Genomic DNA, 51,821 nt, shown 5'->3' with positions numbered 1-51,821 from the left:
CCAGGGCTGCTCTGAATCCAGCTGCCTGAGAATCCTGTGATGAGCTCTGTATCCTCACCTGAGCACCCCTTTGCATGTCCATGGTGCCTCTGTGTGTGACCCAGAGCCAGCAATTCGAAGGGGTGGGGACATTCTGGAAATATCCATTTGTGATTTCTCCAACCTCTCTTAGGACTTGTGTAGAGGTGCTTGTTGGCTAAGAGGTTGGTTTGTTTCTGGTTTGAGTCTGCTTAGTTTTGCCTGGGGTGCGACCATGGTGATGGGGCATCCTTGGCAGGAACCGTGCGTGGTACATAAGCTTGCACCAGGGGTAGGTCCAGGCTCCCTGCCTGTCTCATGTAGTACGTGTATACACACATACACACAGAGTAGCCTTCACACACACAGACACACACAAACTCAGGGTGGCCTTTACTGATGGCTTGCTTTCCCGCTATGGCCTTATTTTTAATCAAAAGCCAGGTCACTGATAGGCAGAGTCTGTATTATCACTTCTTGGGTTTGGGTTTGCAAGTCGCTATCCCTGCAATTGTCCAGAGCCTGGATGTTTGGATCAAAACCAGGCCCCACTCTCTCCTCCAGGTGGCTGCCCCCCGCCCCCTCCCCATGGTAGAGTCCTGAGCGCCAGCCCTTCAAATCAAACCGGCACTTCCGCCTCTCCCTGGAATGGCTAGGACGGCCGCTAGAGGGCGTTCTGCCTCTTCTGCAGCCCCTGTGGCCTCTTCTCTGGACTTGGGTGCTTCCACCCATGCCTGAGGTCTCAGAGGGTTCCAGATCCCCACCTCCCAGACAATCTGGGCACAAAAACGCAAGACCCTTTTAGAAACAGCACTCCTGCTCAATAGCTGTCTGGCTTAAAGGCGGAGCCTGGCACCAGGAGAAGGCAGAAGAACAGCTGTGCAGCTGGGCCTGGCCTCCGGCGGGGCTCAGGCAGTGCCAAGGAATAGGGGGTTGGACAAGGAGGAAATTCAGCCTGCCTTTTGGGCCTTGGTCCCCTCTGTCTTTAATCAGAGATGCCCTACCCAGCCACCTGTCAGCAGGGTGAGGCCTGAAAGGGCCTGTGGGGATGATGGGGTGGGCAGGCAGGGCTGAAGCCTTTTAGAGACCAGAGGTGGACTTTTGATGGCCATCGTGTTCACATAACAATCACATCCTTTTAAATCACAGAGTTTACCTTTCAGGATCACATTTCTACATCTTGGAAGATTTTGTTTTCGTGTTCAAATTTATGAAAGAGAGATGGACACGACACTTGGAGTTACATGTGTACGTGGACACCCAGGAACCAGAGGGAAGGGGAAGCAGTCAGGATCAGCAGTCACATGAGCACTGGACAAGCCATATCTTCATCGGCTGGGGTCTCCAGGAGTAATACAGGACTGCTAGACTGGCCTCCAGGCTTCCCGGAGTTTTTACTTTTACCCCAGTGATTGAAAAGCGCAGACACCTTCTTTCCAGATAATCTCAATGGGAATGAAAACCTCACAATTACCTTTCACCCTGGCAGCCTTAAGCCTCCTTGGGTGCACGTCTCGTCCTCATCCTTACAAGGGACAGCTGAGTGGGCAGAACAGAGGTGGTTGTTCCCATTTTACAGATGATATAACTCAGACCCAAGAGGGAAAGTGACTCACCCAGTGTCACAGTGGATCTGAAAGTCTCCTGAGTGGTGCTGTTCACCATCACCTCGCCCCAACAGCCCTGGGAACTAAGCAGATCAGGGTCCCCTGGCACCTAGACCCTCACTGCTTGTCTGTCAGCAGAGAGCTGCCCCTTCTTGGGAGTGGTGACGGGAGGGAGGAGGCTCCAGTTCTGCTGGGTACAAATGGCATCCACTCTCTAGGGTACTCTCCTTGATGGCCGGAGACTGGGTGAGAGCTTTTTGCAAGATGCTTCTGACAAGGTGCACTTAACATTCTACTTGGGACCAAGAAGCTTATGAGCAGGTGATGGGCCAGCCTAGCCCTGCCTGCTGCCAGCTGCTGGGATGGTGTCCCTGTTGTCCTTGGTGGGGGGGGGGGGGCGGTCTGCCAGACTCCCCACCTGTGAGGCCTGTTCACTTCCTGCATTTGCCTGGCTCTGCAAAGCTATGTGAAGCCCGTCTGGTGCAGGTGCAGACATGAGCAAGCAGAGGCTCCCTTGCTTGGGTGGCACCAGGCTCAGGCTGCCAGATAACCACCGGGCAGAGCTGTGCAGTGCTGGGTGCTTTCCACAGCCAGTTCACTGCCACTCCCCTGAGTCTCACAGTGGCCCTGGGAGGTGGCAGGGTGGGGTTACTATCTCATTTTACACATAAGGAAGCAGATTACCCCAAGTCTTTTGCCAAGTGAGGGATAGAACTAGGTGGCCAAGCCAGATCTAACCTCCAGCCCAGAGCTAGTGATGCATGAAAAGCAGGGCAGATGGCACCAGGATCTAAAATAAGGAGGGGAAAAAAATACCTCAATTACGTAACAGTGAGAAAAATCTGTAAGCATATACACAGTAACAGCCACAGAGCACTGCCACATGAGCCATCCTCTCCTTCCCTTCCCCCTTTGGGCTCCGGGTGCCACTCCCTAGGAGAGCATATGCCAGAGGAGCCCATTGTGTCCCTCCAGTAGGAAATGTGCCCTGACTGGGCCAACACTGCCCCCATCAGTGGCATTTCTGAGGGCATGCTCTAGGAATGCCGAAACCCAACCTTGGGCAGAGACAGATTCTGTAGCTGCTCCCAGTGTGCTCGAGGGTTATATGAGCACAGGGCTTGAGAATCCACAGATTAGGATGTAGAACAAGGAGAGCTATGGGGCCCTGGTGCTCTGCTGGAGACCAAACAGACAAGGCCTTCCTGATGTGTGCAGGCACTACAGAAGGTGGTTTGTGAGTAGCAGCTTCAGAAGTGTAGGGTGAGACTTGCTGCCCCAGGGACCAGGGCCTTGGACTAGGGCTGGGACAGGCTGCTAGGAGCCCCCAGAACCTCAGAGGGGAAAAGGGAATTCAACCACCATCATGCCTGACTCTCAGCCTCCAGAGAGCTGGCCAAGCCTTGAAGTCCTCCAGTGACAAGAGGCTCATTACTTCCTGAGACAACGTTTCCTTGGTTGGGGAGAATTTATCCAAAGGCTGAGCCAAAACCCACCACCCCTAACATAACTCCTTTGGCAAGTGGCTATGACCCAGAACTGCACAGGACACCGGGTATTTGGAAATGGCCGGGTCACGTTCAAGAGCCCAGGTCCCTCGTTTGTCAAGGTTTCCATACTCCTCACGCTGAGTGGCCACCTGCGTCTCCTCAAGCAACTAGAACTTGGAGACAGGTTTCAGTACCTTTGGTGAGATGCTGACAACTTCTTACACTCGTGTGTCCGCTTGTGAGTCATCTTTTATCCGATCCTCACCAACCGCTTATGACTTAGGCAGGACCACTATTGCTATTTTACAGATAAGGAAACTGAGCCTCAGGGAGGTGACGTGATTTGCCCGAGATCACAGGGCCAGGAAGTGGGAGAGCCAAGACAAACCAGGCTTGGATTCCATCCTTGGGGCCCCTTCCTTTACTCCCAGGTTGCCTCAGTCTCCCCATCAGGACCCTTGAGTTAGGCTGGACCCCACTCAGTCAGAGGCTGGCCATGTAGCCCGTGAGGGAGTGATGGGGGGAGCACTGAATTCAGCTCTCTCCTAGCCCACAGTTTTGCAGAGAGCAGTGTGGAAGGGAGGCTAAGGCTTGTGTCTCACTGTGGGTGTGGCCTGTGGGATCCGCCAGTGGCCTGGGCACAGGTGAGGGCCTGAGGGTTGGAGAGAGCAGGCCAGGGCCGTGCCTGAGGACCATTCTGGCTCAGCATCGACGGGCACATGTTAGAGGAGAGAGAGAGAGTGAATGGGGACCAACCTCAGGGGATGTTGGGGCCCAGAAACACCTTGTGCTGCTCTCAGTGAGACTTAATTACTCTGTAAAATTGGAGGCTGCTCCCACTTATCAAATTATAGATGAGCTTAATTACAGCGCATTGAGTAACCACACAGGGTTCCTTCAGAAATAGCAGTGGGGCTGGCTGCTCTCCTCAGCTTCAGCCGCAACCACCTCGGTTTCTGGAGGAGCTGCCCGTTGTTCTCAGGGTCAGGGTCTCAGTGTTGCTAAACTCTGCTCTCCGACAACGAGAGTGGGCTTGGCAGACTGTTCTGGGCACCCTTCTCTGTGGGCCATCCAGCCACGTGTTCCATTACTGGGCTGTTTACTCGGCGGGGGCCTCTCTCTCTCCCCTACTTAACACTGTGTTCTGGCCAAAGGTTTTGATTCATCATGTCTCACCGAAGATCTACAAAGTAGTGCAGGCCTCACTGTGAGAAGCGAAGAAAGAGCACTGCTCTGGATGAGAAAGCATGCGCTCTGTGAGACTCTGGGGGCACCTTCAAGGAAACAGGGTAAAGAGTGGCAGGCCACGGGGGGCTAGTGATGTAATGAAGGGCATCATAAACTTCCCTGCAGGCTGGCAGGATCAACAGACTGGTTCCAGTGGAAGTGTTGGGAAAATAAGTAAAGTTCTGCACCATAAGATGGCCAAAGGAACTGCAACAAACTCGAGTTTCTAGCTCAGAGACCCCTCTTCCGGGTTCTTCTTCCTGCCCTGCTTGCGGCGTGCGCCAAATTACTACTAATGCGGAATGTGGAAGTAACAGACTATAAATTGCCTCCCATGCTTGTGCTCAGGGCTCAGATCTTTGGAGAAATGGTCTCCTCTGAGCCCGCCGGTGTTAAATAAATCTCCGATCCACCAAGATCTCTGAGTGCCGCTTGGTTTTTCTGCCAGCATTCCGGCCTGGTTCTATAACAGAAGAAACTGGTGGAAGGCATGCTGTGATTTCACGGGGCTTTCGTGGGAATGGAGGAGCCACTGCAAATGCCCCTTGTGTTCCCATATTCAGAGGATCGGCCCCATGCTCAGTAGCGTCTGCTCCCTCTCCCTCTGGCTCCTGTATCATTTGAGTGTCTTCTTTGTGCCAAGCCCTGTACTAGGCACACAGTGTCCGAAGGCAGGCAGCCCACGGCCCTCCCGGAGCTCACAGGCTAGCCCAGGGAGCCAGAAACCTTAACCCAGGGTGACAGGTGCCATGATTTGGAGGAGGAAGTGAAATGCTTTATTCCACCAGAGATGAATAAAAGTATGGCCATTTTTAATCCCCACGCAACCTAATTTGGCTTCTTCCTAGCAGAGCCTCAGGGCCCCAGGCAATAGCAGATGAGGGTGGGGCATGAAGGGCCAGGGGTCCTTCCCTGCTTGGGGAGTTCCTCAACTTTCTCAAAGGAAGCATAAAAGTGAATGTCCCTGAAAAAGCACTGCTGGGCCTTGTCCAGACACCAAAAACATAAGGTAGCCGAGCCAACAGTGCCGGAACCATGTGAAGAATGACCAGGCAGGGGGCTCTGACACACAGTCTGGGCACATGATCTGGAGGCTGAAGGTAGAACCAGACCAGATGCTCAGGCTGAGCACAGATACAGAAAGGTGGATACCACCTGGAGGAATGTGACAAATTGGAGTTTTCAGCATTGGGTGTTTATTTTCTGAGAGGTTTAAGTGTACAAGAGAATACGATAGAACACTAAAGAGATGCTCTTGGGGAAGCAGAGAAATAAGGAGCAAATCTGGGGGTCCCTGAGTGGCAACCCCTGGGGAAGGGAGCCTACTGGTGATGTCCTGTTGGAGATGGAAGGACCTCAGAGACCGTGCAGTTAGAGGATGGGAAAGAAAAGGCCTTTCCAGAAATTTCATTCTGGGCAAGGTTGGGTAGAAAGAACACAAGTTTTAGGACCAGCTAGACCTGACATTGAATCCTGTTCGGTCACCTTCCATTTGTATAATGCAGTCAAGTAATCTAGCCTCTCCCAGCCTCAGTCTCTTTATGTCTAAAATGGGGATAACAGTGGGTATCTTGCAGGGCTACATAGATTAGGTGACTGTGTAAGCTCCCCAGCACAGTGCCCGGCACAGGGGGAGAGACTCCAGAGGCACGCCAGCCAGCATAGCCAGGGCCTAAAACACCCTCTCCCATCCCTACCCACCCCACCGTGGCCTTTCTGAGAAAGGCACACAGGCTTTAGTCCTAGGGTGTGTCAGTGCCAGAGACAGAAGTTGGGAAACACTCAAGGCTGAGCCACAGCAGCCTGAGCCCTCCTTCCTGCTCACCTGCTCCTTCTGGGGGCCTGGGGCAGAGGAGGTAATTTCCTCCTCCCAATCCCCCTCTCCTATGGCTAAACAGAATGAACTCTGCAGCCCTGCATCACCTCCTTGCCAGAAATCCCTGAAGGGGATGTTGGTGGATAAAGGAATTAGGGGCCACAGAGGCTTCAGTCTGGAAGTACAGGCCACAAGTGCATCCCCGGCAGAAAAGGAGGTGTTTTCTGAGGCACAAACCCTTGCAGCTGTCCAGGGGATGTCACCTAAATAGTTCAGCTCAGGGGAGGACGGACCAGTTCCTCCTGCCCACAGCTGTCTGTGTTTGGGCTCTTCCTGTTGCCTCTCCATTATGTCTTAGCCAGGCCTGTCTTCCTCTCTGTCTTGTCTTTTTCGGCATTCAAGTTCTGAGGGTGAAGTGCCATCCAGAATCAGGCTGCAGGGGGTTGGTGGTAAGATTGCATTCCTAGCCTTGAGGCGCTCCAGTTTTGTGGGGCAGGTGAGCTGTGAACCAGCCTAGGGGAGCTATCATCACCCAGGACAGCCTGTGCTACACCGGAGGTACAACCACGTGTGGGAACCCAGGAAAGGGAGAGGGGGATTCTGACTGAGCCGGTTACAGATGCTTCCTAAAAGAGGTTGTGTTTCTGCAGAGCCTTGACAAGGGAAGAGGATTTTGACAGGTAACACCGGGAGGCAGGGCGCTTGGCAGAGCATTTCCACTGAAGGGAGCAACATGGGACAGGCCCACCTGCTTGCTGTGCCTCTCTGCCCCCTCAGAACCTCTGCTTTGCTCAGTGTCCTCTGTTTAGCCAGGAGGGAGCAGTCAGCTGCCTTTCCCGGAGCCTTCCTGCCTTTAGAGTTGAAGCCCGGGACGGCCTGGGAGGTGATTAAATAGAATACAACTTTCTTTGACCTCTGGCTGGAGGCATGAGTTCCGGTTCCAGTTCCAGGTTCTCAGCTGTAGATTGAGCCACTGAGAGTGGCTGAGAAAGCAGCATGCTCCCAACCCTGTGTTTTAGTGCTTAGGTACCTGGCTTCCAGCCGCCTAGCTGGCCAAGACAAACCAAGACCCTCGGAGCAGAGACTGCTAGGTCTCTGATATCCATTCTGTCCTTCTATAGGAATATATCCACCAATGTTTAGCTGGGCACATGGCTACCCATAATAAAGACCTCATTTCCCAGCTTCCCTTGCAGCCAGAGGTGGTCATATGACTATGTTCTGGCCAATGGTAGTTCAATAGCTTTCAGGAACCTTCCTTAAGAGATAGACTATAAGCATCCTTTGGCTCCTTCACCCCTTCATTCTGCTGCCTGGCTGGAACTTGGATGCTGCCATCTTGAATCATGAGGTCAAGGCCATCTATGGCATTACAAGATAGTGTGGTGATCCAGACACTGGCAAACTACTTTCCTTCCTCAACCACCCATTTAGATTTTATGTGGGATGAAATAAACTTCTATCTTTTCTGCATTACCACTTTGCAGGCAAATCAGATCTTAATGTAGGCCCTTGACGGACAGAAGATAGGGAAGGTATTGCACACACATGGGGGCAGGAAGCCACATTTGATAGTAATAGTTATGGGCATTTATTGAGCACTTCCTACTTGCCAGGCCTGGGGTTAAGCATTATCCCATTTGATCCTCCCAGTGATACTATGAGGTAAGACTTATAATCCCAATTTTATAGATGATTAAACTGAAGCTTAGGTTTAAATACCTTGCCCAGTCAGTCAGAAAGTGACAGGATTCAGAACCAGACTCTCTTTAACTGCTGGGCGCAAGCGTTGACTGTTCCTCTGGTAATAATGAGGGTCCCTGCCAAGTTGACTTTGGCCTCCCTGACCTCACCTGGGCCACTGGGGCCTGTGGCTCAACTTAGATTAAGAGGAGAGATTCATGAAGTTGTGGCTGCGCTGAAATTGATCATAAATCAGGCTGAGACCCTGGGCAGCCCAAAGCACAGTCCTTACTCTCAAACAAAATTCTTAGATTTGAAATATTTTTGAGGTCTAGTTTCTCTGCCTAATGAAGGTGTCCCCTCAAGAGCAACCCCAGTGAGATCATCTGCTATGGTCTGAATGAGTCCCCCACGCCAAATTCATATGTTGAAATCCCAACCCCCAAACATAATGGTATTGGGAGGTGGGGCCTTTGGGAGGTGCTTAAGTCATGAGGGTGGAAGCCTCAGGAATGAGATATATATCTTATAAAAGAAGCTCCAGAGAGATCCCTAACCCTCTTCCAGCATGTGAGGACATAGGGAAAAGTGCCAGGAAGAGAGCCCTCATTGGACCATGCTGGTGCCTTGATCTTGGACTTCCAGCCTCTACAACTGTGAGAAATACATTTCTGTTGTTTATCAGCCACCCAGTCTGTGGTATCTTGTTATAACAGCCTAAGATGATTAAGACACCGTTTCTTATTGAGTGACTAAGAGGGATCAAGACCTCTCTTCTTCCCCCTCTTCCTCCTCTCCTTGCCTTCCTTTCCTTCTTCCTCCTCCTCTCTTCTTCCTCCTTCTCCCCAAACTGCCCCCCTCCTCTATTTCCTGAGGTTCATGGAGTTCATGCCAGAGGCCCCTCATACAGAATGGCCTCTCCCAAATGGGCTTTTGTTTATCTGCAAAGATTTCCATGGAGTATCAACCTCAAAAACCATAAAGGACTCATCTAGACAGAGATATTACTGATACTACTCCCAACTCTAATACCAAGTTCCCTTGTCACCTGGGCAAGTCCCTTTCCTCTCTGGGCCTCACTCTCCTCATCTTAAAATATTAGTAATGATCAGAAAAACAACAATCCTTACCACTTTTTTTTTTTTTTTTTTTTTTACTGTGACTCAGGCACAACATGCTCTATGTGCATTTATATGCATTAATTCACTTACTCCTTATGACAATCCCATGAAGGAGGTCCTATTACTATTCTCATTTTACAGGTGAAGAACCTGGGAGGTTTTTAAGTTGCCCAGGGGCATACACAACAAAGTAAAAATGTGAACTACCTCTTAAAAGAGGAACTCAGGCGTGTATTTATTAACAGTCTCTTGTTTCAATGACATTGCATGCAGTCTCAATGCAGTAAAGAAGAAAGTGGGGTCTTGGGTAGAACGGGGGCGGGGGTCTAAACCCTGAAGGCTTGGCCTCCCCTGAGCTCTAGAACAGTGTGGAAGCCACAAAACTCTAAGGGCCCTCCAGTTGGAGTATCCTGAAGAGTCTGGCATGGCCAGGGATTCTCTGGGATTTGGAAAGCCTGGAACAGAGGACGTGGTGCCCTGCCATCTGCCAGTTGAGACTGGGATTAAAGGCTTGATCAGAACTTGTCTGGGAGTCCCCTTGCTTGATGAACTCTCCAAAGTGGCCTATTTTCTAGGTGAGCAGAATATTCACATAAGGAGAGCTGGGGCCCCGGGGCTTCTTGTTCGACCTCAGTTCCTTTCAGAACGCAACTCTGCTTCAAACTACTGGCAGCACCTACTCCCTGGAGCAGCGGAACGGAGGCGGCCAAGTCTTTTGGGCAGACCCGCAGCAGCAGCAATCGCTCTCCTGGGCAGGCGCTGCTGTCCCCACCACCTCCCGGGATCACGCCCGCCCCAGAGTGCATTCCTGCCACCTGGGGCGCCGCTCCCCCCGCCACGTCCTCAGCGCCACGAGCCGAGCAGCACTTGGGACGTGGCTGCGCACCCGAGGCCAAATGGCCCGCGGGTCCCGCCGCCCCGGCCGGCTCCACGCGTCCCATTCTGACGCTTCGCAATCGCGAGCCTCCCCGCCTCAGAGCTGAGCAGCTGGGCGGCTGGGAGTCTGACAAATCACAGGCCGCCCCGGGCCCAGCTCTGTACAGAGACGGTGGGACTTGGGTCAAGGCTCACCAATCTCAGCGACAGAGCCGTGGTCTTGGCCTTCGGTCCCTGTCGGTCCTCGCCTCCCCTGTGTGGAATGTAGCTCCATCGAGTCCCTATGCCATATTCACACGGTGGGGTTGTTTGCGTGTCTGACTCTGCCCACTCCCCGCCCCCAGGCTGTCAGCTCCCCTTGGCAGGAAGCCAACCCCAAAGGTCCACAAAAGTCACTCTCTGGCCCATGGCTCATGCAAATGCCCTCTGGACCATTGGTGGGAGACACCAGGGGCCCTTCTGCAGGTGGGTCTGTCTCATGCTGGCCACTAGGAAAGCCTGGCTGCCAGTGATCCAGGGAACCATGGAGAAGGCAGAGCTAAGGCAGCTGGAAGGAATTTCCATTTGTCTGTTCTTGCCAGGCCTGCTTCTGCTTTATTTCAGCAAGGGGCTCAGTGCCTCAGAAACGTCCTGCCAAACATTCTTGTTTTCAAAGGAGATGGTGAGTCCCTTACTTCCCAGCCAGATTTGTTTATTATAACTATGTCAGCACATCCCCCTCCTCCATTCACTAGTCACCCCCTTTATGAGCCTCCTTTCTTAGGCTGTGTAAATGGCCTAGGAATGAAGGAAAATTCGTTTCTCTCTGATGTCACACTGAGCTGGAGACATCTGTGCTGAGAGTTAGAGACCTGCACTGAAAGGTGGTTTTGAGACAGTTAGGGACCATGGGACCAAACGCCAAGTGAAAAACATTGTGCATCTAGAGCACTTTCTGTTGGCTGTTCTTATTAAACCGCGAGCCTTACAGAACAGAACCAGAGGACCCCCCAGCTCCAAAAAGCACCAATGAGCTCCTGAGTTGTCTGCCAATATTGACCAATAAGGACGAGACCTTCCAACCAATCAGGATGCAGCCCTTTGAGCCAATCAGAATAAGGTTCCTCCAACCAATCAGGACGAGGCTCCCCCCCCCCCCTTTTCATATTGGACCCGAGTGAGAACCTGAGCGGGAACTTTCTGTATGAAGGTAGGCTTTCCCTCGGTTTCCGGAGGCTAGCCTAACTCAAGTGCTTTGGTGTTGTGCCTGCCCTTAAGTTGAGCTGTAAGCTCTACAAACCCTTGCTTGTGCCTTTGGTTTTTGGGTCCCGCCTTGTACCTGTCGTTGTGGGCTCAAGAACAGTTTCTTTATTTGGTTTCCCCACTAGTTTGTTGTGTGGCATTGGTCACATTCCTCACCCTCTTTGAGCTTCATTTTCCACATCTGCGCCATAAATCAGTGGTGCTTCGAGTTTCAGCGATTCCTCAGAATTAGCTGATAAGGGGTTTGCTTTAAGATCTTATGAAGAAAGTGTACTGCTTTAAAAAAACAGATGAACATAAGGGAAGGGAAGCAAAAATAATATGAAAACGGAGGGGGACAAAACATAGGAGACTCTTAAATACAGAGAACAAACTGAGGGTTGCTGGAGGGGTTGTGGGTGTGGGAATGGGCTAAATGGGTAAGGGGCATTGAGGAAGATACTTGTAGGGGTGAGCACTGGGTTTTATACATAGGGGATGAGTCACTGGAATCTACTTCTGAAATCATTATTGCACTATATGCTAACTAACTTGGATGTAAATTATAAATAAATAAATAAATAAATAAATAAATAAGAAAAAAAAGTTTGAAAACTCCCGGACTAGATGACCTTACACCTGCATCAAGCAGTTGTCTGCTTTGGTTTCTGACTGAAGGCTTTTCTTAGGCTTGATCACAGCGAGGCCCCTGAGTCTGGCATGTGCTAGTGAATGCCTTACATTTGATAGTCATGCAATAGAAATTTCTTACTGGGGAATGAGGGACAAAAAAGCCTAGTGAACTGCTGGCTGGCCAGCCATGTGTGTGTGTGTGTGTGTGTGTGTGTGTGTATATATATACTAAGTTGGACTCACTTGTAAAATGGAGCTGTGCCAGTTTTCATGAGCTGGGGCTGTTGGATGGGGGCTTCTTAGGATGTAAAGTATTACCAATGTGAAAATGCACTCTGAGGGTCAAGTAATTGTGGTATTTTGGGTAAATGCACTATAAATACTGACATGAGAGAAAGGGATGGGGAGCATCTTACAGCAAAGGACTTGCTGTCCCAGGGCGGCCCCAAGTAGAGGCAAGAATTCAGTCCTTGTGCAGAGCTCACCTGCCTCCTGGATTTGCAGTTCATCTCTGTGCCTGCCTCTCCTCCTTCCCTTTCCAGGCCTCTGTCTTGTCCTACCAGGTAATGACGACAAAGCTCTCCCACACCCTGCTGTCACTTGACACAGCAAACCTGTAATGGGGGAGGGACAGGAATTGTTTCCCCCATTTTACAGATGAGAAAATGGCCATAGAGATGAGGGGATTGAGCAAGGTGACAAAGCAAATTTTTGGCAGAATGGTGGAAGAATCCTGGCATCCTGATAACTTCAGGTAAGCCAGGACTCCTGCTAGCTGGGGAAATGGTTCTGAGAGGTGTGATGTGGCAATATGGAAAGATACCGTCTGAGCAAATCCACCCCCTTGAACCTGCTGTAACAGGCCATGGCATGGAAGGGTGGGGTGTGACTTCTCTTGGTCCCCTGGGGTTCTCTGAACAGTTCCTAGGGGTCCTGAGCCAGGGCACTTTGAAAGACGGACAGAGGTTCCCAGCAGAGCCAGACCAGAGGCAGGGAAGACCCCGAAGCAGTGATTTCACCACCCATTTGTCCCCCCCACACACATGCACCTGGCAGTGAGCGAGGTTCTCGTCCATGCAGGTTGCCTGACATGGGAGTACTGTGTGAGAGGAAGGGATCTCTTTGCCAGCCAGCCCACAGGCTCTGAGAATCTCCCTTGAGCATCGCTGGCAGGTTCTTAGCTTCCTCTGCTATTTCTAAGACGAGCCCGGCACGTCCTCAAGGGACCCTGAGTAGGAATCAGGATTCTAGTCACATCTCGAGTGTCTGTAATCCCTCCTGCTTGAGCAGCACGTGGGAGTTTACAAAGCACATTCACACCAGAGGCCAGGGAGGCAGGCAGGGTAGACAGCAGATAGCACATTTATCCCCATTTTATGAACTGGATAAAACAGAGACTCAGGGAGGGACTTGTCTAAGCTCATGCATGACATTGGAGGACCCAGAACTAGAACTTGGGCTGCTGCTGTGTCAAGCTGAGGGCCTTGTGGTGGCAATTCCTGGCTTTGCCTCCAGGGCTTCCTACTCGGTTAAGACCACAACAGCCTCTCTGGCAGAGGCTAGAACAGATCCATCTTTATTTCTGGCATTTCCCATGACACGCTGCACCTTTTACAATCAGAAAAGGAGGAGCCTTGTTAGGGGACAAAAATCACATAACTGACTTTGGAAAGAAGCACTTTCCATGCCCTGTCCTAGTCCACACCAGCCCAGGGTAGTGGGAGTTAGGAGGCTTGGGCTTGGTGTCCATTCAACAGCTGACCCTTTGGGGGAGTTTTCTTTTTCAGTCCGTTTTTTCCCCTGTAAGATGGGATGAAGGACTAGAATCACTATTCTCAAACTTATATGAGGATTACCTGGGAAAGTTTGTACAAAACCCAAATCTTGGGGTTTCACCCTAGACCTAGTGTACCAGCTATGAGAATGGAGAAATCTGCGAGAACCCACACTGCTAACTAGTTCCCTGGGTAATTGTGAAGCCCACTGACGTCTGAGACCACAAGACTGGATGGTCCCAAGGGCCTTTCCTGCTCTGACATCCTATTATTTGAGGCATCAGGAAGTGTGCTAAGTGCACTCTGACTCTCTGTTTATTTCCTCCCATATTTTATTCTTTATAGTGGATTCAGGATCCGAGAAGTGGAAAATATCTTGAACAGATTACCAGAGTACAAACTCTTCAGGAAAAGTACAACGAATACGAGAAGGCCCAGGAGAGCCAGGACTTTCCCACGGGGCCATGAGCCAACTGTGGGTTCTCTGGGCCTCCACCTGTCAGAGTTTCCCAGGCCGCCAGTCTGGGGTGTATTAGGTGACCAACCCCGTGGGCATATCCCAACAATAGGATGATTTCTGTGATGTGGCCTTCACCCACAGATCTGTAGGAATTCTGATTCCATCCAAAGGCCCTGCTGGCTCAAAATGGCCACCTTCCCTCCCCAATTCTGAGGAGCCCATAACTTCCAGGCTGCCAAAGCAGTCCTGTCCACTTGTCTGCGTGCTTGGCATCCACACGCGTGATTACATGGAGAAGCCAGATGTCACTGCCCTGCTGGCCCCCGACTGTACCAGTTGTGGTTATTGGCTGAAAACAACAGAAACTAATTCCGACTGACTTAAGCTGAAAGGGAGTTTATTCAGGGATAGTGGGAAGCACGGAGACTCGCCAGGAAGGCTAGAGAGCCAGACTTGAAAAACAGGTAGAAACAAAGCTGGCTACCTCCCATAAAGACTTATCCCATGGGGAATTCTCCAAAACTAAAGAGGGGTTTTAGATACTGTGTACCCACAAAATGACAAATTCTCTACTCATGCGTAGATGCAGCACCCTGAAAGATTGTGCACCCAGAGAAATGTTGGTGATGTCTCCTGTGGCTGCTACCAGTAATTGCATTTCCTCTTCTTCTGGCCAAGTTTCAAATCCTATGTGCATCCCTTCTGAGAAGGGATCGTCTCCTTTGCTCTACCCTATTTATTCTTCACAGTGCTATAATCATGTTTTTTATGCTCAACCAGTGGAGCTGCTAGCTTCTGACCTCTGATTCCAGATCAACCCTTGTCTCTCGACCCAAACACTCATGCATGAACACCCTATGCCATGTCTCTTTGGTCTGCCCCACTTTCCCGGAAGAAGGGCATTAGATCTCCAAAACCATCTACTAGGATCATACCTTTTTCTCCAATCACTTTTCTCCTTCATCCAGTCCATCATTAGTGTTGACTAGGTAACTACTATTGTCAGCAACTGTGCTGGGTGCTGAAGGATAGGATCATCTCTTTGCATGGAGCTTATAGGACAGGACACTACATATACATATATACATATATACTGTATGTATACATACATACAGTCAAAGAATCGTACAATATCTTGTTACCGACTGTGGTAAATACTAGGGAGGGAAAGCTCACCAAAACCTTGAATGTGTTAGTAGGGAGAGCTGATCTGGTCTGGGATGCTTCCCTGGAAAGGTGACATTTGAGTTAAATTGTAAAGGATGAACAAGAGTTAGCCAGGGGAAGGGAAAGGAAGGAAGGGAGGAAAGGAGGAAGGAAGGGCATTCTAGGTTGAGGGAACAGTATGGGCAAGGATGCTGAGGCAGAATGAAGTGTTATCTCCTCCCAGAAGTCAAAGGAAGCAGGGTGGTTGGAGCGCCTGGTGCAAGAGGGAGAGTCATGCTGCCTGAGGCTGGGGAGGTAGGCATGGACCAGACCAACAAAACATTGGACCCATGTTATGGATTTTAGTTTTTACCAAAGGGCAACAAGGAACAGTTTTTAAAAAATGTAAGGAGGAGTTGGGGCCTACAGAGTGGAGAACAGATTGGAGACAATAAAAGTGGATGAGGGGGCCTGTGAGGATTCCGGTGGGAAATAATCGTGTCTTGGTCTACCGAGTGGTGGCTGTAGAATGGAGCAGAGAACAGATTCAGGACATACTTAGGAAGTGAATTGACAGTCCTTGGTGATAAGCAGGATATGGATTAGGGGTGTGTGTGAGAGGGAGATCATATGCCTAAGATGACTCCAAGGTTCGTGACTAATGCAACCAGGTAGATGGTGTCGGGGGAACACTTGTTCCCCACTCCTCACGTTTCCAAAAGGAGGGATGCTTATTAGAGTAACACTCCTGGGCTCTGTCCCAGTCGCTGGGCTAGTATGACTCAGCACCTTCTGGGTTTTCTAGTCCTCTCTGCTTGCCACAGACAGGTATAATCCAGTTTGTTCTCCAAACCATGCAGTGAGCTTAGTGGGGCCGGCTCTGCCCTGGTGGTAGAAGCCTGAAGGCTGGGAAGCATGTTCAGTTTAGGGTGGCATAACCAGTTCAACCAGCCCCAAACCATGGTTCTGACCGGGAAATGGAGTCACTCTACCCCAAAGCCCCAACAATTAGAGGTGTATTTACTGAGGTAGGGAATACCGCAGGAGGAGTAGGTTTTGAGGGAGAGATCATAAATTCAACTTTGAGTCCCTTTCCTAGCCATTTTGGTTTCTTAACTTTGGCTGACATGTTCCACTAAATCTGTGCGCTTACCTGTGTGCCTCTTTTATCATCATCATCATCACCATCATCATCATCTTGGGACATTAACTATATGAAAACAAGAGTTTCTAAAATTTTCCTTTGCTGTGGTAGATCAGCCCGGACTTAAAATCTGAGCTAAGTCTGCTCAGAGAGGCGGTAAGCCTTCACCCCATCCTGGAGAATGATAGTAACAACTACTATGACTGAGCATTTAACACATGTCCTATAGTGTGCTAAGAAGATCTCATTTAATCTTCACGGTACCCTCTGGGAGAAGCACTTTTTTTTTATTCCCACCCTGCAGATGGAGAAACTGAGGCCCATCAAGGTTAAATGGCCAGAGTCGAGGCCATCTGGCTAATGATGAATCTGAGATTTCAAAGCTCTTGTTCTTAAACTGCTGACTAGAGGATGTACTGGAAGACTTTTAACCACCGTGTGAAAAGCACAACTGTTGTGCTCTCAGCTGAGGGATTCCTAGGACCCATTAGCGGCTGCTTTTCTCTCCCCATCCCCGCTGCTTCTGCAAACCTTTGGACTCAGAGCTCTCTTTTCCTCTCTCCAGGCATTTTGCAGATGTCCCTCCCCTCCTCTAACGCAGAGACAACCTGTCTGGTAAAGCCTTGCAAATCCAACCAGAATCATCTGGAAGAGTTTAACAGGCAGGCAGGAAGGCCAACCTGCAATTGAGTTAGCAGGGATTTTGCCTGAGGCCCTCACATCAACTGTGCAACATAATCACTGCCCGATGCAAAAAACAGGCAGCTCTGGAGCTGGCAATGAAATCACCTCACTGTGGATTGTCACTGGCTTGTCCTCATTTGCATCAGGATGTAAGGCTGCTGTGAAATTCAATCTCATATAGTTCTGCATCAGAAGCTGGGAGGACACATGGAGGCCCTCCCCACCCCAGCAAGCTGTCCCAAACCCCTTGTCCCGGGCCCCAGCCAGGCGCTTTGTGTTGACCAGCGCCCCTGTGGTCTGAGCACCTGGAGGCAGTCCTATACCCTGTGCCTTTTAGGGTCTCTCCCAGGCCCCTGTGTAAAACCGTGAAAACTGGGGGCACCTGAGCGGCTCAGTTGGTTAAGCGACTGACTTTGGCTCAGGTCACGATCTCATGGTTCCTCAGTTTGAGCCCCACATCGGGTTCTCTGCTGTCAGCACAGAGCCTGCTTCAGATCCTCTGTCCCCCCCCCCCCCCATCCCCTTTTGCGTGCACATGTGCCCGTGCTCTCTCTCTCTCTCTCTCTCAAAATAAATAAATAAACTTAAAAAGAAAACCATAACTGCCAACCCCATGGAGCCTTCATGAGAATAAGTGACTTACTGTATCTATAGGCTTTTGGCACACAGTGAGTGTTATAAAATGGGTGGCTGTCCTTGTCACCATCATCCTCATCATCAGGGCTTGGTTTCCCACCTTCGCTTTTTAAAAAAAAAATCAAAACCGAGTACCCTATGTAATATTATTTATTTGCTACTTCATTTAAATGAACTTTAAATAACCTCACTTTTGAAACATAGCATCCTCCTAAGCAACAGTATCCTTGAAACCACAGGTTTGGTGGTTTCAGTTTTATTTTTAAAGGCACATTACAACAAATGTGTGCCCTTTGAGGTAAGTATGCTCCCCCCGTGGCCCTCAGTCACCTCGTGTGCGGCCAGTGGTCTTCTGGCCTTGTGTGGAGGAGCAGTGCTGTATGCAACCGCTGGCGCCTAGCTTGGTTTTCTGATACGCGGAACAGGTGGGATGTGACGCTGATACTGCTTGCCAGCCTGTCGTCCTTCTGGGACATGTTGGTTGTGACCACACTTTGTAGAGTGCAATTCACTAGCTAAGTAGATGTCACCTAGAGGCCCTATCCCCGCTCCTTTTCACATTTGTAGAAGGCCTGTTGTCCTAAGCTTGCCCCACCCCCATCCCTCCTCTTGGAATTTGTTGGGCTGTCCTCCAGGGTATATGTGTCTTTTCACCTGTGTTTCCTTTTCTTAGGCTAGAACAGCTCCCCACCCCCGACCAAACCTATTTTCATCTTGTGCCTCCATTCTTATCCCTTCTTCTTATCTTGCCTCCTCTGAGGGTGGCAGGTCTGGCCCCAGGGTTCTGGAAGCAGAACTTCCAGGAATTTTCTCTTCGTTGACATGGGCCCTCCTCTTGCTTGCTTGGCCACCTAACTCACAGGTCTGGAAACACCTTTTCTTTGGACCTTTCCAGCAGAGGCAGGTGTTTGAATTCTGCCTTTTCCTTCTTCATGATGACTCATTAGGCATTCCCTCAGACCTGGGGCTCTTCCCCTCTTTCCACATGGGCCAACAGGGTAAATCTCCATGAGAGGTCTCAGGGTGCCTTTAGCTCCGTGTAGAGAAGGCTGAGTCCCATGGGTGCTGTTCTGTGGACAGAGGAGAGGGTAGGAGTAACTTCTGGGCTGATGCCTGGGATGCTTTGCATTTCTCTGACCTGCCCTGCCCGACCAATACCCAGGGCTTCATAAATGTCCATTTAGAAAGTTCCACCCTGCTTGTACGGTGAGGTCCCTGTGACTGGCTGGTCCCCTTCAGACACAGGAAAAGTAGTGGAAGTTGGGTACTAGCTTTAGAAAACTGATGACAGTATGATTCCTTTTATTTTGTGACAGTTGGGGGAAAAATGCATATAAAACAAATCCAGAGCTTTTCCCTGAAGAGTGGAAGGGAAGAGCAGTTTTCACTTTTATAGTTTTATTCTTAGGCTATCTATATCATAGAGTCCAAAGAATGTACAAAACAGCCCTTTAAGTGTGAGTTGTATATTCTAAACTAGTCAAAGACAGTGAGGTTGAGGGTCAGAAGTAGCTCTTTCATTCCGGTGGGGTAATCCGTGGGCCCCCTCAGCCCTTGGTGCTTTGAGCGAGGCTGAGGTAGGCTGGGGAGTCCCTTCTATCTGGCCCCCTCTCCTTTCAGCACCCTTCCTCAAATCCTGCTCCTTCTTTCTTACCCCACTGCTGTCCCAGGTGCTGCCTGCATCCTCAGCATCTAACACGGGGCAGGCATTCGGCCGCCTTGGGTTCTGCTCTGCTTGGGCTGGGACCAGGGCGGAGGCTGGCAGCAGAAACAGGCGATGGGTTCTGTAAGGTGAGCTAAGCTTGCTCTTGGCCAAGCTGGCCGTATTGGTGTATCCCCTGTGTAGTGATGTGCTTCTGGAATCTCTGCTCTTTCTCCCTCTGTAGTTGGCCTAGCTTTGCTTTGTCAGGCCCCAGGACAAGGCAAGAGGGCGGGTGAGGTTTTGTCATGGTCTGAATGTTTGTGTCCCCCCCACCCCAAATTCAGATGTTGAAATCCTTTAAAAAAAATTTTTTTTAATATTTATTTTTGAGAGAGAGAGTGAGAGAGAGAGAGAGAGAGAGAGAGTGGAGGAGGGGCAGAGGGAGAGGGAGACACAGAATCTGAAGCAGGTTCCAGGCTCTGAGCTGTCAGCACAGAGCCCGTTGTGGAGCTCGAACCCAGGAACCGTGAGATCATGACCTGAGCCAAAGTTGGACATTTAACTGACTGAGTCACCCAGGCACCCCTTTTTTCTTTTTCTTTTTAAATTCACATGTTGAAATCCTAACCCCCAAAGGGTATGCATTGGTAGGTGGAGCTTTGGCACCTGATTAGATCCTGAGGGTGGAGCCTTCATGAATGGGAGTAGCACTCTTATAGGAGAGATCCCTCACCCCTTCTACCATGTATGGATTACCAGACCATGCTAGCACCCTGCTCTTGGATTTTGAGCCTCTGGAATGTGAGTAATAAATTTCTACAGCTTATAAGCCGTCCGCTCTGTGGTATTTTGTTATAGCAGCTTGAATGGACTAAGGGTTAGAGGGACATAAAACCCATTCTGCCCTGCACACATATTTAATTACTTGACCAGAACACTAAATTTTATTTTCCCATGGCATCTATTTAATTGCACTGGCAATTGTTATCTCTTAATAAGTGGGTTCATAAATAGTGGATCCACCTTATGGAATTCTGGAGAAAAGAGCTTCCAGAACAGTGCTATGGCCTACTTCCCACAAAATTAAACACGTTGAAGATGTCTGTGAGCATCAACCCTCATTATGACAGCTGCATCTGGTGGGGTAGTTAGTAGGTGATGCAAGGACATTCATAACAGACATGATAACCACAATAAAATAATAGCTCTTATAATCAAAGTACAGCCAAAGTGCTGGGCCCCATGTTGGATAGTGAGGACTCATCCATAAACAAGATGTGAACTCTGTCCTCAGGGACTCCGAGCCATTTTGACTCAGAAGTTTGAAATGACCCTTCATCTCTACTCTTCTCTGTCCACCAGCCCAAACTGACAGCCGTCGACATGCCGTCAGGTAGATTCTGGTATGACTGAGGGTCGGGCAGCCTCACCTTTTATTCCTTCACGATGTTCTGTTCTCAGATCTTGTGCACATGGTGTACGTCTGCGTGTCTTTTTACATTTTCATCCACACCAGTTTTGGTGGGTTTTTTTTTTGGCTTCTTAGCTAAATTCCCAAAGATGAGAAGGAAGCGTGTTTATTCATGGAAATCACATTGTGCGAGGATTTGCTCAGCCAAACACCTGGCTCAGATTTTGACAATGATGATGTTGATGTTGACAAAAGCCTGATAATTCAATAAGTATGTAATGCGTCCTATTTTTAAAAGAAAGCTTGGCTAGAGCCTCACTAAAACCGCAGACAATTCAGAAGAGGGTTCTTTAAGAAAATGGCAGAAGCAAAGAATTCGCAAGCCCACCAGGTGAGGAAACAGCACTCCTCAGGAAACTCACTCCAAAGGCAGTTTTGTCTGCCTTTGGCACTGTCCAGGTTCCCCCCCCTCCCCCCCCACCCCCCCACAGAATGGCACAATGTCCCTGTGGACCTCAGTCCATCTGCTTCTGTCTGCCAGGGCCCAGGGCCCATCAGTCCCTAAATGCTACCCTTCCTGCCTCCTGGGCAGGCTTGGGCCTCCTCTGTGAGTCATACTCACAGCAGTGGTGACCCACGCAGCTTCTCAGTGTGTGTCAGCACAACCTTCGTTATCAGCCTCGGTGTTCATCCAGTAGTTTCAGGATGAAACTGTAAGATACGATCCTACGCCTAATCGGAAGCTGTCCTGCAAAACCATAGTGTGGTTGAGGACGAGAGTTACTTCCAAAGCTAAAAGTAAAGCCAGACAAATACAATCCTGAGATATTCTGTTGTTCAAGCTGGATGCTTTGACATCAGCCTGCCAGAGGCCATAGTGACACCCTGGAAGTGCCAGGTGGAGGCTTCCTTGACTCCTTGTGTCCAGGGCTGATATCCAGCTGGTGTGCAGGGTACACAAGTCTTTCCCACGGGCTTCCGTGTGCCCTCTCATCTCTGGAGGCTCCCAGGGAAGAAGCTAGAATGGCTCCCCCTTGGACAGAACGGGCAGCAGCCACACCGCATATTTAGAGATGGAAGTCTCTAGATCCATTTTTCATCACGAGACTTTCAGTGGCTCCACAACAACCTCTTAAGTTCGCCTGGTCACGTCTCTGTCTCTGGCCTGACACTCCAGTTGAACAGTGTAAGGAAAAGTGCTCTGTCAGCCCCTGTGTTTCTGTGCACCTGAAAGGTGTGCCCTCCTTGGCCGGGGAATTGGCTCATGGGAGCTGGGACTGGCTAGTGCAATATCTGGCACTTTCTCTGCAGATGTTGCAAATATAAGGCAAGGACCTTGAAACCAAAATTCTAGAAGGTATCAAGAAGAGACAAGTGTAGGAAAAAGAGAAAAGACAAGTGACCAAGACTGATGCATAAATACAGAATTGGCAAGAAGATGCTGGTTTCCCAGAGGAGATGGTTATTGCACTGATTCTTACCCCAAGCTGAAGGCCCACTACTGGATTGGGAGGACATCTGAGGTGTGTCCAATAACCTGGGTATCTTCTTTTCTCTTTGCTGGGTTTCAGCTTGAGAAACAGAGAAGAGGAAGGATGGTTGGTGCATAGGGCATGTGTGTGAGAGAGAAAGATGTGGATGTGAAAGGAAGGATCTCTCCAACTAACATCTGAGATTTGCCACCCACTGGAAAAACATTAGTGAGGCACTACCCTAGGCCACCTAATGCGGGGTCCTACACATCTGTGGGACAATTTCCATCTCACAGCTTCTTACCCACACATGTATTTTGTATTCTGAGCCAAGGAAGGGAAGGAGGTGGATGGACCTGGTGGGCCTGCAGGTGATCTGGACCAACAATCAGAAAGAGCTTGAGTTTGGTACTATGGCTCAGACACCAGCAGTCTAGTCTGTCTTTCATCTGCTCCCTCTTGGATCCCCTGGACACGCTGGAAATAATCTCTGACAGTTTCCGGGTGGTTTTGCTGGCTGAAGTAGCTGAGAGAACGGAAGTTGGGAGAGCAAGAACCAGGCCACAGCAGACTGTCGGCCACAACGAGCCACAGTGTAGATTCTGCTCTCAGTGCAATTCAAGTTATCAGTTATCACTAACTCTTCCCTGTGGATTACCTGCTGACTGGCCTGCAACTTCACCAAACTGGTAGGAGCAGATGTTCTCATGTGATGAGAGCCTCACAGAGCAGTGTTTGAACTGAGAGGATCACTGGGTATTGGGGCCAGAACTCCTTCATTTACAGATAAGGATACTGAGCCCCCAGGAGTAAAATATTAGTTAATTGGTTTACATTTCTGTTTCCACAGATTATGAGGTTCTCTAGGGTCAAGACTATGTTTTTGAAACCTCAAAGCCTAGCAGAGGGCTTGGTCATTAGAGAATGCTCAGTAAATGTTTGTGAAAACGAGAAAGGGAGGGAAGAAGGGAGGAAGGAAAGAGGACTTGTTCGAGGTCACACAGGTAGAAGGGGCAGAGCTCAGCCTCCCTATAGGCGTCTCCCTTGAGGCATGCTAGCCACTGGGAGAGCCGCTCGTACCCCTCTCAGCACTGCCCACTCAAATTGGTGCCCTCAGCAGGTCAGGCTGGCTCTCAATTGCCCACATAGTGTCTCTGATACCAGACCCCACGGCATCCACTCTTCCACAGCAGGGCCCAGGCAGAGTCCCCTGGTGTGTGATGTGAACAACATCAGAAGACCAAGCCTGCTTCCTGCCAACTCCCTTGCTAGGACTATGCCTGGGGCATCAACTTAGGCTAATGTCTGTGGCAGTGCAGGACTCGGGGCTGGAGCCTGAGAGCCAAGAGTGAGGTGCCCGGGGCGCCCCCAGGACACAGGCAGGATGAGCCTAGCAAGGCATCTATGCAAAGATATTCTGGAATTCCAGAATTCTGGAAAAATCTAATGAGGCAGGATCTCAGTTTCTGAGGTCCCAAGAGCAGAAGGGACCTTGCTCAAGCTCACCCACTCTCAGGGGCAGAGACAAATTAGAGGCAGGGTTGGTCTCTTCAGAGGAGGAAGAGGTAGGCTCAGAATGGAGAGGAAGAGAGGGAGCCGGAGCAACGGAGCAAGTCCCTGAGGAAATGTAGTACAGCGGCAGATTCTGTTAATAGGGCAGCAGCAGCCTCACCTAAGGCTGGGGAAGGGGAGTGGGCGTAAGGAGTGGGAAGATACCAAGGGAGGGAGCTGAGCCAGTCTGGATTGTCTGTGTGGTCTCAGTCTTGCTCCACTTTCTGCCTGCCCTGGAATCTACCTCGTCTCTGTCTTTGCACTGCCCCCAGTTTGGGGGTGGAGAGGGCCCAGAGTTGGGAGTGACTCTCTTCTAAGCCACCCTCAACCTCAGGACCATGTTAGTGGTGTCACCTTCTGCACTGTCCAGTGAGCCCAAGCATTGCACGTTGGGATGGGGGTCTTGGGTAAAATCACTGAAGCCGGGAGGGCAGGTGGGCAGGAAAGTTGTTGGGCAGCTTCGAGATCACATGGAGGCCAGTGTTTTCCAAGCATTCTTTTAAGCAGTAGAATCCTTCACCAAAAGAAATGTTACCAAGAATGTACCAACCTGCTCAAAGCAGAGCTGCTGTGTCCTCTCAGCTTTCCTCTTATCCCAGGGTTAGTCCCCAGAAAATGAGTGGAGCTTCACAGCTGGACTAGTTCAACCTCCTTATCAGATGAGTAGGGAAACTGAGGCACAGAGAGCAAAAGGGACACACTCATTTGCTATGAGGAGCAGAGGCAGATAAGAATTGAGGTCTGTCTCCTCTCCCCAGCATGGGCTTCTGCTAGTAGAACTGACATCCGCCAGGATGTCCACCAGACTGGAGAGATCTTCAGCCAGGCTAAGGAATGTGGGTTCCACAAGATGGGGAGCCATCGAATGCACTTAGGCAATGGCTTTCTTTGTGGCATTCTAGTTTGACAGCCCAGCTAGGATTGTGATCTCCCGATGTCTCCATCCCTTGATCGAGAAGGCCAGCATATCTGAGAAATATCTGAGAAATAGCTCCAACAACGCAGGGTCAAAGAAACTTGGGGATGGTGGTTTTGGCTAAAGAAAGATAGATGGCATTTTGGTTAAGTTTTGGTAAATAGATGAATTGTCAATGAATAGGTTCAATGGAAGAATCAGTGCTTCCTTAAACTGCAGGAGAAATTGTGCCCATTCATTCGTTGGCCTAGTAATATGGCTTTAATTAACTCAACAATAATTTTATTTTTTTAAATTTTTTAATGCTTATTTTTGAGAGAGAGCGCACGCGTGCATGAGCGGGGGAGGGGCACAGAGAGACAAGACAGAGACAGTGACAGAATCTGAAGCAGGCTCCAGGCTCTGAGCTGTCAGCACAGAGCCCCTTGCAGGGCTCGAACTCATGAAACACAAGATCATGACCTGAGCTGAACTCGGACGCTTAACCAACTGAGCCACCCAGGTGCCCCTCAACAATAATTTTAAAAGCCCCATCTTGAGCTCACAAGTAATGCAGAGAACTAATAAGTATCTTCCGAAGCCAGGAAAGATCTTTTGCTTCTGTCTTCCCTGCGGGCTTGTCTTGGCCATGCCTCCTTGTGGTAGGCCTCCACCAGATTTTAGGACAAGTCTTAGTTTCCGTTACCTCGTGGCCAAGGGACCTGGAGTGAGGTGAAGCATCTAAACTGGGCAGCACATGCATTTCTTCTGATCCTTTTTATTTTCTTCTTCTTCTTCTTCTTCTTCTTCTTCTTCTTCTTCTTCTTCTTCTTCTTCTTCCTCCTCCTCTTCCTCTTCCTCCTCCTCCTCCTCTTCTTCTTCTTCTTCTTCTTCTTCTTCTTCTCCTTCTTCTCCTTCTTCTCCTTCTCCCCCTTCTCCTCCTCCTCCTCCTCCTTCTCCGCCCCCTCCTCCTCCTCCTCCTTCTTCTTCTTCTTCTTCTTTTTTATATGACCAAGCTGAGAAATGCTTGTCAGAGAAAATCACTCACTTCCTGAGGTCTTAGAGACAAACTACCCCTCCACAGTCACCCAGGAGAACTGCTCTCTCAAGTCCTGAACTCTGTCCCCACCCCATACGTTATATGCTACATGCACAGAGTACTTTACAGTTTATAAAGCGCTTTTAAGTGTGTTCTCTCATTTGAGACTCACAAAAGTGCCTGAGGCAGACCAGGCAGGTTATTGTCTTGATTTTAGAGATGGTGAAAGCAAAGGTCAGAGAAGCAAGGACACTTGCTCAGGATGGTGTCACTAGTGAGCATTTATTCAACAAATATTCATTGTTTTATTTATACTTGTTTATGAATGATATTTGTTATTACAGCATGGGGCCAGATCTGCTGACTTGCTTCTCAGGACTCTTTCAGCTGCACCAGGCTCTTTCTCCTAAGGATATAAATAAAAATGGATTTTCCACTGGAAACAGGTCAAATGACTTAATACAGCCATAGACAATTCAGAGGGACCTGGTAAATCCTAAATGAGTCATGCTTCATTTGATTAACAAACAGCCGAAAGAAATAGAATTCTACAGTTGGAGGGAACTGATTATTGAGACCAGTGGCTTTGAAACAGTTTTAAAGCACAAAACCCATTCTTAAAATCTTACCTTGCAGCTCAATGTGGAAGCCTATCAATACAACATCTTTATAGAGCTTGAGGCCTCACTTAATATCTTTGGAAACCCTTTTAATTTATATAGATGAGAAAGCAGGCCCAGGGAGAGGCCCCTCGGGGAATCAGTGCTGGCTAGGGCTGGAACCCCAAGCCAGTGGTATTCCCACTGAAGGTTCCCCATGAGGAATGAGCTGATCATCTCAACTCACTTTTTGATCATGTCCCCCAGTGTTCCCCATATTACTAACATATCCAGTCCTTTCTAGTCTCCTTTTCCTCCAGCTGTACCTTCTTTTCAGAATGCATTTCCACTGTTTAACTTGCATTTTTTCCCCTCCAGACAAAGGTCAAAGGGACCTCCCCTCCCCTATGAAGTTTCCTCAAGGATCACAGCAAGAGAGATTCAGTCTTCCTTCTGACTCCCTCTAGAACCATTGGTGACAATCTTAGGATGTTCTGCTTTGTCTTAGAGCCATTTGGGACTTAATCCCACTTCTGAGGTATCATCCTTCTTGAGGACGAGGGCCTCTTTCCACAACCTAACAGTGTCTTCCAGCTCTAAAATACCACGAAGCTGTGATCTCAAAAGATACTACTCCAAAATAGAAACTTTTTTTTTTTTTTAATAGAATTGATGGGCAGAATCAGTCTTATTTCTGAATACCCAAGTCCTGGCTAGTTAGATTCTGTTAAAGCTAAACAAGGTTCCTCACATCTTGGCTTCTTCCTCATTCTCGAGCCCTTATCACACAGCTTCACATGAACAAACACTATCTGACCAACCTTGATCAGGGCCTGAACACACTGGCTGCCTTCAGGGAGACTGGCCAAGGAGTCTGACTGGCCGTGGCCCTGCCTTTTCCGGGCATGCCGTGTCCTCCCTCAGAGCTTCTGCCCCTTCAGCTATTATGCATGCCCCTCCTCTGTGAGGAGCTGAAGACAAGTTATATGTAGAGGCATTATAAACTGCAGGCTGCCTTGGTGGCTAGCTTGTTGAAATCAGTGAGAAAAAATTTAAACTCAGTTTCTAAGATTTTCAAAAATGGTGTAATACCAAATAACTGGTTTATGTGAACGTTTTTCTAGTGAGTCATTTGGCATTATATAGGCACAGACTCCCTCTCACTTGCAGGTGTAGGCCCCGGCTCTTGCATTTGCTGCTCTGGAAAGCATATCACTGTACTCTCCTGAGTCCAGCTGAAAATATTCATTCATTTGCAAAAATGGTTTTTGAGCATCTACTGTGCCAGGCTGTTACGGGTTGAATTGTTCCCCCTATGCTGACGTCTCAGCCCCTGTTATCTGGGAGTGTGAACTTATTTGAAAATTGAGTCTTTGCAAACATAGTCAAGTTAAGATGAGGTCATACTGGAGTCAGGCAAGCCCTACTCCAATATGACTGGTGTCCTTATAAGAAGAAAAGAAGAGATTCAGACCCAGACACAGAGAGAAGGGTACTTGCTGTGTGACAGTGGAGGTGGAACTTGGAGTGCTGGTGCCATAGCCAAGGAAGGCCCAGGGCCACTGGAAGCTGGCAGAGGCAAGGAGGGATCCTCTCCTAGAGGCTTTGGATGGGCATGACCCTGTAAGACCTTGATACTGGATTTTGGATGTCCAGCCTCCAGAACTGGGAGAATACATTTCTGGGGTTTTGTTTGTTTGTTTTTTCTCCCTTCTTCTCTTCCTCCTCCTCCTTCTTCTTCTTCTTCTTCTTCTTCTTCTTCTTCTTCTTCTTCTTCTTCTTTTGAGAGAGAAGTGGGGTGGGGAGAAGCTGACGGGGAAAGTGGGGGGGAGAGAATCTTAAGCAGGCTCCACGCCTAGCAGAGAACCTGACACAGGGCTCAATCTCACAACCCTGGGATCATGACCTGAGCTTAAATCAAGAATTGGTCGCTTAACCGATTGAGCCACCCAGGTGCCCCCAAATTTCTGTTGTTTTAAGCCACTTACTTTGTGGTACTTTGTTATGGCAGCCCTAAGAAACTGATGCATTGGCATACTGGGGATCTGGCGGAGAATAAGACAGATAGCCTGCTCTCATAGAACTTACATTCTAATGAAGGGAGGCATGACCATAAACATGGATGAATAAATATGAAAATGGCAGGTTCAGGTACTGAAGGGATTAAACAGGGTCACGAGATATTTCAGTTCTTTCTTTTAAAAAAATTTTTTTTAACGTTTATTCATTTTTGAGAGACAGAGCATGAGCAGGGAAGAGAGAGGGAGACACAGAATTTGAAGCAGGCTCCAGGCTCCAAGCCGTCAGCACAGAGCCTGACACGGGGCTTGAACTCACGAACCGTGAGATCATGACCTGAGCCGAAGTCGGACGCTCAACCGACTGAGCCACCCAGGCACCCCATGAGATATTTCAGTTCTTTCTTGAAAGAAGGGAAGCCCATGGAGGGGGAGGTGGTTGGACCCAGATCATATAGGGACTTGGGATGGGAAAAGTGATTGACATGGAGCTGGGGTGGCTGTAGACAGACTTAACGGGGGTGTTTGAATGGATGGGTGGCTTGGAAAAGAATGGTGGTGATGGAGATAAGCAAAATGAGCAGATTCAACATATCTTGTGATGGTAGAACCAAAGGATCGTGCTGGTGGATTGGCTATGGAGTTGTGAGAGAGAGAGGAATCAAGGATGAACCTAGGTTTTTGGTTTAAGCCAAAACATTTATTTTTGGGTGGATGGTGAGGTCATTTATTGAAATGGAGAAGACTAGGGAAGGCACGCGTCGGACGTGAGAGGGAGCGAATCCAGGGTTCTGTCGACTTTGAGATGCTTGTTAAACATCTTTGTGGAGATACAGTCATGTGTGTTCAGTGGCAAAAGGACCCCCAATCTACGGTCTTTCTCCTCATCTGGTGAAAAGAGATCGTTCCAAATCCCAAGGTCTCTAGAGACACTGGAGAGGGTTTCTTCCTATTGGAAGCATTTTCTTTCTCCAGCGTTACAGCTGGGCATACGTACCCTGGAGGCTCTGAATAACCACGTCTGCTAGGAAACTTGCTAAGTAGCACAGAAGTTTTCAAACTACTTCACAAAGTATATTGTACTTCAAAAGCTTCCTGCAGCGTCTTCAGAGCTGTGTCTAGCTTCATCAGCAGAGTTAGGTCTCTTGGGACTTCTAGGATAAACTGGATGGAGGGGTGGGGAGAAGCTGCAGGTGACTCTGGACAGAATTCCCGGGACTCCAGGCTCCAAGCTGCTTGGCTAATTAAGAAAGCAGAAGAAACCTTTTTCTTTGCACAGACCCACTTCCTGCACAAAGAGCTTGTGGGGGCGGGGGGGGGGGTGGTTGGTGGGGAGAAAAGCCCAAAATGCCTGCACTCTGGGCAGGCCAAGCCTCACGGAAGGGTGCTGACTCAGAAATAGCAGCTGCTTGCCCTGGGAGCCGGCAGTTGTTGGCACAATCAAAGATCAATTAAAACACGCCATTCTGGTTTGCACCCCCACACCAATCCCTCCAGGGCACTTGCTCTCTCTTTCAGCTTCCTCCAAAGACTTCTCTGCTGCCTAATTAACTTGGAGCCCAGTGGCCTGAGAAGGAGGCAGGCTGCACAGGAGGGAGGAGCACTGCGCCAGGAGCCTAAGACCCAGGGCTTGTCCTGGCTCCCCCAGGATTCTTCCTGGGGCTGTCAGTGAGTCACTGAACTCCCCGGGCCTGCGGGCCCCCAACTCTGAAACAGATAACTCTGGTCCACCTTGTGTCCTGTGCATCCAGGACTCATCCTGAGAGTGAAGAGGGAAAGCACGGCCAGACTCTGTAAAACTGTAAGCTCCTTTCCAAGTTTAATGGTTTCTCGGATATAGAGCATAAATAGTGGGACAATGCGTATATTTTTACCCCATCTTAGAAGTAATCCTAGAAGAAAATAAATCCTCCTTCTCCTGTTGCAAAGTAGTTTAGGGGGGCAGAAATTAGCAGTCCCGAAACCCCTAAGGTTTCTTGCAGCTGATATGACCTTTCCCTGGCCCCAGGGACCCACAGAGGGGGCCAGAGAATGGCTGCAAGAGAGGGTTCCTGGATCTTCTAAGGGAGGGTTGCCAGATGGAGCAAATAAAAATATGCGGCGTCCAGTTAAATTTGAATTTCAGATGAACAGCAAATAATTTCTGGTATAAGTATGTTCCAAATATTGCATGGGATATACTTAAACACTAAAATATTTTTCATTGCTTATCTGAAATTGAAATTTTACTAGGTGTTCTATCTTTTATTGGGCAAGTCTACAGGATGCCTGGGCATCAAACAGAGGATTCAGCAGGCCTAGGAAGCCACTTGGATCACGAACATGCCTCACTCATGCCTCCAGGAGAGAGCCTGCCTTCAGGGTCAGGGCTCCTTACCCTTAAGCAATTTGGATTAAGGAAATGGTCTGTCTTTACTAACTCAATCCATCTGTTTGAGGGCTCCCTGTGTGCAAAAGGACATTGTCTAAATATGCAAGGCTTGTAGATCTAGTCACCAGGAACTCAAACCTCAGAGATGTTAAAGGGAGAATGGGAGACCAGGCTCAACGGAGAAACCAAGTAAAAGGTTAGGAGGCTGTTAGCTGGGAAGGAGGACCAAGGAGAAGGCAAGGTGGGAGCCCCTCCCCATCCCCCAGGACAGCCACTTTCCCCACTGACTGGACACTTGGGGCCCATGTTTGTCATATCCTTAGGCAACTCATCCTTGCAAGGTCCACGCACTGGAGTCGGTAATGGGCTTTGGACACAAGCTCTTCTGTGAGGTGAGGGGAAGGAGAGAGAGAGAGCATTACGTCAGGCAAATGTCTCACCTGAGAACAGCAAATTTGAGATTCTCAGCTGTGGCTTGTCATTAGCAACACTAGAAGTGCACACAAAGGAAAAAACAAAGAAAACTGGCCATTGACCTTGCCATATCCCAGACTCAGAGGACACTTGTCTGGGCCCAGAGTCTCCTTCCTTCCCTTTCTTCCTGCTTTTCCTCATCATTTCTTGACCAACCACCACACGGAGGTCCCTTAGCTGACTCACAGGAGAATCAGCCAGAGTCCCACAAGTAGGATGCTTACAATCAGAGGTAAGAAACTTAAGAAGGGAAAAAAATTGAGGACTGAGAAATCATGCCCCAGTGAGGAATCCAGGAAGGCTCCCTGGAGGAACTAGCATTTTGTTCCGAGTCCTGAAGTACACATGGGATTTAGCATGTAAAAATAGGGGAGAAAAAGGGCACGCCTGGACGGAGGAAAGAGGGTGAGGCAAAGTACAGAAGGGGAGAAGCCCAGAGCACACGAAGAAAGTGATGGTCAGGATGATTTCAGACCATTCTGAGGTTGGTCTCAGGATTCAAACCAGGGACTCAAGGGAATGCGAAGTTTGCATCATCCTGGGATGCTCAGAGAAACATTCTGACCCACTTGTTTACCTGTTTCTCTTTCCCCTCTCTTGAACACATCTTTTTCTGTTGGAGGCTCATTTATAACTTCGGCAACCTCCTTCAGAGGGAGCAGGTGTTTCTCTGGGATAAAACACCTTGGGAAGCAGAATGTACAAGAGGGGAAAAAAAGCATGTCACAGCACAGCCAGGCAGAGAGAAGCCTGGGTCAAGACAAGGGCAGAGGGAGGAGGACGCCAATTGGTGTGAGGTGACAAGGCAGCAAAAGAGAGTAATTCCCTTCTCATCCCCAGCTTCTGAAAATATGGATTGACATTACCCTCCTTCAGCCCCACTATGCAAGATTCTATCATTAGAATGCCTTTCTTTGAGTCTTGACACCTCCTCCTTTGAGATGTCCCTGTTAAAATGCTCACATCCTTAGAAAGGACTGTGTACCTTAGCTTCCTCAGAATGCACAGCCTGGGGTAATTGCATAAGTATATCGGCTTTGTTAGGGGGTGCATCCCAAAGAGCAAAGTAAGGAAAAGGGGTGTGAGGATGAGGGAGAGCCAATATAAAGGCATGTTCCAAGTGGCCCCAACTTGTTGCAAATTACAACTGCTCATTTTGTGAGACCATCTTCTGAGAGATCACATGACAACCACATACAACATTCCTTCTCAGTCTGGAGGAAAAACTTTCTCCTAATGGAGACATTTGGCCCACGGGGCATGTATTCCTCCACTCCTCTCCTCCCTATTGTACATGCGTGAACATCAGGCATTGTATGTGTCAGGATCAACAGGGAAGCCCCGTGAGTAGTGGCAAATGGAATGGCCTTGAGCGGAGGCACTGCGGGGTCAGGCCCAGGTGAACGTTGTTGGGGCCCACACAGAACTGGTCACTGCAGTGAAGACTGGGGCTGAAACGCATGGCCTTCGGAAAGGCTGAAGCATTTCTGGGGATGCCTAAGAAGTATCTGGTTCAGGGACAGTCCTGCACCTTATTATTGAGCAGCTCCCACCTAGGTTTCCAGTTACCTTTTTAGCAGATGCCTGCTGGCTGGGGCAGACTGCTGAGAGCAGGAGCCAGACACAGACTGGACCTGGCTGCTGGGGGGAGGTGCTGGGGGCAGGATGGGCAGCAGGCAAGCTCTGACCCAGGTTGGGGTGTGGCTGGGATGCGAATTACCCTGAGAACCCAGTTTGGGCTGCTGGCCTATGACTGGGAGGCCCCCAGAGGGCCTCTGCAAACAAATACAACTTCTGAAACAAAGACGAAACATTAAAGAGACTCCTGAGGCCCAGACATTATTAATGGCCTATTCTAGGGAGGGAAATCAATAGCTGTTTAGAAAGGCTTTGGGGGAAGAAACTAGTTCTGATGAAGAAAAAGGCAAAGCGAATACCTGCTTTCCATGAGGATGACAGGGTGCGTCAGGATTTCCCCCAGATTGACAACGTTTCTATAAACTTTTGACTGACACCTGCCAGGAAGGAGGGTCTGTGTGTGTGAGTAGCAATTAATGACTAGATTGATTTCTTAATCTGATTTTCCTTTACCTATTCAGAGATTCCAATTCCAAAAGAGAAAATACATAGTTTCTAAAATACATTAGGACCTTCTTTCCCAAAGCACGCAGGAAATGAAAAAGGCTTTTAAAGCTCTGGAGGACACATTTGAAATGCTGTGTGCTTTCCGTTTGGCAGTGAAAGTGAAAACAAGCCCAGATTCCATTTGAACGGTATGGTGTTTATCTAATACTTTTCCCTAGGAGCTCCAAGGGAAATAGGTGGTCAGCATTATTAGCGCAGTTTGGCAGCTAGAGAAGCAAAGCATGTGATGAGGGAACGGTTTGTGCAAGAGAAAAGTGACGGCATTAGGCATGCCTGTTCTCCACTTTCTGTCTTCTCCATTAGTTGCTGTTTCAGACTAGAAGTTATTGTAAAGACCCTTGATTAAGCACCTCATAAAGTGTGGGAAAGATCACGGGGCAGGGGGTGCGATGCATTTCTTCATGGTCTGAAACTTTGTTCGCCTCCCGTGTGCCTCTCTGCTGCTCTCTGGCAGACAGGCCGGTTCTCCACTAACCCGGTGAGGGCTCTCCTGGGCCTCCCCATGCCTTCATCCAGAATCAGGATGCTGGCATTCACCCCCGTGACCTAGTGTGGCTTGTGTCATGACCTCATGATACTTGAGTTCAATTCCCCTGGTAAGGGCCTGCAATGTGCTATCCTGAGCAGGGCACCGAGTGGCCACATGAGGGCTGCACTTGGCAGAGGCAGAAAAGAGAACCATTTGGTGCTGACTCCAGTGACCGTGGCCCCTGAGGTATGGTAGGGCTGCGAGGGAAGCAGGCATTCGCTACCAGAGGCCTGGGCACAGGGAAAGACAGTACGGTGGACTGTCGTCCCAGCTTTGGTTCAAACCGCAGCCCTGTCGTAGTTGTTGGTCTTGGGGAGGTGAGTCATTTAACCTCTCTTGGGCTTCCTCATCTGTAAAATAAAGCTAGTGATCTCTACCTCAGAGCGAGAGGGTTACATTGTATAGTAACATTCCCACATATTCCCACCACGGGGGAGACATTCAATAATTCTGGTCATTGTTATGCCTGGTTTAGTTCTGAGCATTTCCAGGTGATCCTGTTTCATTAGACTGGAAGCTGTGCTTCCCTGGTTCCCTTTGTCACTCCTGTTTAGGCTTGTATCTCTTAGGGAGGTCCGCAGGTGGAAAATTACAGGCATTCTGGAGCACGCCTCACATCACACGCACTGTTCCCACAGGAAAATCAGGAAGCTTCCAGACTGTAGGGCCCAGGCCCCCCATCTGCAGGGTGGGGTGGGGTGGTGTTTGAACACACTTGTTTTTCTCTGCAGGTTTCTTTGGAAATCTGAAAGGGCAGAGCCTGTTGCTAATGAGACAGTGTTTTCCATCTCTGTCTACTCCATCAGATGTGGTCTGTTAGGTTGGGGTGGGGGAAGGGGATCAGATCTCCAGGGACTCAGGATCTGCTCCCAGATTTACTAAGTGGCCAGGAGCAATTCCTTAAGGGCAAAAAAAAAAAAAAAAAAAAAAAAAAAAAGTCAGGGGGAAAAAACCCAACATGGTTCACAGAAACCCTCCCTCCTTCTGCCATTCCTCCCCTCTGCTCCAGCAGCTGCTGTTCAGATGCCAGCACGACTGACCTTGACGCTGACAGAGAAGCCCCACCTCCTCTCCCTCAACCCCTTTCTATGGGACTGCCTTCATTACGCTATCTGTGCCCTTGCACGGGCCACACACAGCCCTGTGAGTGGGCAAAACACATATCACAGACGTGTGCAATTTGTGCAGGAGGAGGTTGTGAGTATCTTGGTCTTGCGCTGGTGTTGTGGAGGTTATCTATGGGCTTTTTTATTTTGGCAGAGGTTACATGAGGCTGAACCATGTCCTGTCCCCCTGCCCCCCCTCACATTCATATGTTGAAGTGCTAACTCCAGTACCTCAGAATGTCACTGTATTTGGAAATAAGACCTTTAAAGAGGTCATTAAGGGAAAATGAGGTCATATGAATGCGCCCTAATCCCATATGACTGGTGTCCGCATAAGAAGAGGAAATTTAGACACAACGGGTACAGAGGAAAGACACAGGGAGAAGGTGGCTTATCCACAAGCGAAGGAAATAGGACTCAGTAGTAACCAGCCGTGCCGACACCTCAATTGTAGACTTGTAGCCTCCAGGACTGTGGGAAGATTAATTTCTGTTTTTTAAGCCACCCAGTCCATGGTTCTTGGTTAGGGTAGCCCTAGCAAGCTGCTACACTTGCCATTCATGCGCACAGTTATTTTTGCGGTCTGTTGTCTTAAATTTTTTTTTCAACGTTCATTTAATTTTCAGAGACAGAGAATGAGTGGGGGAGGGGCAGAGAGAGAGGGAGACACAGAATCCAAAGCAGGCTCCAGGCTCGGGGCTGTCAGCACAGAGCCAGATGCGGGGCTCGAACCCACGAACCATGAGATCGTGACCTGAGCCGAAATCAGTCGCTGAACTAACTGAGCCACCCAGGCGTCCCTGGTCCGTTGTTTTTAATAGGCAATCTCTCTTTTCCTTGAGTTTGAGGGATATGTTTAAAGGGAGCTTGTTTTATTGATGAGAAAGGTGTATTAGAAACCACCTCATGAAGCTCTTAGCAGATTCAGAGAAGGACAGAATGCAAGCCTGTGCTTGCCAGTGTTGGTCCAGTCGTGCTGCAGACCCTAGGCTATAGAGATAATCAGAGAAGATGGATCTCTTTGTACTGGCACGAAAGGTTGTGAGTTTATGAGATTTGTCCTGCCAGGAAGAATGAACAATTATGAGAGCAAGTTCTTCATCTTAAAAATTGATTTATAAGCATCATTAGAGAACTCGATATTTGTTTCACTTAAAACGCTTTTTTTTTAAATTTATTTAACAAGAAATATGTTTCTGCCAGTTGTAATTCTAGTTAACCTAATACAGTGTGTTCTGGGATTCAGTTTTTCCTTCAATTGTTGATAATTTGATAAACCTTTATTACATCTGTAGTTTTTTCTGGGGCCAGAAGATTCCAGAATTTTTTATAATAATAACTTTCTTTTGAACAGCACTTTCAAAGAAGTCTTATAATACTGTGAGGCAGTACATGTATCATTGCTAATAACTAGGATTTGTGTAGTATTTTATCTTTTACAAAGCACATTCATATACACCGTCTTGTTTAATTGCCATGGATAAACCAAGTGCTCGGCCGACAGTGCTCATTGACTGTTCCGGGTGTGAAGCAGAAGGGAATTTACATGCCCTAAATGTCAGGTTTAGAGGCACTCCTTGGCCAAACAGGAGTCCATTGCTTCTCAGAGTGAATGGGAATGTAGACTCCTCACCCATGAGAATTGGATACATTTTTCCCAGTGGGAGGGTGCCTAATTCAAACCACCCTGCACCTAAGCCGGTTTCCTGCTACTCCCCAGCTGCAATGGTTTCTTAGTTCTGATTTTTCCTTGGGTAGGTTTCAGAGGTTCTGACCACCCATCCTGCATCCTTCAGCCTCCCTCTCCCCCAGGCCTGGTCTGCAAACCTGGAGTGGCCTTCAAAATGCCAACCCATTAACTGTCAAATTCCAACCTGGGGTCATTGAGGAGCGAGGGACAGGAAAAACTTGGCTGGGCTGGGCCTGTTAGTGAAGTTTACCATTCTGTTGATATCTCAGAAGTGGGATAAGTATCGATAATAACTATCGATAGGATGTGCTTTAGAAAATTTTCGGTCCCCAATTTTTCAGGATGGTGGAATATAACAGTTACTCATGTCAGCTCCTAAATATTCTTTATCCATGTAAATCTTTCCTGTCACTGTTTTTTCTATAGTCTCTAGGTTCTCTAAAGGTGTTAGTTGGATAGTGATAATGGAACATGCTCTAAAATCCAGAAAGCTGCCACTCCCAGGACCTGGCCCCCAACCCAGGTCTGACATCCCAAGTCCCTCCCTCTCCTCATCCGTGCTCCAGACTCTCAACAGCTTCTTTTTTTGGCGGAAGGCTTTCTTAAAACTGCAGGTTGAGCTGCTAGTTCCTGACACAGACAAACAGCAGGCTGTGCACAATTCTTCCCAGGCAATTCACTCACAGTGAAGAGTGATCTTTTTTGAGGCTCGAGAATATCAATATGCGGCTGCTTTGCTAAAATGCTTTCTGTCTCTCACAGTCAGAGAAATCTGCTTGCCTTGAGCTAGCCTCCAGTTTCTTGTTAAGAGCTAATTTTAGAGCTAATTTAGGTTCCATTAGTATATGGTTCTGTTGCAAATCTGACATTAACATCGGCGGCTCGATGAGTAACAAAGGGAGGGAAAGCCTTTTACCCTAACTGCAGCAAGGCAGGCACATATGGTGCCATTTTTCAAGGAACAGATTTTTGTCTTTCATGCCATTTCAGAGCTGTTTCCCTCTGAAATTACCAGCTCTAATTTAATGCAGAACATGTCTGGATGTCACTGCGGAGATCTAGTTAAACAGAGAGGGCTGGCAGGTCCCACAAATTTGCAAAAGCGGTGTTCATTTGTGCAGTATAATGCTTCGCAAGCCCATGCTCACGGACTGGGGATTGGTCACCAGCAAGCGTGGGGCTCCGCTCATAGCAGGAGAGCCAGTTAGTGATTCTGTTTCTGAGACTGGGGCTCTGTTTTCACAGACCTTAGTGAGGGGAGGTTAGGGCATTTCCCATTTCACCCTCAGGGCCAGCTGATGCTCCTCTGTGCCCACGTGCTTGGGCCCACATGGCTGTAACTTAGATCCTTGAGTCCATCTGTGGTCGTGGTGGGGGAGACATGAGACATGCTTGCTAATTTGAACTCTGCTGGTAGCCAGCTGGATGTGTTTCCTGAGCCTCACTTGTAAAAGGTGGGAATCTGAGATTCTCTGATAGCTAAGCTCAATGCCCTGTAATAGTAATTTGCATTTATCTTACTTAATACATTTTTCTGAGAACTTTCATGTTTGTTATGTCCTGTGATTATCACAACATTCTGTGAGGCAGGCATTCTTATCTTACAATTGGGGAATTCTGACTCAGAGAGGCAAGGAAACTTGCCCAAGATCACACAGCTGCTAAGAGGGAGAGTTGAAACTTGAACCCAGTTGGCTTCACTCCCAGTTCAAAGCTCTCTGAAGTCAACAGACTGAAATCAGAAAGTAAGTTTGAACACCATATCTTATCATCAGGGGCCACCTTAACAGATACCAGTGCCCAACAGACCTGCAATATTCAGACTTAAGATGACACAATGACTTGGGAAATTATAGTCTTGCGTTGGGACATGCAGACTCATGAATGAGCACCCCCGAAGGGGCTGAAGTATCAGAGGAAAAGCATTGGAGCTGGTTCTAGTCTTAGCTCTGTCTCAAGTTGCTGTGTGACCTTAAAGACCTTAAAGTCTTAGCTCTGTCTCAAGTTGCTGTGTAAGGCCTCTCTGAGCCTTAGTTCCTAAATGAGACAGGTGGATAAGCTGCTTCTACTCCTTTGGATAGGTCTGCGGTTCTGTGACAACAGGTTCAATGCCAAAACCGAAGAACACAGCAGCAGGTATAAGACTTTTGGTCAGGGTACCGCCTCTATGTCCAAGACATTCAGATTGAAAAAACTGCTCTAGGCAGTTAAGAAGTGAAGCTGATATAAAGAGTGACCAGAGCAGATTGCTTCCGTGAGTGACGAAGCAAATGCTAAAAACAGTGGTTGCACTCAAATCCTCCACGAGCCAGACAAGTTAACAGGGAGAGGCAGGCACAGTATAGGGCAATAGGGAGTGATGGGGACTATACTCAGTTGGCAAGCACTGCCTGACTGTACAGGACAGTGACCACGCTGTTCCAGGCAAATGTTGCCAGGCAGGAACGTAGATGTAGTGCAAACAGTATTCCAACCTTTCAAGGGAACTGGAGATCTGAATATTCATGTGAGATACCCTAATTTTTAAACATTGGAAACAAATCCAAAGACTTAAAAACCTTTTCATGCCAAACAAAATGTGTCTGCTAGCCATATGCTGCCCAAGAGCTCCAGCTTGCTAATTCTGTGCTAACATCTTCTGAGTTAGTTTGTGTCTATCTTTGCCTTAAACAATTCCAGAGGGCCTGTTTCCTGGCCTTCCTTGGGAGCATGCTGCAGAAGTGACCTGCTGGTGCCATTTCAAGTCAACAATACATTGCATCACACAGATCTCATTTTCCTGGCCACAGCCTTTGAGGCCGGACCCCTGACCGGGGCCAGCATGCACGACTGGTTCCCACTTTGCTGGCCTGAAAATCACCTTCTCCAGAGAGATAAACAACAGTGAAAAGAGGAAAAGAGTGATTTGGCCTTGCTAGTAGAATAAAACGGATGAAGTTAGTTTTTTCTTGCCGTCCTTTCTCCTCTATTGGATCACATAACCACTTTTATTGTTAATTTAGGTACAAATTAATTGCTGTACAAATGAACGAAACACAGATGAATGACCTCACCATTACTTGAAGCTTAACTGGCAATTACTCGGCTTTGTAATCTAATATAGCATGTATTAGTGCGGCTGTGGGGTGTCCTGTGGCCCAATGCACTGCTAATGCGAAGAGTGGATGTCCCTGGAGATTCCCTGAGACCCTAAGCAAACCTGCCAGGAAGGTGTTGCGGACCCCAGAGCCTCCATGATTGTCTGTCTCCTCTCTCCAAGTGCAATTGAATAAAGATTAGTAGAGGATTCGACACTATTTTCATGTACTGTTTTTCCCTCCGAAGGATTTCTTATTATACTTTGTTATCTGTACTTATTTTTCCTTTTCTTAGCCGCATGTAAAATGTCAGTCGTAGAGGGTCCTTTAGAGAGGCTCTTGTCCGGGCCACACCCACAGACCCCCAGCCTGGGTGTGAGAGCCCTCCTACGTGCTTGTGCTCGCACAATCCCGATCCTGGCCCCATGAGGTTCTGATCACACTGGGCTGGAACTCTCCAGTTATTTGGCCAAGCCTCCCCTGAAAGGACAGTAAACATCTTAGAAGTAGGGACAGCATCTACCCCCTCTTAAAACCCCGGTCTCAGGGCACCTGGTACTGGTATCCCATAGTGATGTTCAGAAATGAAACAAAGTAACCACTGGGCCCCCCATTTTATCTGTCTGGGCACCTCCTCGGTGTATCCTCTTTATGGGTAAACCACACAAGTAATTTCCTCCATTGTATCAGAGGCTTTTGTGATTTCCTGCCTAATTTTGTCATCTTCCATGTAATGCTGGAAGTGAAAATATCCTTCTAGAAATACTGCCTTGGTTTCCATTTGCCAAATCAATCTCATCCCCCCCCTAATAAGTAAAATGTATCTACTCTTTGATAAAATGAAAAGATATCGTGTGAATAATGGGATTGTACTGTACATATTTTTTTCAACACAGGAAGAAAGTCCCTTAGTGGACAGCAGTCAATACCAGACTCTAGATTAAATCTAATAAATATTTTTTCCTTGCCCTTGAGATTGTTGCATTGGAAGCCGTTTTCAAGTTTTTATGTTGAAGATGTTAGATTCTCATTGTAAAGAATTTAAGGTAAAGTGTTCCATTACTAGTTTTCTCTAAACACTATAGCCATTTGAGAGCTTGTTTAGAATTCAGAGAATTTCTGAGTCATTTGCAGGAAATTTTCTTAGTCTGCATACTTTACATTCCAATAAAAGAGCCCTTACTTTTAATCAAGAGTGGTTTAAAGCATCAATTGTAAGCCAATCATAATGACTTTCTTGTAGTTGTTCTTGGTTTCCTTACAGAGGTTAGCTGCATGAGTGTTCAGTGGACTTTTCTGGTTTTGAAATCTTGTACTCTACACAGAGCCTAGTGCAGTGCCTTACATTTGATCAGTGTTTGTTGAATGACTGAGTGGCTGAATAAATAGATGAATGTCTTTCATTTATTCTGGAGAGTTCTTCCTTTGATGATGCTGACAGAATTCATAGATTTAGGCTAATAGAATATCAAAGATGAAATAATGCAGAAATATATGATTTGGTTTAGCTTTATTTATTTTGTTTTTTTTAATTTTCAGATTTAGAAAGTGAGGTTCAGAGAATTCCAAGATCACCTGGAGCCTAAAGGGGGAATTTCAGAAAATTGTACCAAATATGAATCTTAAGGTAAATGTGAGTTTCCATGGCAGCTTAACATGGGCTTTTCTATTACTTTCTGTGGGTTTTGTGTGTGTGTGTGTGTGTGTGTGTGTGTGTTTTGTTTCTGTTTGTTTTTGTTTTTTACACTTGTGCAATTCTCATAAACTAACTGGGATCAGATGTATATGAAATGATTAGTTCATCAAAGCTCTTAAATACTTCTTGGGTGCCTGGGTGGCTCAGTAGGCTAAGTGTCTGACTTCGGCTCAGGTCATGATCTCAGAGTTTGTGGGTTCGGGCCTCGTGTCAGGCTCTGTGCTGACAGCTCAGAGCCTGGAGCCTGCTTCGGATTCTGTGTCTCCCTCTCTCTCTGCCCCTCCTCTGCTCACACTCTGTCTCTGTCTCTCTCTCAAAAATAAATAAACATTAAAAAAAATTAAAAAAAAATTTTTTTTTAATGTTTATTTCTGAGACAGAGAGAGACAGAGCATGAGTAGGGGAGGGGCAGAGAGAGAGAGAGACAGAGACAGAGACAGAATCTGAAGCAGGCTCCAGGCTCTGAGCTGTCAGCACACAGCCTGACACGGGGCTCGAACCCACAAGCCACGAGATCATGACCTGAGCCGAAGTTGGTCGCTCAACCAAGTGAGCCACCCAGGCGCCCCAACATAAAAAAAATGTTTTTAAATACTTCTTGTATTTCTTCGTCCACCAATTACTGTGGATCGGAGTTTTGTATTTGGTGGGTCAGATCCCTCTAGAGGTTCTATTATTAATGCAGGAGGAGTAGAGAAAGCTCTGGATCCTGAATTAGAAGATGGGGACCAGAACCCAGCTCTGCAGGCTGTATATACAAGCCCTGCCCTCATTCATAAAGTAGAAGTGATAGCCCCTGTTCTACCTTTCTCACTGGTTATTGGAAGAGCCAATAAGATAATGGATGTGAAAATGTTTTAGAAATTGCAAAGCATGCAAATGCAAGAGGTTAGGACTGATTCCCACAGTGTGTCCCTAGGAAGAGACTAAGCAGATTCCATAAGGGGTATAAGGCAACCTTGGGATGCTGTGCCTCCCTGCTCGAGAACTAAAAATTTTGGGAAATTAACTTTCTGAAAGTCAAACCAGTGGTTCACAACTTTGTCTAGTATAGGCCATCCTTTTTATCACCAGTATATTTCCCATACCCAGTCCTACACGATTATATTTTTATTATTTGTTGGTTGAAAAATACATATTGGCAAAAAGCTATTATGAATTGTGACCACGTTTTATTTGTTCAAATCATTTATATATATATTTTTTTAATTAAAAAAATTTTTTTAACATTTATTTATTTTTGAGACAGAGAGAGAGCATGAACAGGGGAGGGTCAGAGAAAGAGGGAGACACAGAATCCGAAACAGGTTCCAGGCTCCGAGCTGTCAGCACAGAGCCCGATGCGGGGCTCGAACCCACGGACCACGAGATCATGACCCGAGCCGAAGTCGGACGCTTAACCGACTGAGCCACCCAGGTGCCCCAAATCATTTATATTTTATTTGTTGCTACATCATAGTAATAGTTTTGCCAAATACTTGTACGAGGGTAGAGCAAACTACGTTAGTTATTGAACCTCTAGGCACTCAGGGATTAGCTGGCTCCTCAAAATAATTACCTCTGCTCTCAGATCAGGGAATTCCCACATTAAACTGCACAATGTAAACATAACGAATGGATCAGAGCCAAGTAATGCATCATCTTAAGTAGACTCTGGCCTCAGGTTGAAGTCAGACTTTACTGATGACGTTAACACATCCAGAGAAACAAGGTGTTGGTCACAAGAAGACATGGTTGCCAGTGGAAGCAGTAGCCACACCCGCTGGAAGGGTGCTACCAGAGCTCTTTAAAGCACCCTTCCAGTCCTGCCCAGGGAAAATATGTACTGACCTAGAGCCTCAGTCTCAAGTCCTGGTGGAACGACTTCTGTTTCACTCCAAGCTCAGCTGAGTATCCTTAGTGCCAGCAGAGAGCAGCCAGACATACCAGTTGTTAGATTTTATTGCAGATGAATGTCCTAGCTTTAGATCATATAACCATCTTAAGAGCTTGGGTGAGGTGAGACCAGCCCCAAGCAATGGCTGATAGCCTCTGAGCCTGGCCCGGAAGCCTGTGAGTAGTCTCGGGAAAGTTACCCTGCTGGCTCTCACATCTTTCTGCATCGTCACGAGCCATGATTCCTCAACCTCAGCACGACTGACGTTTGGGGTCCAATAATTCTTTGTTGTGGAGGGCTGTTCTGTGCATTGTAGGATGTTGACCAACATTCCTGGTAACCACCTACTAGATGCCAGTGGCATCCCACCCCCTCTCCCATCCCTCAACTGGAACAACCAAAGTTGTCTCCAGATATTGCCAAATAGTCCTAGGGGGCGCTCCCCTAACCCCCAAACTGAGGACCCCTAGTGCATACCATTCAAATGAAAGGTCTACGAGATGCAACCACATGAGGTTCTTCTTCAAAGAGGAATCATTCCTGAATGTGCAATACATTCAATTTATATACAGTGTTGCCTTTATCCAAAGGATGTTAGAATTCTTGAAAAATCGATTTCAAGGAGCTTGTGGTTAATTTAGAAATATAGTCATGCTCTACTTCCCTATAATGTAAAGGAAATAGGGATTCTGGCAGTTGAGTGAACTGAAACTTTCTTTTGATGACTTGGCGATTCAAGGGTCATCCTTCTGAACATCAGTTGTTCCTACTGTAAAAGTGTAAATAGGGATTGATTGTGCTGGCCAGGGGAGTCCCTAGAAGCTGGTCTGTTGTTTTAAAAAATAAATCCTTGGGGCGCCCGGGTGGCTCAGTTAGTTAAGCATCCAACTTCGGCTCAGGTCATGATCTCACCGTCTGTGAGTTTGGGTCCTGCATTGGGCTCTGTGCTGACAGCTCAGAGCCTGGAGCCTGCTTCGGATTGTGTGTCTCCCCGTCTCTCTCTGTTCCGCCCCCACTCATACTCTGTCTCTCTCTGTCTTTCAAAAATAAATAAACATGAAAGAAAGAAAGAAAGAAAGAAAAAAAGAAAGAAAGAAAGAAAGAAAAAGAAAGAAAGGAAGGAAGAGAGAAATCCTTGATTTATTTTCAATTCTTTATTATATACCTCTTCCTGCTAAAAATAGTCCAAAAAGTTATTCCAGTTACTGGAAAAATTCAGTTAGTTCTGTGCTGGTAAATTGAGGATTTTTGCTCAAATGGCTCCAACTTTTTCTAAACAGTTCTTCCATCAAAAATTCCTTCATTTGAGGAGAGCATTCCCACCATAGTCAAACCCCTTAGCAGTATACAGTGCATCACTGCTCCTACTTACAAATTTCCACCTGGTTCTGTTCAGGGGCAAAGTTTTCCATGTTGGCCTCCTCCCTACTGCTGGCCCCTAAGGTCACCATTTGCAGTTCCAGGCCAGCCCAGTTCCTGGCCCCTAAGGTCACCATTTGCTGTTCCAGACCAGCCCAGTTCCTGGGCTGTTCCAACCCCAGCACTGATGGTTGGGGAGGGCGATCCATGCTGAGCCCCACATTGTGTGCCCTCCCATCTGCTCCCTTCTTCCTCCACCCTCTTCCCCACTTCAAGGACTCAGGTGTCCTCACTCCTCTTGTCTGGGCCCAGCTGTCTCTTCCTGCTTCCCCAACCCAGTTTTGTCTGGTGTTTGGGAGAGGAAAATCTGGTTCTGCAAGCACACTCTCAGCCTTTGTGTCTGAGCCCTGGCTCTGCGGTTTCTGCGAGTGTGTATTTCTGGTTCGTGTGGACTGGGGATGCCCTTGGGTACCAGTGAGAGAGAAGAGTGGAAGGGAAACACACAGGTTAACTCGGGGAGACAAGACTATGAATTAAAACCTTTTTATCTTGTCTCGTGTCTTACAAACTTATGTGAGACAAAAATGAAGACAGAAAGGGGTAATGATCAAGGCAGCCCTGCACAGAAAGCCTCTTCCCTTGAGAGCTGTGTGCTGAGGCTGTGGTGTTTCAGGGTGGCTGGGGCCTTGAACTCCATCCTTTAGTCCTTTAGGACTAGGGAAAAGACGAAAAAAATCCCTGCTTGGCCCTTTAACGATACTATTAAAAAAGAGCTTCTTTCGTGGCCCTGGGATATAAAGGTAGAGTTCGAGACCCTGCAAATCACCCCAATGAGAGGCTTGGTGGGAGGAGGAGTGGTTGCCAAGGCCTAGGTGTAGGCAGGGTAGCCCACACTCCAGGAGACCCCTCTGATGAGAAAAGAGGAACATATCCAAGGGCAGCTGCTCTCTACCTTGCCAAGGCCCCCAATGACAAGCAGGAGAGGGGGAGAACCTGGCCTTGCCGGTTATTATAAATGCTTGCCTTAGAAGTGTCATTCTCTCTTTCCCCAGCAGGGTGGGCTGGGTGCTGGCACAGGCACCCAGCAGCTGTGGCTTGCCGTTATGGTGCCCTTATGGTGCCTTTTTGCAGAAGAGCCCCACCCAGGGCACCTGAACTGTGAGCGAAGCACCTCTGGTATTTCAGCCTCCACCCGGCTGAGCAGCCTTTCCTGCTGCAGCCCTGCTCTCAGGGTCACTGCTCTCCCCCAGGGAGAAGTCAGGGCACCAAATATACTAAGCCTATGGGGTGCCAGATACTTCATATATATGTAGAAATATGGATATATACGGATATAGATATATACATATATATGTAATCTCAGGTAATCACTCAACAATTATGTGAAGGAGGCATTTTTGTCCCCATTTTACAAATAAGGTAACTGAGACTTGGGGAGGTTAAGTAACTTGCCCAAAGTCATCCAGGTGGGAAGACTTTGTGAGTCTTCACGGAAAAGGACTGATCTGGAGGCTCTGGGTGGCCGAGTGGTTCACAGTGCTGAGGACATGAGAGATTTCACGTGCCTCCTGAGGCAGAAATACAGGCAAGGGCTTTGCCTGGGAAGGTTAATTACGGCAGTTCTCAAAGTGAGACAGGAGCAGTCACATAGCATCTCCTGAGAAAAATCAGCACTCTCTTCAGAAATACAAATTTTCCCGAGATTAAAGAAATCCCCAATTTGCTTCTCATCTGTAATTTTATTATGATATTCGCAGCAATAAAGTGACTTGAGGCCCAGTCAGAGGCATGAAGAGTTGGGGGCTGGAGAATTCTGGGTCTTCATCTGAATCCAGTCACCTGAGCCACCTGAGTGACTCAGTTGGTTGGGCATCTGACTTCGACTCAGGTCATGATCTCGAAGTTCACGAGTTCGAGCCCCCACTTGAGCTCTGTGCTGACAGCTGAGAGCCTGGAGCCTGCTTCGGATTCTGTCCCCTTCTCTCTCTGCCCCTCCCCAACTCACTCTCTGTCTCTCTTTCTCAGAAATGAACATTTGAATCCAGTGTGTGGTTGAAAGGAACCCTGGAGGAGAGGTGGTGGCAGCTGGAAAGAAAAGACCATGCCCCCTGGGTCTGTAGGAAGAAAGCTGCAGGGACTCCCCAGAGAGAGCTAAAGGTAGTCCATGGTGGGGGGGAAGGCAGGGGGAAGGGAGGTGTTCTCTGCAGGAGGCCTCAGGCCTGCAGGGCTGAGTGTGAAGAGCTGTGCTGAGCCCTGCATCCGGTCGGAAGTACGAGTCTGGAGCTCCTGGCTCGGGATGCTGCAGCTGTTCTGGGGATCTGCACAATTAGAATTCTCCTAGCGCTCAGTGCCCACAGGAATCCAGTCACGTGGTAGACGTGGTGCCTGGAGCTGGGGTCAATGAGAGCTCAGTCTGAGAGAAAAAGCGTTCCTTCCCTCTGAGACATATCCTGCTTTGGTTGTGCACTGCTGGGCTTTTGCTCACATTAAACCTAACCCCTTGCAGGGAGAGGAGCTTGCACGTGACCTCTGCTGGGTGTCTGGGTCTAGCCTGGGAGCTCTCAGGGGCATGGGTGGTGAGTGTGGGACAAAGGAAATCACTTTTCCTTCTGAGCAGGATTTTGTGAGCCTATTGTTTCTAGCAGAGGCTCTGTGTCGGTACTTCCTTCTCTTTTAATTCATTTTCCTCTCTACCACAAGGCTGGCTTCTCGCTAAGCATGATGGGATCTGGTTCTTGGATAACTTTACAGGTTTACAGAGACCACTTCTCTCCTATCCTGCCCAACCCTCCTACACCCCCCCACCCCCACCCTGCCAAGAACATGTAGCTAATTAAGAGGGCAAAAGTTTCCATTAGCATCTCCTGAATCAAAACCAAGGCTTTGTTATTTCTGGGTTTGGGGGACTGAAGGAGGACCAGATCCCCTTCTCTTCTACTTCCTCCAAGTGTCTGGGTGGGAATGCATTTCCTAGTCATTTATGCTCCCCTGTATGATCTGAATCTCCCAGATCATTTCCCTTCAACCCAATCTCCCTCTGTTAAATGAGATATTGAACCTAAGGTCTCGCCCACCCTGAGCCTTCCCTGACCCAGCTTGTTCTTTTTATTGCTGAAACCTCCCTCCAGACACAGGACGAACAGCTCTTTGCTGAGGGAGTGCGATGCTTGCCTGTTGTTTTCCACTTTGTTCTGTGCTGCTGCTTTTTGTCCTTCCTAACTAACACCTTCATTGCTGTCAAAAACCTTCTGTCAGAAATCACTACTCTCCCATGTAATGGGCACTAAGGTTCTGTCAGAAATCATGCTCTGCTATTAGCAATCACTGTTTTTTCTGTCAGAAATGTCCACTCTCCTTTAAAAAATCACTGTCTGAAGAAAAATCACCACTCTCTTCAGAAATCCTTGTTCTCTTGTCAAAAGTCCACTAACATCCTGTCAGAAATCAACATTTTCTGCCAGAAAATCCCTGTTTTCCTGACATAAACCATTGCTCTCCTGTCAAAAATCCCTGGTCTCCTGTCAGAAGTTTCTGCTCTCCTGATCCCTGTTTCTTGTCAGAAGTCATTACTTTCCCATAGGAAACCATTGCTCGTTGCCTGATCCTTCTCTCCACAGGATATTCAGAGTTGTTTGTCATGCTTTGACATTGGTAGCTTTCCAGTGACTTCCTTACTGCTGGCTGTTCTCACCTGTTTTGCTGTATCTCTTTAAGCTCAGTGCTGGGGCAGTGGACACAGCACTGGGGAGTCCATAGTCTCTGTGTCCCTCCTGAGTGATTACAGACAAATCCTTTTTGCTTCCCGGACCTTTTTCTCCTCTCTTTGTTAGGGATGATAATATCACCGACTCTGCCTGCTTCACAATTTAGATCAGTGACGATTCTGACTTTCAGAAAGCTGCTACCTTGATCTCTCTTCCTATAATTTTCACTCACTGTTGTCTCACAGAGCTGGCCTTCCACCCCTACTCCTAAATCCTCGCTTACCCAGCGGAAATGCCCCAGTTCTCTAACATCCAGATTAACCTGTTCAGTTCTTTGTATGGCATGGTTTCCATACCTGTTACCAGCCTAGCCACATACAACAACGCCCCCCTCGCCACCCCCAACATGTTCTAGTTTGTCTGGATTTCCCTCAGGGTGTGATCTGAGTAGCTCAGAGGAGAACGGGATTGTCATCGTCCTCTTTCTAAAGCAGAGTATTAATGTGGCCCAAGATTGCTTGAGCTTTTGTACCATTTACCATGTAGAATCTTCCCAGCCAAAAGCTCCATTTATTTAAATACCTTTTTTTTTTTTTTTTTTTGCTGGTACAGACTTGTAATTTTCTTTGAATAGATTTTGCATGTCCTCTTAGGTTAATTTCAAAATACTTAATGTTTTGGATTCTTTAGGGAATGAGATGACTTTTTTTTTATTGTATTTTCTTTTCCAGTCTTCATTACTGGAATCTAGAAATGATATTGATTGAATTTTAATCTTATAATCTGCAATGTTGCTGAACAGATTTGTCATTTCTATTAATGTTCCTAGAATGCTCTGTATCTTTCTTAGAGTCCTACTCATTCTGTCTTGCAATGGGGAAAGCTTTGTTTATGGCAAGCTGTAGCAGTGCTCCAAGCTGTGGCATTTTTCTCCTAGGAAACACTCAACATGAGTGACAACACTCTCTTAAGCAGGAGTTTTGCTGACTACATCTGAAAGAGTATATCAAGAAAAGAAAATGAGGATGACGTTATTAGAGGGATAGTCTTTCTTTTTTTTAAGCTCTATGCCCAATGTGGGGCTTGAACTCACCAATCCAAGATCAGGAGTCACATGCTCTATCGAATGAGCCAGCCAGGCACCCCTAGAGGGATAATCTTTAATTAATTCCGATTTCTATTTTTAAAAGTAAATCATTCGATACCTCTGGTAACTCAACCATTAATAGCAACAAATTGCTTACCACATACTTCACAACTGAGCACTGATCACACCAAAGTGGAGAACACCTGGCCTGACAATTAAAGCAGGATTTTTACTAAATTGTACACTTCTAAAATGGTGAATTCTGAGGTATGTGAATTATACCCTCCCCCCGCCTCCAAAAAAGCCCCACAAAACCTCAGGAGAAATAAAAAAAACATAGGTTTTGGAGGCAATATATTGAGTTTGTAACCAGTTCTGCCTCTAACAGGCTCTGTGGCCCTGGACAATTACTTGATTTCTCTGAGTCTCAGTTTCATCCTATGTAGAATGGGATTATGAATTGCCTCTCCTTCATTCCACTGATAAAAGAAACTCTCCTCCCGCACCGTATGGAGATGTGGGGTGGCCAATCAAAATATCTCTTTTTCCTAGACGTAATGATTGGTGCAGATGTGCTCATGTGATTAAAAGAGGATTAGTCAAGGTCTTGCAGATGGCTGATGTGGAAGTTGACTCAGGGGGCTCTCTCTGAAATTATAAACTGTAAGGCTCATGGAAGCCAGGGCTAGTGGGGGGTCATCTTTTTCATCACAAAAGAAGAACATGCTAGAAAGTAAAGCTAACACAGAGAAGATGGAAGGAGGGAGAGATCCTGGTAACACTGTTTGAGCTACAGTCTAACCAGAGCTAGACAACTCCTGGTATTTTCATTTTGGTGTGCAAATAATTTCCTTTTTTTCTTAAGCTTGTTTGAGTTGGGTTTCTGTCATAAGCTGCCCAAAGAGGCCTGACATAGAAATCTGTTCTATAAAGCTGTTGTGAGAATTATTTGTGGCAATACACGTAAAGCAGCCAATGCTTGTATGTAACACGTATTTAAAAATCAAAACTTACTGTTGTCATCATCAACACCATGCAATAGATAGGGACAATTCTGTGTTTGCTTTATACGCTACAGTAGTTAAGACAGTGCTGAGTGTAAAGTTAAATCTCAGTAAACATCCTTATAGACAAGTTGATACCTCTCTCTTAATACAGAATTTAAACATGAATTAAACAGCATTTTTCTCTCCTTTCTACTTTCAAGAGATAGAGACAAAGCTACAAAATGGAAAGAATGTTGAACTCGGGTCAAAAGAACAAGGTTCTATTTCTGACAATGCTCTTTGCATGCTGTGTGCCCTCAGGGAGCCAGTTCCCTTCTCTGGGCCTTCGTTTCTCCATTGGCGCTAGATGATCTTAGCCCCTTGTAAGCTCTAACCCAGAGATTCAGGGGAAAAGATAGCAGGGAATTCTTTCAATGCCCCATGGTTTTTGGGGGTTAAAAAATTCAATCTCATGCCCCTTTTGCATCCCTCCCCACAGTTTCCCACAAGGACACATGGTCAAGGATAGTCAGGGTACTTGGGGATGACTACTTGTAGGATTCTGTATCCTCACAGGAAGATGCAAGAAAGTTCAGTACTCCACTTGCTAATGTGGAAGTGTTGCTGAATACATGTCAGAATGATTTTCAGCCACTAGGCCTGAAATACAATGTAATGTCCAGAAACATCAATGGAAAGAATATTTTTCAGTCATCAAGGGCCTTTTAGACACACACTGTGCCAAGTACTAGGGACACAAAGGGACTGAGTCCCTGTTCTTGAGTCTTACAAGGACTGTTCCTTGAATGTCTTGTTCATCAAGACTTCTCTGGAGTTCAGATGCAAATAGAGATTTTGCTAACCTTTTTGGGTGCCCACTGTGTGCCAGGCACTGGACAGAGTTAGTGTATTTTGTCTTCTCACTCGGTTATAATTTCCTGTACTTGTACTTCTCAGAACCACTAATCTGGCTGAGTCACGGAGACATAATAAGTCTTTGTAAACAATTTCTCCCTTCACATCGACGGCCTGACCCTCACAGCCTCATCCTCTCTCATCCTTGCTGTCTGATCATATATGAAGCTTCCCTCTGTGGTGGAACCTAGAGCCGCAGCGCATACAGGCATCTGAAGCCTCCGCTTTGTAGAAGACATAAGGCACTGATTTTTACTCAAGTATTTGAGTAATCATTTTTATATTAAAAATAAATATCGTGGGGCACCTGGGTGGCTCAGTTGGTTAAGCATCTGACTCTTGATTTCTGCTCAGGTCAGATCTCAGTTTGTGAGATCGAGCGCCACATCGGGCTCTGTGCTGACAGGGTGGAGTCTCCTTGGGATTCTCTCTCTCCTTTCTCTACCTCTCTCCCGCTCATGTGCATGCACTCTCTTTTTCTCTCTCTCTGTATCTCAAAATTAAAAAAAAAAACACTTAAAAAATAAATAATGATAGATCACAGAATACACTTTAAGATTTGAACAATATTTTATTTTATTTATTTATTTATTTTAGAGAGAGAGAGCATGAGCAGGGAAGAGGGACAGAGGGAGAGAAAGA

General features: G+C 47.6%; 1 long non-coding RNA gene across 1 annotated transcript; it reads left to right on the top strand.

Annotated features, from left to right (window-relative positions):
* The first annotated feature begins 10,972 nt into the window (after window positions 1–10,972).
* On the top strand, window positions 10,973–46,808 carry LOC102972305. Its single transcript, XR_446144.3, has 3 exons — window positions 10,973–11,027; window positions 41,096–41,183; window positions 46,513–46,808. It is a non-coding gene; the product is annotated as an uncharacterized LOC102972305 (long non-coding RNA).
* The last annotated feature ends 5,013 nt before the right edge of the window (window positions 46,809–51,821 follow it).

The sequence above is a fragment of the Panthera tigris genome, chromosome C2 (genome assembly GCF_018350195.1).
Source record: "Panthera tigris isolate Pti1 chromosome C2, P.tigris_Pti1_mat1.1, whole genome shotgun sequence".
Taxonomy (NCBI): Eukaryota; Metazoa; Chordata; class Mammalia; order Carnivora; family Felidae; genus Panthera; species Panthera tigris.
The sequence above is the reverse complement of the archived record's forward strand: the minus strand, read 5'-3'. Positions and strand labels throughout refer to the sequence as shown.